This window comes from Balaenoptera physalus, assembly GCF_965194825.1.
Source record: "Balaenoptera physalus genome assembly, chromosome: 16".
Lineage (NCBI taxonomy): Eukaryota > Metazoa > Chordata > Mammalia > Artiodactyla > Balaenopteridae > Balaenoptera > Balaenoptera physalus.
The window spans coordinates 32,656,793-32,728,418 of NC_138898.1; positions in this window are offsets into that span (position 1 = coordinate 32,656,793).

Sequence of the window (71,626 nt, forward strand, 5' to 3'; positions counted from 1 at the left end):
AGTGGCGAAGAAGCATGTGTTAAAGGAAGGCTGCAACACTGTTACGTATTTCACAACTCACTGTGCACTCAACTTGGTTGTAACATCTGTGAAAAGGCACTGAATGCCTCCAAATCTTCTGCTGCGTTTGAGTCCCAGGACGCAAATGGGTTCGTTGGCTTTAAGGCTGTGAACGGGCAGCAGTAATGGCAAAGCCCTGCCCGGATCGCTCCAGAGCTCTCGTTTGTACAGCATTCAAACGGCTTCAGGAAGGCCGTTCCAAGCATCCTTACATTCCAGGCTGTCGTAGCCAGGAAGGCATTTGGATTCTTTTGAGAAACACCACTGTGCCTCACAAGTGAAACCTGCAGGCTCCTAAATACGTCTCCCTACGGCAGCCTGAAACTATATGTTTAGTTCCAGTATGAAAAAAACGGACAGCTTTACTTGAGACAATGCTGGACGTCTGGGACCATCCAGATTCACCAAGGCCTAACTTTTGCCCGGCGGGGGAATGCTCTTCTGCACGTACAGCACTCACCACGTGAAAACCTTTCTTAGCACAAGGAAGCCGTCTTACCCTAGTAGTAGAGAGGTAGGCAGAATCTTCAGATAAACCTGCTGTGTCATCAAGCTTGAAAGTCGGACACCGATGGGATCTTTCGTATTCCCCTGCAATGGAAGCTTCTTTCTTTGGGCTTCAAAGCTGCCTGAACAGCGCGAGGGGCCAGCTTCTCTTCACTGCAGGATTGTCGCTGTGGGCCAAGGCTGCGTTGTCTCAATGGCAATAATGTGCTAGCAATTGCTTTCTAGTAACTCATCCAACTGCACTCCAGATTCAGCTCCATTCAAATGAAAGGTGACCTAGGTCCTCAGGGTAAGGTCCAGTGTTTCACATCAGCAGAGTTGAGTGTGCAGTGGTAGCCACGAAGCCATACTCTGAAAAGGAGTGCCTTAACTCTGCTGTGAGCCTGAGGACACATAGGGCAGTGTATCGTGCACCAGTTTCTCATGATGACCACTGTGTGCTAGAAGAGAGGCCGCTGGCTTCTGAGGAACCCTAGGGGCAGTAGGTGCCCGGGAGCACTCTTCACATTCATAGCAAGGGCAACGTACTCCTTTCTGGGATGCCTAGGTAGAGTGTTCCAATCGTCATAGAGCCTAGCGAAAGCAGCGCCTGGCAGACTCTCTTTGCAAGTGGTTCGTCCTCAGTGACAGAAACAGAACTGCAGTGTCACTGCACAATGTGCTTGTGATTCAGTCTGGGACACAGGATAGCACTCTCACAGAATAGAAAGCTAACCTTTGCATCCAGCCTGAAGACCAGTACATTCTTCACTCTTCACACTGTTAAGTATGTACAGGAGCCTTGATCACCGAGGCCTACCTAAGGTACTGAAATCCTTACCCATTTCATCCTATGCAGAGGTCCCTGTGCCCACAGGAACTCCTTGGAAGAGCCCTGTGGGTCCCGTGTGTTTCCTTGAGGTAGTCAGAAACTACTGAGGATAACCTTATGAGCTCAAGTTTGAAACCGGGCAACCCTGGCAAAACCTTCATTTCGTCCGTGGTAGGCGAGACAGGTGCGGTTTGAAAGCTGCCTGAAACTCACTCCTGCGGCCCACCTTCTCTTTGCTGCCTGACGGCATCACGAAAGAACTTGAGTGTAATCGTATCAGGCCTGCTGGTCTCGGTTCCTTGCTGGGAGCTCCTCCAGGAGCACACTGGAGCCTGCCGGGAAAGAACTGGCACCCCTGTGCTCAAGTAAAATGCAGATTTCTCCCAAAGTAAGTTTAGCTATGCCCTAGTGGCGAAGAAGCATGTGTTAAAGGAAGGCTGCAACACTGTTACGTATTTCACGACTCATTGTGCACTCACCTTGGGTGTAACATCTGTGAAAGGGCACTGAATGCCGTCCAAATCTTCTGCTGCGTTTGAGTTCCAGGAAAAATGGGTTCGTTGGTTTTAAAGCTGTGAACGTGCAGCTGTAATGGAAAGCCCTGCCCGGATCGCTCGACAGCTCTCGTTTGTACAGCATTCAAAGGGCTTCAGGTACGCCGTTCCAAGCAGCCTTACATTCCATGCTGGCGTAGCCAGGGAGGCATTTGGATTCTTCTGAGAAACACCACTGTGCCTCACAAGTGAAACCTGTGGGCTCCCAAATACGTCTCCCTACGGCAGCCTGAAATTACATGTTTAGTTCCAGTATGAAAACAACGGACAGCTTTAGCTGTGACAATGCTGGACTTCTGGGACCATCCAGATTCACCAAGGCCTAACTGTTGCCCGGCGGGGGAATGCTCTTCTGCACGTACAGCACTCACCACGTGAAAACCTTTCTTACCACAAAGAAGCAGTCTTACCCTAGTAGTAGAGAGGTAGGCAGAATCTTCAGATAAACCTGCTGTGTCATCAAGCTTGAAAGTCGGACACCGATGGGAACTTTCATAGTCTCCTGCAATGGAAGCCACTTGCTTTGGGCTTCAAAGCTGCCTGAACAGCCCTAGGGGCCCTACTTCTCTTCACTGCAGGATGCTCGCTGTGGGCCAAGGCTGCGTTCTCTCAAAGGCAATAATGTACTGGCAATTGGTTTCTAAAAACTCATCCAACTGCACTCCAGATTCAGCTCCATACAAATGAAATGTGACCTATGTCCTCAGCGTAAGGTCCAGTGTTTCACATCAGCAGAGTTGAGTGAGCAGTGGTAGCCACTGAGCCGTACTCTGAAAAGGAGTGCCTTAACTCTGCTGTGAGCCTGAGGACACATAGGGCAGTGTATCGTGCACCAGTTTCTCATGATGACCACTGTGTGCTAGAAGAGAGGCCGCTGGCTTCTGAGGAACCCTAGGCGCAGTAGGTGCCCGGGAGCACTCTTCACATTCATAGCAAGGGCAACGTACTCCTTTCTGGGATGCCTAGGTAGAGTGTTCCAATCGTCATAGAGCCTAGCGAAAGCAGCGCCTGGCAGACTCTCTTTGCAAGTGGATCGTCCTCAGTGACAGAAACAGAACTGCAGTGTTACTGCACAATGTGCTTGTGATTCAGTCTGGGACACAGGATAGCACTCTCACAGAATAGAAAGCTAACCTTTGCATCCAGCCTGAAGACCAGTACATTCTTCACACTTCACACTGTTAAGTATGTGCAGGAGCCTTGATCACCGAGGCCTACCTAAGGTACTGAAATACTTACCCATTTCATCCTATGCAGAGGTCCCTGTACCCACAGGAACTCCATGGAAGAGCGCTGTGGGTCCCGTGTGTTTCCTTGAGGTAGTCAGAAAACTGAGGATAACCTTATGAGCTCAAGTTTGAAACCGGGCAACCCTGGCAAAACCTTCATTTCGTCCGTGGTAGGCGAGACAGGTGCGTTTTGAAAGCTGCCTGAAACTCACTCCTGCTGCCCATCTTCTCTTTGCTGCCTGACGGCATCACGAAAGAACTTGAGTTTAATCGTATGAGGCATGCTGGTCTCGGTTCCTTGCTGGGAGCCTCTCCAGGAGCACACTGGAGCATGCCGGGAAAGAACTGGCACCCCTGTGCTCAAGTAAAATGCAGATTTCTCCCAAAGTAAGTTTAGCTATGCCCTAGTGGCGAAGAAGCATGTGTTAAAGGAAGGCTGCAACACTGTTACGTATTTCACGACTCATTGTGCCCTCACCTTGGGTGTAACATCTGTGAAAGGGCACTGAATGCCGTCCAAATCTTCTGCTGCGTTTGAGTTCCAGGAAAAATGGGTTCGTTGGTTTTAAAGCTGTGAACGTGCAGCTGTAATGGAAAGCCCTGCCCGGATCGCTCGACAGCTCTCGTTTGTACAGCATTCAAAGGGCTTCAGGAACGCCGTTCCAAGCAGCCTTACATTCCATGCTGGCGTAGCCAGGGAGGCATTTGGATTCTTCTGAGAAACACCACTGTGCCTCACAAGTGAAACCTGTGGGCTCCCAAATACGTCTCCCTACGGCAGCCTGAAATTACATGTTTAGTTCCAGTATGAAAACAACGGACAGCTTTAGCTGTGACAATGCTGGACTTCTGGGACCATCCAGATTCACCAAGGCCTAACTGTTGCCCGGCGGGGGAATGCTCTTCTGCACGTACAGCACTCACCACGTGAAAACCTTTCTTACCACAAGGAAGCAGTCTTACCCTAGTAGTAGAGAGGTAGGCAGAATCTTCAGATAAACCTGCTGTGTCATCAAGCTTGAAAGTCGGACACCGATGGGAACGTTCATAGTCTCCTGCAATGGAAGCCACTTGCTTTGGGCTTCAAAGCTGCCTGAACAGCCCTAGGGGCCCTACTTCTCTTCACTGCAGGATGCTCGCTGTGGGCCAAGGCTGCGTTCTCTCAAAGGCAATAATGTACTGGCAATTGGTTTCTAAAAACTCATCCAACTGCACTCCAGATTCAGCTCCATACAAATGAAATGTGACCTAAGTCCTCAGCGTAAGGTCCAGTGTTTCACATCAGCAGAGTTGAGTGTGCAGTGGTAGCCACGAAGCCATACTCTGAAAAGGAGTGCCTTAACTCTGCTATGCCCCTGAGGACACATAGGGCAGTGTATGGTGCACAAGTTTCTCATGATGACCACTGTGTGCTAGAAGAGAGGCCGCTGGCTTCTGAGGAACCCTAGGCGCAGTAGGTGCCCGGGAGCACTCTTCACATTCATAGCAAGGGCAATGTAGTCCTTTCTGGGATGCCTAGGTAGAGTGCTCCAATCGTCACAGAGCCTAGCGAAAGCAGCGCCTGGCAGACTCTGTTTGCAAGTGGATCGTCCTCAGTGACTGAAACAGAACTGCACTGCTACGGCACAATGTGCTTGTGATTCAGTCTGGGACACAGGATAGCTCTCTCACAGAAGCGAAAGCTAACCATTACATCCAGCCTGAAGACCAGTACATTTTTCCCACTTCACACTGTTAAGTATGTGCAAGAGCCATGGTCACCGAGACCTACCTAAGGTACTGAAATATTTACCCGCTTCATCCTATGCAGAGGTCCCTGTGCCCACAGGAACTGCATGGAAGAGCCCTGTGGGTCCGTGTGTTTCCTTGAGGTAGTCAGAAACTACTGAGGATAACCTTATGAGCTCAAGTTTGAAACCGGGCAACCCTGGCAAAACCTTCATTTCGTCCGTGGTAGGCGAGACAGGCGCAGTTTGAAAGCTGCCTGAAAATCACTCCTGCTGCCCATCTTCTCTTTGCTGCCTGACTGCATCACGAAAGAACTTGAGTCTAATCGTATGAGGCATGCTGGTCTCGGTTCCTTGCTGGGAGCTCCTCTAGGAGCACACTGGAGCCTGCTGGCAAAGAACTGGCACCCCTGTGCTCAAGTAAAATGCAGATTTCTCCCAAAGTAAGTTTAGCTATGCCCTAGTGGCGAAGAAGCATGTGTTAAAGGAAGGCTGCAACACTGTTACGTATTTCACAACTCACTGTGCACTCAACTTGGTTGTAACATCTGTGAAAAGGCACTGAATGCCTCCAAATCTTCTGCTGCGTTTGAGTCCCAGGACGCAAATGGGTTCGTTGGCTTTAAGGCTGTGAACGGGCAGCAGTAATGGCAAAGCCCTGCCCGGATCGCTCCAGAGCTCTCGTTTGTACAGCATTCAAACGGCTTCAGGAAGGCCGTTCCAAGCATCCTTACATTCCAGGCTGTCGTAGCCAGGAAGGCATTTGGATTCTTTTGAGAAACACCACTGTGCCTCACAAGTGAAACCTGCGGGCTCCTAAATACGTCTCCCTACGGCAGCCTGAAACTATATGTTTAGTTCCAGTATGAAAAAAACGGACAGCTTTACTTGAGACAATGCTGGACGTCTGGGACCATCCAGATTCACCAAGGCCTAACTTTTGCCCGGCGGGGGAATGCTCTTCTGCACGTACAGCACTCACCACGTGAAAACCTTTCTTAGCACAAGGAAGCCGTCTTACCCTAGTAGTAGAGAGGTAGGCAGAATCTTCAGATAAACCTGCTGTGTCATCAAGCTTGAAAGTCGGACAGCGATGGGATCTTTCGTATTCCCCTGCAATGGAAGCTTCTTTCTTTGGGCTTCAAAGCTGCCTGAACAGCGCGAGGGGCCAGCTTCTCTTCACTGCAGGATTGTTGCTGTAGGCCAAGGCTGCGTTCTCTGAAAGGCAATAATGTACTGGCAATTGGTTTCTAAAAACTCATCCAACTGCACTCCAGATTCAGCTCCATACAAATGAAATGTGACCTAAGTCCTCAGCGTAAGGTCCAGTGTTTCACATCAGCAGAGTTGAGTGAGCAGTGGTAGCCACTGAGCCGTACTCTGAAAAGGAGTGCCTTAACTCTGCTGTGAGCCTGAGGACACATAGGGCAGTGTATCGTGCCCCAGTTTGTCATGATGACCACTGTGTGCTAGGAGAGAGGCCGCTGGCTTCTGAGGAACCGTAGGCGCAGTAGGTGCCCGGGAGCACTCTTCACATTCATAGCAAGGGCAACGTACTCCTTTCTGGGATGCCTAGGTAGAGTGTTCCAATCGTCATAGAGCCTAGCGAAAGCAGCGCCTGGCAGACTCTCTTTGCAAGTGGATCGTCCTCAGTGACAGAAACAGAACTGCAGTGTCACTGCACAATGTGCTTGTGATTCAGTCTGGGACACAGGATAGCACTCTCACAGAATAGAAAGCTAACCTTTGCATCCAGCCTGAAGACCAGTACATTCTTCACTCTTCACACTGTTAAGTATGTGCAGGAGCCTTGATCACCGAGGCCTACCTAAGGTACTGAAATACTTACCCATTTCATCCTATGCAGAGGTCCCTGTGCCCACAGGAACTCCTTGGAAGAGCCCTGTGGGTCCCGTGTGTTTCCTTGAGGTAGTCAGAAACTACTGAGGAGCACCTTATGAGCTCAAGTTTGAAACCGGGCAACCCTGGCAAAACCTTCATTTCGTCCGTGGTAGGCGAGACAGGTGCGGTTTGAAAGCTGCCTGAAACTCACTCCTGCGGCCCATCTTCTCTTTGCTGCCTGACGGCATCACGAAAGAACTTGAGTGTAATCGTATGAGGCATGCTGGTCTCGGTTCCTTGCTGGGAGCTCCTCCAGGAGCACACTGGAGCCTGCCGGGAAAGAACTGGCACCCCTGTGCTCAAGTAAAATGCAGATTTCTCCCAAAGTAAGTTTAGCTATGCCCTAGTGGCGAAGAAGCACGTGTTAAAGGAAGGCTGCAACACTGTTACGTATTTCACGACTCATTGTGCACTCACCTTGGGTGTAACATCTGTGAAAGGGCACTGAATGCCGTCCAAATCTTCTGCTGCGTTTGAGTTGCAGGAAAAATGGGTTCGTTGGTTTTAAAGCTGTGAACGTGCAGCTGTAATGGAAAGCCCTGCCCGGATCGCTCGACAGCTCTCGTTTGTACAGCATTCAAAGGGCTTCAGGAACGCCGTTCCAAGCAGCCTTACATTCCATGCTGGCGTAGCCAGGGAGGCATTTGGATTCTTCTGAGAAACACCACTGTGCCTCACAAGTGAAACCTGTGGGCTCCCAAATACGTCTCCCTACGGCAGCCTGAAATTACATGTTTAGTTCCAGTATGAAAACAACGGACAGCTTTAGCTGTGACAATGCTGGACTTCTGGGACCATCCAGATTCACCAAGGCCTAACTGTTGCCCGGCGGGGGAATGCTCTTCTGCACGTACAGCACTCACCACGTGAAAACCTTTCTTACCACAAAGAAGCAGTCTTACCCTAGTAGTAGAGAGGTAGGCAGAATCTTCAGATAAACCTGCTGTGTCATCAAGCTTGAAAGTCGGACACCGATGGGAACGTTCATAGTCTCCTGCAATGGAAGCCACTTGCTTTGGGCTACAAAGCTGCCTGAACAGCCCTAGGGGCCCTACTTCTCTTCACTGCAGGATGCTCGCTGTGGGCCAAGGCTGCGTTCTCTCAAAGGCAATAATGTACTGGCAATTGGTTTCTAAAAACTCATCCAACTGCACTCCAGATTCAGCTCCATACAAATGAAATGTGACCTAAGTCCTCAGCGTAAGGTCCAGTGTTTCACATCAGCAGAGTTGAGTGTGCAGTGGTAGCCACGAAGCCATACTCTGAAAAGGAGTGCCTTAACTCTGCTATGCCCCTGAGGACACATAGGGCAGTGTATGGTGCACCAGTTTCTCATGATGACCACTGTGTGCTAGAAGAGAGGCCGCTGGCTTCTGAGGAACCCTAGGCGCAGTAGGTGCCCGGGAGCACTCTTCACATTCATAGCAAGGGCAATGTAGTCCTTTCTGGGATGCCTAGGTAGAGTGCTCCAATCGTCACAGAGCCTAGCGAAAGCAGCGCCTGGCAGACTCTGTTTGCAAGTGGATCGTCCTCAGTGACTGAAACAGAACTGCACTGCTACGGCACAATGTGCTTGTGATTCAGTCTGGGACACAGGATAGCTCTCTCACAGAAGCGAAAGCTAACCATTACATCCAGCCTGAAGACCAGTACATTTTACCCACTTCACACTGTTAAGTATGTGCAAGAGCCATGGTCACCGAGACCTACCTAAGGTACTGAAATATTTACCCGCTTCATCCTATGCACAGGTCCCTGTGCCCACAGGAACTGCATGGAAGAGCCCTGTGGGTCCGTGTGTTTCCTTGAGGTAGTCAGAAACTACTGAGGATAACCTTATGAGCTCAAGTTTGAAACCGGGCAACCCTGGCAAAACCTTCATTTCGTCCGTGGTAGGCGAGACAGGCGCAGTTTGAAAGCTGCCTGAAAATCACTCCTGCTGCCCATCTTCTCTTTGCTGCCTGACGGCATCACGAAAGAACTTGAGTGTAATCGTATGAGGCATGCTGGTCTCGGTTCCTTGCTGGGAGCTCCTCTAGGAGCACACTGGAGCCTGCTGGCAAAGAACTGGCACCCCTGTGCTCAAGTAAAATGCAGATTTCTCCCAAAGTAAGTTTAGCTATGCCCTAGTGGCGAAGAAGCATGTGTTAAAGGAAGGCTGCAACACTGTTACGTATTTCACAACTCACTGTGCACTCAACTTGGTTGTAACATCTGTGAAAAGGCACTGAATGCCTCCAAATCTTCTGCTGCGTTTGAGTCCCAGGACGCAAATGGGTTCGTTGGCTTTAAGGCTGTGAACGGGCAGCAGTAATGGCAAAGCCCTGCCCGGATCGCTCCAGAGCTCTCGTTTGTACAGCATTCAAACGGCTTCAGGAAGGCCGTTCCAAGCATCCTTACATTCCAGGCTGTCGTAGCCAGGAAGGCATTTGGATTCTTTTGAGAAACACCACTGTGCCTCACAAGTGAAACCTGCGGGCTCCTAAATACGTCTCCCTACGGCAGCCTGAAACTATATGTTTAGTTCCAGTATGAAAAAAACGGACAGCTTTACTTGAGACAATGCAGGACGTCTGGGACCATCCAGATTCACCAAGGCCTAACTTTTGCCCGGCGGGGGAATGCTCTTCTGCACGTACAGCACTCACCACGTGAAAACCTTTCTTAGCACAAGGAAGCAGTCTTACCCTAGTAGTAGAGAGGTAGGCAGAATCTTCAGATAAACCTGCTGTGTCATCAAGCTTGAAAGTCGGACAGCGATGGGATCTTTCGTATTCCCCTGCAATGGAAGCTTCTTTCTTTGGGCTTCAAAGCTGCCTGAACAGCGCGAGGGGCCAGCTTCTCTTCACTGCAGGATTGTTGCTGTAGGCCAAGGCTGCGTTCTCTCAAAGGCAATAATGTACTGGCAATTGGTTTCTAAAAACTCATCCAACTGCACTCCAGATTCAGCTCCATACAAATGAAATGTGACCTAAGTCCTCAGCGTAAGGTCCAGTGTTTCACATCAGCAGAGTTGAGTGAGCAGTGGTAGCCACTGAGCCGTACTCTGAAAAGGAGTGCCTTAACTCTGCTGTGAGCCTGAGGACACATAGGGCAGTGTATCGTGCCCCAGTTTCTCATGATGACCACTGTGTGCTAGGAGAGAGGCCGCTGGCTTCTGAGGAACCCTAGGCGCAGTAGGTGCCCGGGAGCACTCTTCACATTCATAGCAAGGGCAACGTACTCCTTTCTGGGATGCCTAGGTAGAGTGTTCCAATCGTCATAGAGCCTAGCGAAAGCAGCGCCTGGCAGACTCTCTTTGCAAGTGGATCGTCCTCAGTGACAGAAACAGAACTGCAGTGTCACTGCACAATGTGCTTGTGATTCAGTCTGGGACACAGGATAGCACTCTCACAGAATAGAAAGCTAACCTTTGCATCCAGCCTGAAGACCAGTACATTCTTCACTCTTCACACTGTTAAGTATGTGCAGGAGCCTTGATCACCGAGGCCTACCTAAGGTACTGAAATACTTACCCATTTCATCCTATGCAGAGGTCCCTGTGCCCACAGGAACTCCTTGGAAGAGCCCTGTGGGTCCCGTGTGTTTCCTTGAGGTAGTCAGAAACTACTGAGGAACACCTTATGACCTCAAGTTTGAAACCGGGCAACCCTGGCAAAACCTTCATTTCGTCCGTGGTAGGCGAGACAGGTGCGGTTTGAAAGCTGCCTGAAACTCACTCCTGCGGCCCACCTTCTCTTTGTTGCCTGAAGGCATCACGAAATAACTTGAGTGTAATCGTATGAGGCATGCTGGTCTCGGTTCCTTGCTGGGAGCCTCTCCAGGAGCACACTGGAGCATGGCGGGAAAGAACTGGCACCCCTGTGCTCAAGTAAAATGCAGATTTCTCCCAAAGTAAGTTTAGCTATGCCCTAGTGGCGAAGAAGCATGTGTTAAAGGAAGGCTGCAACACTGTTACGTATTTCACGACTCATTGTGCACTCACCTTGGGTGTAACATCTGTGAAAGGGCACTGAATGCCGTCCAAATCTTCTGCTACGTTTGAGTTCCAGGAAAAATGGGTTCGTTGGTTTTAAAGCTGTGAACGTGCAGCTGTAATGGAAAGCCCTGCCCAGATCGCTCGACAGCTCTCGTTTGTACAGCATTCAAAGGGCTTCAGGAACGCCGTTCCAAGCAGCCTTACATTCCATGCTGGCGTAGCCAGGGAGGCATTTGGATTCTTCTGAGAAACACCACTGTGCCTCACAAGTGAAACCTGTGGGCTCCCAAATACGTCTCCCTACGGCAGCCTGAAATTACATGTTTAGTTCCAGTATGAAAACAACGGACAGCTTTAGCTGTGACAATGCTGGACTTCTGGGACCATCCAGATTCACCAAGGCCTAACTGTTGCCCGGCGGGGGAATGCTCTTCTGCACGTACAGCACTCACCACGTGAAAACCTTTCTTACCACAAGGAAGCAGTCTTACCCTAGTAGTAGAGAGGTAGGCAGAATCTTCAGATAAACCTGCTGTGTCATCAAGCTTGAAAGTCGGACACCGATGGGAACGTTCATAGTCTCCTGCAATGGAAGCCACTTGCTTTGGGCTTCAAAGCTGCCTGAACAGCCCTAGGGGCCCTACTTCTCTTCACTGCAGGATGCTCGCTGTGGGCCAAGGCTGCGTTCTCTCAAAGGCAATAATGTACTGGCAATTGGTTTCTAAAAACTCATCCAACTGCACTCCAGATTCAGCTCCATACAAATGAAATGTGACCTACGTCCTCAGCGTAAGGTCCAGTGTTTCACATCAGCAGAGTTGAGTGTGCAGTGGTAGCCACGAAGCCATACTCTGAAAAGGAGTGCCTTAACTCTGCTATGCCCCTGAGGACACATAGGGCAGTGTATGGTGCACCAGTTTCTCATGATGACCACTGTGTGCTAGAAGAGAGGCCGCTGGCTTCTGAGGAACCCTAGGCGCAGTAGGTGCCCGGGAGCACTCTTCACATTCATAGCAAGGGCAATGTAGTCCTTTCTGGGATGCCTAGGTAGAGTGCTCCAATCGTCACAGAGCCTAGCGAAAGCAGCGCCTGGCAGACTCTGTTTGCAAGTGGATCGTCCTCAGTGACTGAAACAGAACTGCACTGCTACGGCACAATGTGCTTGTGATTCAGTCTGGGACACAGGATAGCTCTCTCACAGAAGCGAAAGCTAACCATTACATCCAGCCTGAAGACCAGTACATTTTACCCACTTCACACTGTTAAGTATGTGCAAGAGCCATGGTCACCGAGACCTACCTAAGGTACTGAAATACCCGCTTCATCCTATGCAGAGGTCCCTGTGCCCACAGGAACTGCATGGAAGAGCCCTGTGGGTCCGTGTGTTTCCTTGAGGTAGTCAGAAACTACTGAGGATAACCTTATGAGCTCAAGTTTGAAACCGGGCAACCCTGGCAAAACCTTCATTTCGTCCGTGGTAGGCGAGACAGGTGCGGTTTGAAAGCTGCCTGAAAATCACTCCTGCTGCCCATCTTCTCTTTGCTGCCTGACGGCATCACGAAAGAACTTGAGTGTAATCGTATGAGGCATGCTGGTCTCGGTTCCTTGCTGGGAGCTCCTCTAGGAGCACACTGGAGCCTGCTGGCAAAGAACTGGCACCCCTGTGCTAAAGTAAAATGCAGATTTCTCCCAAAGTAAGTTTAGCTATGCCCTAGTGGCGAAGAAGCATGTGTTAAAGGAAGGCTGCAACACTGTTACGTATTTCACAACTCACAGTGCACTCAACTTGGTTGTAACATCTGTGAAAAGGCACTGAATGCCTCCAAATCTTCTGCTGCGTTTGAGTCCCAGGACGCAAATGGGTTCGTTGGCTTTAAGGCTGTGAACGGGCAGCAGTAATGGCAAAGCCCTGCCCGGATCGCTCCAGAGCTCTCGTTTGTACAGCATTCAAACGGCTTCAGGAAGGCCGTTCCAAGCATCCTTACATTCCAGGCTGTCGTAGCCAGGAAGGCATTTGGATTCTTTTGAGAAACACCACTGTGCCTCACAAGTGAAACCTGCGGGCTCCTAAATACGTCTCCCTACGGCAGCCTGAAACTATATGTTTAGTTCCAGTATGAAAAAAACGGACAGCTTTACTTGAGACAATGCTGGACGTCTGGGACCATCCAGATTCACCAAGGCCTAACTTTTGCCCGGCGGGGGAATGCTCTTCTGCACGTACAGCACTCACCACGTGAAAACCTTTCTTAGCACAAGGAAGCCGTCTTACCCTAGTAGTAGAGAGGTAGGCAGAATCTTCAGATAAACCTGCTGTGTCATCAAGCTTGAAAGTCGGACAGCGATGGGATCTTTCGTATTCCCCTGCAATGGAAGCTTCTTTCTTTGGGCTTCAAAGCTGCCTGAACAGCGCGAGGGGCCAGCTTCTCTTCACTGCAGGATTGTCGCTGTGGGCCAAGGCTGCGTTCTCTCAATGGCAATAATGTGCTAGCAATTGCTTTCTAGTAACTCATCCAACTGCACTCCAGATTCAGCTCCATTCAAATGAAAGGTGACCTAGGTCCTCAGGGTAAGGTCCAGTGTTTCACATCAGCAGAGTTGAGTGTGCAGTGGTAGCCACGAAGCCATACTCTGAAAAGGAGTGCCTTAACTCTGCTGTGAGCCTGAGGACACATAGGGCAGTGTATCGTGCACCAGTTTCTCATGATGACCACTGTGTGCTAGAAGAGAGGCCGCTGGCTTCTGAGGAACCCTAGGCGCAGTAGGTGCCCGGGAGCACTCTTCACATTCATAGCAAGGGCAACGTACTCCTTTCTGGGATGCCTAGGTAGAGTGTTCCAATCGTCATAGAGCCTAGCGAAAGCAGCGCCTGGCAGACTCTCTTTGCAAGTGGATCGTCCTCAGTGACAGAAACAGAACTGCAGTGTCACTGCACAATGTGCTTGTGATTCAGTCTGGGACACAGGATAGCACTCTCACAGAATAGAAAGCTAACCTTTGCATCCAGCCTGAAGACCAGTACATTCTTCACTCTTCACACTGTTAAGTATGTACAGGAGCCTTGATCACCGAGGCCTACCTAAGGTACTGAAATCCTTACCCATTTCATCCTATGCAGAGGTCCCTGTGCCCACAGGAACTCCTTGGAAGAGCCCTGTGGGTCCCGTGTGTTTCCTTGAGGTAGTCAGAAACTACTGAGGATAACCTTATGAGCTCAAGTTTGAAACCGGGCAACCCTGGCAAAACCTTCATTTCGTCCGTGGTAGGCGAGACAGGTGCGGTTTGAAAGCTGCCTGAAACTCACTCCTGCGGCCCACCTTCTCTTTGCTGCCTGACGGCATCACGAAAGAACTTGAGTGTAATCGTATCAGGCCTGCTGGTCTCGGTTCCTTGCTGGGAGCTCCTCCAGGAGCACACTGGAGCCTGCCGGGAAAGAACTGGCACCCCTGTGCTCAAGTAAAATGCAGATTTCTCCCAAAGTAAGTTTAGCTATGCCCTAGTGGCGAAGAAGCATGTGTTAAAGGAAGGCTGCAACACTGTTACGTATTTCACGACTCATTGTGCACTCACCTTGGGTGTAACATCTGTGAAAGGGCACTGAATGCCGTCCAAATCTTCTGCTGCGTTTGAGTTCCAGGAAAAATGGGTTCGTTGGTTTTAAAGCTGTGAACGTGCAGCTGTAATGGAAAGCCCTGCCCGGATCGCTCGACAGCTCTCGTTTGTACAGCATTCAAAGGGCTTCAGGTACGCCGTTCCAAGCAGCCTTACATTCCATGCTGGCGTAGCCAGGGAGGCATTTGGATTCTACTGAGAAACACCACTGTGCCTCACAAGTGAAACCTGTGGGCTCCCAAATACGTCTCCCTACGGCAGCCTGAAATTACATGTTTAGTTCCAGTATGAAAACAACGGACAGCTTTAGCTGTGACAATGCTGGACTTCTGGGACCATCCAGATTCACCAAGGCCTAACTGTTGCCCGGCGGGGGAATGCTCTTCTGCACGTACAGCACTCACCACGTGAAAACCTTTCTTACCACAAAGAAGCAGTCTTACCCTAGTAGTAGAGAGGTAGGCAGAATCTTCAGATAAACCTGCTGTGTCATCAAGCTTGAAAGTCGGACACCGATGGGAACTTTCATAGTCTCCTGCAATGGAAGCCACTTGCTTTGGGCTTCAAAGCTGCCTGAACAGCCCTAGGGGCCCTACTTCTCTTCACTGCAGGATGCTCGCTGTGGGCCAAGGCTGCGTTCTCTCAAAGGCAATAATGTACTGGCAATTGGTTTCTAAAAACTCATCCAACTGCACTCCAGATTCAGCTCCATACAAATGAAATGTGACCTATGTCCTCAGCGTAAGGTCCAGTGTTTCACATCAGCAGAGTTGAGTGAGCAGTGGTAGCCACTGAGCCGTACTCTGAAAAGGAGTGCCTTAACTCTGCTGTGAGCCTGAGGACACATAGGGCAGTGTATCGTGCACCAGTTTCTCATGATGACCACTGTGTGCTAGAAGAGAGGCCGCTGGCTTCTGAGGAACCCTAGGCGCAGTAGGTGCCGGGGAGCACTCTTCACATTCATAGCAAGGGCAACGTACTCCTTTCTGGGATGCCTAGGTAGAGTGTTCCAATCGTCATAGAGCCTAGCGAAAGCAGCGCCTGGCAGACTCTCTTTGCAAGTGGATCGTCCTCAGTGACAGAAACAGAACTGCAGTGTTACTGCACAATGTGCTTGTGATTCAGTCTGGGACACAGGATAGCACTCTCACAGAATAGAAAGCTAACCTTTGCATCCAGCCTGAAGACCAGTACATTCTTCACACTTCACACTGTTAAGTATGTGCAGGAGCCTTGATCACCGAGGCCTACCTAAGGTACTGAAATACTTACCCATTTCATCCTATGCAGAGGTCCCTGTACCCACAGGAACTCCATGGAAGAGCGCTGTGGGTCCCGTGTGTTTCCTTGAGGTAGTCAGAAAACTGAGGATAACCTTATGAGCTCAAGTTTGAAACCGGGCAACCCTGGCAAAACCTTCATTTCGTCCGTAGTAGGCGAGACAGGTGCGTTTTGAAAGCTGCCTGAAACTCACTCCTGCTGCCCATCTTCTCTTTGCTGCCTGACGGCATCACGAAAGAACTTGAGTTTAATCGTATGAGGCATGCTGGTCTCGGTTCCTTGCTGGGAGCCTCTCCAGGAGCACACTGGAGCATGCCGGGAAAGAACTGGCACCCCTGTGCTCAAGTAAAATGCAGATTTCTCCCAAAGTAAGTTTAGCTATGCCCTAGTGGCGAAGAAGCATGTGTTAAAGGAAGGCTGCAACACTGTTACGTATTTCACGACTCATTGTGCACTCACCTTGGGTGTAACATCTGTGAAAGGGCACTGAATGCCGTCCAAATCTTCTGCTGCGTTTGAGTTCCAGGAAAAATGGGTTCGTTGGTTTTAAAGCTGTGAACGTGCAGCTGTAATGGAAAGCCCTGCCCGGATCGCTCGACAGCTCTCGTTTGTACAGCATTCAAAGGGCTTCAGGAACGCCGTTCCAAGCAGCCTTACATTCCATGCTGGCGTAGCCAGGGAGGCATTTGGATTCTTCTGAGAAACACCACTGTGCCTCACAAGTGAAACCTGTGGGCTCCCAAATACGTCTCCCTACGGCAGCCTGAAATTACATGTTTAGTTCCAGTATGAAAACAACGGACAGCTTTAGCTGTGACAATGCTGGACTTCTGGGACCATCCAGATTCACCAAGGCCTAACTGTTGCCCGGCGGGGGAATGCTCTTCTGCACGTACAGCACTCACCACGTGAAAACCTTTCTTACCACAAGGAAGCAGTCTTACCCTAGTAGTAGAGAGGTAGGCAGAATCTTCAGATAAACCTGCTGTGTCATCAAGCTTGAAAGTCGGACACCGATGGGAACGTTCATAGTCTCCTGCAATGGAAGCCACTTGCTTTGGGCTTCAAAGCTGCCTGAACAGCCCTAGGGGCCCTACTTCTCTTCACTGCAGGATGCTCGCTGTGGGCCAAGGCTGCGTTCTCTCAAAGGCAATAATGTACTGGCAATTGGTTTCTAAAAACTCATCCAACTGCACTCCAGATTCAGCTCCATACAAATGAAATGTGACCTAAGTCCTCAGCGTAAGGTCCAGTGTTTCACATCAGCAGAGTTGAGTGTGCAGTGGTAGCCACGAAGCCATACTCTGAAAAGGAGTGCCTTAACTCTGCTATGCCCCTGAGGACACATAGGGCAGTGTATGGTGCACAAGTTTCTCATGATGACCACTGTGTGCTAGAAGAGAGGCCGCTGGCTTCTGAGGAACCCTAGGCGCAGTAGGTGCCCGGGAGCACTCTTCACATTCATAGCAAGGGCAATGTAGTCCTTTCTGGGATGCCTAGGTAGAGTGCTCCAATCGTCACAGAGCCTAGCGAAAGCAGCGCCTGGCAGACTCTGTTTGCAAGTGGATCGTCCTCAGTGACTGAAACAGAACTGCACTGCTACGGCACAATGTGCTTGTGATTCAGTCTGGGACACAGGATAGCTCTCTCACAGAAGCGAAAGCTAACCATTACATCCAGCCTGAAGACCAGTACATTTTTCCCACTTCACACTGTTAAGTATGTGCAAGAGCCATGGTCACCGAGACCTACCTAAGGTACTGAAATATTTACCCGCTTCATCCTATGCAGAGGTCCCTGTGCCCACAGGAACTGCATGGAAGAGCCTTGTGGGTCCGTGTGTTTCCTTGAGGTAGTCAGAAACTACTGAGGATAACCTTATGAGCTCAAGTTTGAAACCGGGCAACCCTGGCAAAACCTTCATTTCGTCCGTGGTAGGCGAGACAGGCGCAGTTTGAAAGCTGCCTGAAAATCACTCCTGCTGCCCATCTTCTCTTTGCTGCCTGACGGCATCACGAAAGAACTTGAGTCTAATCGTATGAGGCATGCTGGTCTCGGTTCCTTGCTGGGAGCTCCTCTAGGAGCACACTGGAGCCTGCTGGCAAAGAACTGGCACCCCTGTGCTCAAGTAAAATGCAGATTTCTCCCAAAGTAAGTTTAGCTATGCCCTAGTGGCGAAGAAGCATGTGTTAAAGGAAGGCTGCAACACTGTTACGTATTTCACAACTCACTGTGCACTCAACTTGGTTGTAACATCTGTGAAAAGGCACTGAATGCCTCCAAATCTTCTGCTGCGTTTGAGTCCCAGGACGCAAATGGGTTCGTTGGCTTTAAGGCTGTGAACGGGCAGCAGTAATGGCAAAGCCCTGCCCGGATCGCTCCAGAGCTCTCGTTTGTACAGCATTCAAACGGCTTCAGGAAGGCCGTTCCAAGCATCCTTACATTCCAGGCTGTCGTAGCCAGGAAGGCATTTGGATTCTTTTGAGAAACACCACTGTGCCTCACAAGTGAAACCTGCGGGCTCCTAAATACGTCTCCCTACGGCAGCCTGAAACTATATGTTTAGTTCCAGTATGAAAAAAACGGACAGCTTTACTTGAGACAATGCTGGACGTCTGGGACCATCCAGATTCACCAAGGCCTAACTTTTGCCCGGCGGGGGAATGCTCTTCTGCACGTACAGCACTCACCACGTGAAAACCTTTCTTAGCACAAGGAAGCCGTCTTACCCTAGTAGTAGAGAGGTAGGCAGAATCTTCAGATAAACCTGCTGTGTCATCAAGCTTGAAAGTCGGACAGCGATGGGATCTTTCGTATTCCCCTGCAATGGAAGCTTCTTTCTTTGGGCTTCAAAGCTGCCTGAACAGCGCGAGGGGCCAGCTTCTCTTCACTGCAGGATTGTCGCTGTGGGCCAAGGCTGCGTTGTCTCAATGGCAATAATGTGCTAGCAATTGCTTTCTAGTAACTCATCCAACTGCACTCCAGATTCAGCTCCATTCAAATGAAAGGTGACCTAGGTCCTCAGGGTAAGGTCCAGTGTTTCACATCAGCAGAGTTGAGTGTGCAGTGGTAGCCACGAAGCCATACTCTGAAAAGGAGTGCCTTAACTCTGCTGTGAGCCTGAGGACACATAGGGCAGTGTATCGTGCACCAGTTTCTCATGATGACCACTGTGTGCTAGAAGAGAGGCCGCTGGCTTCTGAGGAACCCTAGGGGCAGTAGGTGCCCGGGAGCACTCTTCACATTCATAGCAAGGGCAACGTACTCCTTTCTGGGATGCCTAGGTAGAGTGTTCCAATCGTCATAGAGCCTAGCGAAAGCAGCGCCTGGCAGACTCTCTTTGCAAGTGGATCGTCCTCAGTGACAGAAACAGAACTGCAGTGTCACTGCACAATGTGCTTGTGATTCAGTCTGGGACACAGGATAGCACTCTCACAGAATAGAAAGCTAACCTTTGCATCCAGCCTGAAGACCAGTACATTCTTCACTCTTCACACTGTTAAGTATGTACAGGAGCCTTGATCACCGAGGCCTACCTAAGGTACTGAAATCCTTACCCATTTCATCCTATGCAGAGGTCCCTGTGCCCACAGGAACTCCTTGGAAGAGCCCTGTGGGTCCCGTGTGTTTCCTTGAGGTAGTCAGAAACTACTGAGGATAACCTTATGAGCTCAAGTTTGAAACCGGGCAACCCTGGCAAAACCTTCATTTCGTCCGTGGTAGGCGAGACAGGTGCGGTTTGAAAGCTGCCTGAAACTCACTCCTGCGGCCCACCTTCTCTTTGCTGCCTGACGGCATCACGAAAGAACTTGAGTGTAATCGTATCAGGCCTGCTGGTCTCGGTTCCTTGCTGGGAGCTCCTCCAGGAGCACACTGGAGCCTGCCGGGAAAGAACTGGCACCCCTGTGCTCAAGTAAAATGCAGATTTCTCCCAAAGTAAGTTTAGCTATGCCCTAGTGGCGAAGAAGCATGTGTTAAAGGAAGGCTGCAACACTGTTACGTATTTCACGACTCATTGTGCACTCACCTTGGGTGTAACATCTGTGAAAGGGCACTGAATGCCGTCCAAATCTTCTGCTGCGTTTGAGTTCCAGGAAAAATGGGTTCGTTGGTTTTAAAGCTGTGAACGTGCAGCTGTAATGGAAAGCCCTGCCCGGATCGCTCGACAGCTCTCGTTTGTACAGCATTCAAAGGGCTTCAGGTACGCCGTTCCAAGCAGCCTTACATTCCATGCTGGCGTAGCCAGGGAGGCATTTGGATTCTTCTGAGAAACACCACTGTGCCTCACAAGTGAAACCTGTGGGCTCCCAAATACGTCTCCCTACGGCAGCCTGAAATTACATGTTTAGTTCCAGTATGAAAACAACGGACAGCTTTAGCTGTGACAATGCTGGACTTCTGGGACCATCCAGATTCACCAAGGCCTAACTGTTGCCCGGCGGGGGAATGCTCTTCTGCACGTACAGCACTCACCACGTGAAAACCTTTCTTACCACAAGGAAGCAGTCTTACCCTAGTAGTAGAGAGGTAGGCAGAATCTTCAGATAAACCTGCTGTGTCATCAAGCTTGAAAGTCGGACACCGATGGGAACGTTCATAGTCTCCTGCAATGGAAGCCACTTGCTTTGGGCTTCAAAGCTGCCTGAACAGCCCTAGGGGCCCTACTTCTCTTCACTGCAGGATGCTCGCTGTGGGCCAAGGCTGCGTTCTCTCAAAGGCAATAATGTACTGGCAATTGGTTTCTAAAAACTCATCCAACTGCACTCCAGATTCAGCTCCATACAAATGAAATGTGACCTAAGTCCTCAGCGTAAGGTCCAGTGTTTCACATCAGCAGAGTTGAGTGTGCAGTGGTAGCCACGAAGCCATACTCTGAAAAGGAGTGCCTTAACTCTGCTATGCCCCTGAGGACACATAGGGCAGTGTATGGTGCACAAGTTTCTCATGATGACCACTGTGTGCTAGAAGAGAGGCCGCTGGCTTCTGAGGAACCCTAGGCGCAGTAGGTGCCCGGGAGCACTCTTCACATTCATAGCAAGGGCAATGTAGTCCTTTCTGGGATGCCTAGGTAGAGTGCTCCAATCGTCACAGAGCCTAGCGAAAGCAGCGCCTGGCAGACTCTGTTTGCAAGTGGATCGTCCTCAGTGACTGAAACAGAACTGCACTGCTACGGCACAATGTGCTTGTGATTCAGTCTGGGACACAGGATAGCTCTCTCACAGAAGCGAAAGCTAACCATTACATCCAGCCTGAAGACCAGTACATTTTTCCCACTTCACACTGTTAAGTATGTGCAAGAGCCATGGTCACCGAGACCTACCTAAGGTACTGAAATATTTACCCGCTTCATCCTATGCAGAGGTCCCTGTGCCCACAGGAACTGCATGGAAGAGCCTTGTGGGTCCGTGTGTTTCCTTGAGGTAGTCAGAAACTACTGAGGATAACCTTATGAGCTCAAGTTTGAAACCGGGCAACCCTGGCAAAACCTTCATTTCGTCCGTGGTAGGCGAGACAGGCGCAGTTTGAAAGCTGCCTGAAAATCACTCCTGCTGCCCATCTTCTCTTTGCTGCCTGACGGCATCACGAAAGAACTTGAGTCTAATCGTATGAGGCATGCTGGTCTCGGTTCCTTGCTGGGAGCTCCTCTAGGAGCACACTGGAGCCTGCTGGCAAAGAACTGGCACCCCTGTGCTCAAGTAAAATGCAGATTTCTCCCAAAGTAAGTTTAGCTATGCCCTAGTGGCGAAGAAGCATGTGTTAAAGGAAGGCTGCAACACTGTTACGTATTTCACAACTCACTGTGCACTCAACTTGGTTGTAACATCTGTGAAAAGGCACTGAATGCCTCCAAATCTTCTGCTGCGTTTGAGTCCCAGGACGCAAATGGGTTCGTTGGCTTTAAGGCTGTGAACGGGCAGCAGTAATGGCAAAGCCCTGCCCGGATCGCTCCAGAGCTCTCGTTTGTACAGCATTCAAACGGCTTCAGGAAGGCCGTTCCAAGCATCCTTACATTCCAGGCTGTCGTAGCCAGGAAGGCATTTGGATTCTTTTGAGAAACACCACTGTGCCTCACAAGTGAAACCTGCGGGCTCCTAAATACGTCTCCCTACGGCAGCCTGAAACTATATGTTTAGTTCCAGTATGAAAAAAACGGACAGCTTTACTTGAGACAATGCTGGACGTCTGGGACCATCCAGATTCACCAAGGCCTAACTTTTGCCCGGCGGGGGAATGCTCTTCTGCACGTACAGCACTCACCACGTGAAAACCTTTCTTAGCACAAGGAAGCCGTCTTACCCTAGTAGTAGAGAGGTAGGCAGAATCTTCAGATAAACCTGCTGTGTCATCAAGCTTGAAAGTCGGACAGCGATGGGATCTTTCGTATTCCCCTGCAATGGAAGCTTCTTTCTTTGGGCTTCAAAGCTGCCTGAACAGCGCGAGGGGCCAGCTTCTCTTCACTGCAGGATTGTCGCTGTGGGCCAAGGCTGCGTTGTCTCAATGGCAATAATGTGCTAGCAATTGCTTTCTAGTAACTCATCCAACTGCACTCCAGATTCAGCTCCATTCAAATGAAAGGTGACCTAGGTCCTCAGGGTAAGGTCCAGTGTTTCACATCAGCAGAGTTGAGTGTGCAGTGGTAGCCACGAAGCCATACTCTGAAAAGGAGTGCCTTAACTCTGCTGTGAGCCTGAGGACACATAGGGCAGTGTATCGTGCACCAGTTTCTCATGATGACCACTGTGTGCTAGAAGAGAGGCCGCTGGCTTCTGAGGAACCCTAGGGGCAGTAGGTGCCCGGGAGCACTCTTCACATTCATAGCAAGGGCAACGTACTCCTTTCTGGGATGCCTAGGTAGAGTGTTCCAATCGTCATAGAGCCTAGCGAAAGCAGCGCCTGGCAGACTCTCTTTGCAAGTGGATCGTCCTCAGTGACAGAAACAGAACTGCAGTGTCACTGCACAATGTGCTTGTGATTCAGTCTGGGACACAGGATAGCACTCTCACAGAATAGAAAGCTAACCTTTGCATCCAGCCTGAAGACCAGTACATTCTTCACTCTTCACACTGTTAAGTATGTACAGGAGCCTTGATCACCGAGGCCTACCTAAGGTACTGAAATCCTTACCCATTTCATCCTATGCAGAGGTCCCTGTGCCCACAGGAACTCCTTGGAAGAGCCCTGTGGGTCCCGTGTGTTTCCTTGAGGTAGTCAGAAACTACTGAGGATAACCTTATGAGCTCAAGTTTGAAACCGGGCAACCCTGGCAAAACCTTCATTTCGTCCGTGGTAGGCGAGACAGGTGCGGTTTGAAAGCTGCCTGAAACTCACTCCTGCGGCCCACCTTCTCTTTGCTGCCTGACGGCATCACGAAAGAACTTGAGTGTAATCGTATCAGGCCTGCTGGTCTCGGTTCCTTGCTGGGAGCTCCTCCAGGAGCACACTGGAGCCTGCCGGGAAAGAACTGGCACCCCTGTGCTCAAGTAAAATGCAGATTTCTCCCAAAGTAAGTTTAGCTATGCCCTAGTGGCGAAGAAGCATGTGTTAAAGGAAGGCTGCAACACTGTTACGTATTTCACGACTCATTGTGCACTCACCTTGGGTGTAACATCTGTGAAAGGGCACTGAATGCCGTCCAAATCTTCTGCTGCGTTTGAGTTCCAGGAAAAATGGGTTCGTTGGTTTTAAAGCTGTGAACGTGCAGCTGTAATGGAAAGCCCTGCCCGGATCGCTCGACAGCTCTCGTTTGTACAGCATTCAAAGGGCTTCAGGTACGCCGTTCCAAGCAGCCTTACATTCCATGCTGGCGTAGCCAGGGAGGCATTTGGATTCTTCTGAGAAACACCACTGTGCCTCACAAGTGAAACCTGTGGGCTCCCAAATACGTCTCCCTACGGCAGCCTGAAATTACATGTTTAGTTCCAGTATGAAAACAACGGACAGCTTTAGCTGTGACAATGCTGGACTTCTGGGACCATCCAGATTCACCAAGGCCTAACTGTTGCCCGGCGGGGGAATGCTCTTCTGCACGTACAGCACTCACCACGTGAAAACCTTTCTTACCACAAAGAAGCAGTCTTACCCTAGTAGTAGAGAGGTAGGCAGAATCTTCAGATAAACCTGCTGTGTCATCAAGCTTGAAAGTCGGACACCGATGGGAACTTTCATAGTCTCCTGCAATGGAAGCCACTTGCTTTGGGCTTCAAAGCTGCCTGAACAGCCCTAGGGGCCCTACTTCTCTTCACTGCAGGATGCTCGCTGTGGGCCAAGGCTGCGTTCTCTCAAAGGCAATAATGTACTGGCAATTGGTTTCTAAAAACTCATCCAACTGCACTCCAGATTCAGCTCCATACAAATGAAATGTGACCTATGTCCTCAGCGTAAGGTCCAGTGTTTCACATCAGCAGAGTTGAGTGAGCAGTGGTAGCCACTGAGCCGTACTCTGAAAAGGAGTGCCTTAACTCTGCTGTGAGCCTGAGGACACATAGGGCAGTGTATCGTGCACCAGTTTCTCATGATGACCACTGTGTGCTAGAAGAGAGGCCGCTGGCTTCTGAGGAACCCTAGGCGCAGTAGGTGCCGGGGAGCACTCTTCACATTCATAGCAAGGGCAACGTACTCCTTTCTGGGATGCCTAGGTAGAGTGTTCCAATCGTCATAGAGCCTAGCGAAAGCAGCGCCTGGCAGACTCTCTTTGCAAGTGGATCGTCCTCAGTGACAGAAACAGAACTGCAGTGTTACTGCACAATGTGCTTGTGATTCAGTCTGGGACACAGGATAGCACTCTCACAGAATAGAAAGCTAACCTTTGCATCCAGCCTGAAGACCAGTACATTCTTCACACTTCACACTGTTAAGTATGTGCAGGAGCCTTGATCACCGAGGCCTACCTAAGGTACTGAAATACTTACCCATTTCATCCTATGCAGAGGTCCCTGTACCCACAGGAACTCCATGGAAGAGCGCTGTGGGTCCCGTGTGTTTCCTTGAGGTAGTCAGAAAACTGAGGATAACCTTATGAGCTCAAGTTTGAAACCGGGCAACCCTGGCAAAACCTTCATTTCGTCCGTGGTAGGCGAGACAGGTGCGTTTTGAAAGCTGCCTGAAACTCACTCCTGCGGCCCATCTTCTCTTTGCTGCCTGACGGCATCACGAAAGAACTTGAGTTTAATCGTATGAGGCATGCTGGTCTCGGTTCCTTGCTGGGAGCCTCTCCAGGAGCACACTGGAGCATGCCGGGAAAGAACTGGCACCCCTGTGCTCAAGTAAAATGCAGATTTCTCCCAAAGTAAGTTTAGCTATGCCCTAGTGGCGAAGAAGCATGTGTTAAAGGAAGGCTGCAACACTGTTACGTATTTCACGACTCATTGTGCACTCACCTTGGGTGTAACATCTGTGAAAGGGCACTGAATGCCGTCCAAATCTTCTGCTGCGTTTGAGTTGCAGGAAAAATGGGTTCGTTGGTTTTAAAGCTGTGAACGTGCAGCTGTAATGGAAAGCCCTGCCCGGATCGCTCGACAGCTCTCGTTTGTACAGCATTCAAAGGGCTTCAGGAACGCCGTTCCAAGCAGCCTTACATTCCATGCTGGCGTAGCCAGGGAGGCATTTGGATTCTTCTGAGAAACACCACTGTGCCTCACAAGTGAAACCTGTGGGCTCCCAAATACGTCTCCCTACGGCAGCCTGAAATTACATGTTTAGTTCCAGTATGAAAACAACGGACAGCTTTAGCTGTGACAATGCTGGACTTCTGGGACCATCCAGATTCACCAAGGCCTAACTGTTGCCCGGCGGGGGAATGCTCTTCTGCACGTACAGCACTCACCACGTGAAAACCTTTCTTACCACAAGGAAGCAGTCTTACCCTAGTAGTAGAGAGGTAGGCAGAATCTTCAGATAAACCTGCTGTGTCATCAAGCTTGAAAGTCGGACACCGATGGGAACGTTCATAGTCTCCTGCAATGGAAGCCACTTGCTTTGGGCTTCAAAGCTGCCTGAACAGCCCTAGGGGCCCTACTTCTCTTCACTGCAGGATGCTCGCTGTGGGCCAAGGCTGCGTTCTCTCAAAGGCAATAATGTACTGGCAATTGGTTTCTAAAAACTCATCCAACTGCACTCCAGATTCAGCTCCATACAAATGAAATGTGACCTAAGTCCTCAGCGTAAGGTCCAGTGTTTCACATCAGCAGAGTTGAGTGTGCAGTGGTAGCCACGAAGCCATACTCTGAAAAGGAGTGCCTTAACTCTGCTATGCCCCTGAGGACACATAGGGCAGTGTATGGTGCACAAGTTTCTCATGATGACCACTGTGTGCTAGAAGAGAGGCCGCTGGCTTCTGAGGAACCCTAGGCGCAGTAGGTGCCCGGGAGCACTCTTCACATTCATAGCAAGGGCAATGTAGTCCTTTCTGGGATGCCTAGGTAGAGTGCTCCAATCGTCACAGAGCCTAGCGAAAGCAGCGCCTGGCAGACTCTGTTTGCAAGTGGATCGTCCTCAGTGACTGAAACAGAACTGCACTGCTACGGCACAATGTGCTTGTGATTCAGTCTGGGACACAGGATAGCTCTCTCACAGAAGCGAAAGCTAACCATTACATCCAGCCTGAAGACCAGTACATTTTTCCCACTTCACACTGTTAAGTATGTGCAAGAGCCATGGTCACCGAGACCTACCTAAGGTACTGAAATATTTACCCGCTTCATCCTATGCAGAGGTCCCTGTGCCCACAGGAACTGCATGGAAGAGCCCTGTGGGTCCGTGTGTTTCCTTGAGGTAGTCAGAAACTACTGAGGATAACCTTATGAGCTCAAGTTTGAAACCGGGCAACCCTGGCAAAACCTTCATTTCGTCCGTGGTAGGCGAGACAGGCGCAGTTTGAAAGCTGCCTGAAAATCACTCCTGCTGCCCATCTTCTCTTTGCTGCCTGACGGCATCACGAAAGAACTTGAGTGTAATCGTATGAGGCATGCTGGTCTCGGTTCCTTGCTGGGAGCTCCTCTAGGAGCACACTGGAGCCTGCTGGCAAAGAACTGGCACCCCTGTGCTCAAGTAAAATGCAGATTTCTCCCAAAGTAAGTTTAGCTATGCCCTAGTGGCGAAGAAGCATGTGTTAAAGGAAGGCTGCAACACTGTTACGTATTTCACAACTCACTGTGCACTCAACTTGGTTGTAACATCTGTGAAAAGGCACTGAATGCCTCCAAATCTTCTGCTGCGTTTGAGTCCCAGGACGCAAATGGGTTCGTTGGCTTTAAGGCTGTGAACGGGCAGCAGTAATGGCAAAGCCCTGCCCGGATCGCTCCAGAGCTCTCGTTTGTACAGCATTCAAACGGCTTCAGGAAGGCCGTTCCAAGCATCCTTACATTCCAGGCTGTCGTAGCCAGGAAGGCATTTGGATTCTTTTGAGAAACACCACTGTGCCTCACAAGTGAAACCTGCGGGCTCCTAAATACGTCTCCCTACGGCAGCCTGAAACTATATGTTTAGTTCCAGTATGAAAAAAACGGACAGCTTTACTTGAGACAATGCTGGACGTCTGGGACCATCCAGATTCACCAAGGCCTAACTTTTGCCCGGCGGGGGAATGCTCTTCTGCACGTACAGCACTCACCACGTGAAAACCTTTCTTAGCACAAGGAAGCCGTCTTACCCTAGTAGTAGAGAGGTAGGCAGAATCTTCAGATAAACCTGCTGTGTCATCAAGCTTGAAAGTCGGACAGCGATGGGATCTTTCGTATTCCCCTGCAATGGAAGCTTCTTTCTTTGGGCTTCAAAGCTGCCTGAACAGCGCGAGGGGCCAGCTTCTCTTCACTGCAGGATTGTTGCTGTAGGCCAAGGCTGCGTTCTCTGAAAGGCAATAATGTACTGGCAATTGGTTTCTAAAAACTCATCCAACTGCACTCCAGATTCAGCTCCATACAAATGAAATGTGACCTAAGTCCTCAGCGTAAGGTCCAGTGTTTCACATCAGCAGAGTTGAGTGAGCAGTGGTAGCCACTGAGCCGTACTCTGAAAAGGAGTGCCTTAACTCTGCTGTGAGCCTGAGGACACATAGGGCAGTGTATCGTGCCCCAGTTTGTCATGATGACCACTGTGTGCTAGGAGAGAGGCCGCTGGCTTCTGAGGAACCGTAGGCGCAGTAGGTGCCCGGGAGCACTCTTCACATTCATAGCAAGGGCAACGTACTCCTTTCTGGGATGCCTAGGTAGAGTGTTCCAATCGTCATAGAGCCTAGCGAAAGCAGCGCCTGGCAGACTCTCTTTGCAAGTGGATCGTCCTCAGTGACAGAAACAGAACTGCAGTGTCACTGCACAATGTGCTTGTGATTCAGTCTGGGACACAGGATAGCACTCTCACAGAATAGAAAGCTAACCTTTGCATCCAGCCTGAAGACCAGTACATTCTTCACTCTTCACACTGTTAAGTATGTGCAGGAGCCTTGATCACCGAGGCCTACCTAAGGTACTGAAATCCTTACCCATTTCATCCTATGCAGAGGTCCCTGTGCCCACAGGAACTCCTTGGAAGAGCCCTGTGGGTCCCGTGTGTTTCCTTGAGGTAGTCAGAAACTACTGAGGAGCACCTTATGAGCTCAAGTTTGAAACCGGGCAACCCTGGCAAAACCTTCATTTCGTCCGTGGTAGGCGAGACAGGTGCGGTTTGAAAGCTGCCTGAAACTCACTCCTGCGGCCCATCTTCTCTTTGCTGCCTGACGGCATCACGAAAGAACTTGAGTGTAATCGTATGAGGCATGCTGGTCTCGGTTCCTTGCTGGGAGCTCCTCCAGGAGCACACTGGAGCCTGCCGGGAAAGAACTGGCACCCCTGTGCTCAAGTAAAATGCAGATTTCTCCCAAAGTAAGTTTAGCTATGCCCTAGTGGCGAAGAAGCACGTGTTAAAGGAAGGCTGCAACACTGTTACGTATTTCACGACTCATTGTGCACTCACCTTGGGTGTAACATCTGTGAAAGGGCACTGAATGCCGTCCAAATCTTCTGCTGCGTTTGAGTTGCAGGAAAAATGGGTTCGTTGGTTTTAAAGCTGTGAACGTGCAGCTGTAATGGAAAGCCCTGCCCGGATCGCTCGACAGCTCTCGTTTGTACAGCATTCAAAGGGCTTCAGGAACGCCGTTCCAAGCAGCCTTACATTCCATGCTGGCGTAGCCAGGGAGGCATTTGGATTCTTCTGAGAAACACCACTGTGCCTCACAAGTGAAACCTGTGGGCTCCCAAATACGTCTCCCTACGGCAGCCTGAAATTACATGTTTAGTTCCAGTATGAAAACAACGGACAGCTTTAGCTGTGACAATGCTGGACTTCTGGGACCATCCAGATTCACCAAGGCCTAACTGTTGCCCGGCGGGGGAATGCTCTTCTGCACGTACAGCACTCACCACGTGAAAACCTTTCTTACCACAAAGAAGCAGTCTTACCCTAGTAGTAGAGAGGTAGGCAGAATCTTCAGATAAACCTGCTGTGTCATCAAGCTTGAAAGTCGGACACCGATGGGAACGTTCATAGTCTCCTGCAATGGAAGCCACTTGCTTTGGGCTACAAAGCTGCCTGAACAGCCCTAGGGGCCCTACTTCTCTTCACTGCAGGATGCTCGCTGTGGGCCAAGGCTGCGTTCTCTCAAAGGCAATAATGTACTGGCAATTGGTTTCTAAAAACTCATCCAACTGCACTCCAGATTCAGCTCCATACAAATGAAATGTGACCTAAGTCCTCAGCGTAAGGTCCAGTGTTTCACATCAGCAGAGTTGAGTGTGCAGTGGTAGCCACGAAGCCATACTCTGAAAAGGAGTGCCTTAACTCTGCTATGCCCCTGAGGACACATAGGGCAGTGTATGGTGCACCAGTTTCTCATGATGACCACTGTGTGCTAGAAGAGAGGCCGCTGGCTTCTGAGGAACCCTAGGCGCAGTAGGTGCCCGGGAGCACTCTTCACATTCATAGCAAGGGCAATGTAGTCCTTTCTGGGATGCCTAGGTAGAGTGCTCCAATCGTCACAGAGCCTAGCGAAAGCAGCGCCTGGCAGACTCTGTTTGCAAGTGGATCGTCCTCAGTGACTGAAACAGAACTGCACTGCTACGGCACAATGTGCTTGTGATTCAGTCTGGGACACAGGATAGCTCTCTCACAGAAGCGAAAGCTAACCATTACATCCAGCCTGAAGACCAGTACATTTTACCCACTTCACACTGTTAAGTATGTGCAAGAGCCATGGTCACCGAGACCTACCTAAGGTACTGAAATATTTACCCGCTTCATCCTATGCACAGGTCCCTGTGCCCACAGGAACTGCATGGAAGAGCCCTGTGGGTCCGTGTGTTTCCTTGAGGTAGTCAGAAACTACTGAGGATAACCTTATGAGCTCAAGTTTGAAACCGGGCAACCCTGGCAAAACCTTCATTTCGTCCGTGGTAGGCGAGACAGGCGCAGTTTGAAAGCTGCCTGAAAATCACTCCTGCTGCCCATCTTCTCTTTGCTGCCTGACGGCATCACGAAAGAACTTGAGTGTAATCGTATGAGGCATGCTGGTCTCGGTTCCTTGCTGGGAGCTCCTCTAGGAGCACACTGGAGCCTGCTGGCAAAGAACTGGCACCCCTGTGCTCAAGTAAAATGCAGATTTCTCCCAAAGTAAGTTTAGCTATGCCCTAGTGGCGAAGAAGCATGTGTTAAAGGAAGGCTGCAACACTGTTACGTATTTCACAACTCACTGTGCACTCAACTTGGTTGTAACATCTGTGAAAAGGCACTGAATGCCTCCAAATCTTCTGCTGCGTTTGAGTCCCAGGACGCAAATGGGTTCGTTGGCTTTAAGGCTGTGAACGGGCAGCAGTAATGGCAAAGCCCTGCCCGGATCGCTCCAGAGCTCTCGTTTGTACAGCATTCAAACGGCTTCAGGAAGGCCGTTCCAAGCATCCTTACATTCCAGGCTGTCGTAGCCAGGAAGGCATTTGGATTCTTTTGAGAAACACCACTGTGCCTCACAAGTGAAACCTGCGGGCTCCTAAATACGTCTCCCTACGGCAGCCTGAAACTATATGTTTAGTTCCAGTATGAAAAAAACGGACAGCTTTACTTGAGACAATGCAGGACGTCTGGGACCATCCAGATTCACCAAGGCCTAACTTTTGCCCGGCGGGGGAATGCTCTTCTGCACGTACAGCACTCACCACGTGAAAACCTTTCTTAGCACAAGGAAGCAGTCTTACCCTAGTAGTAGAGAGGTAGGCAGAATCTTCAGATAAACCTGCTGTGTCATCAAGCTTGAAAGTCGGACAGCGATGGGATCTTTCGTATTCCCCTGCAATGGAAGCTTCTTTCTTTGGGCTTCAAAGCTGCCTGAACAGCGCGAGGGGCCAGCTTCTCTTCACTGCAGGATTGTTGCTGTAGGCCAAGGCTGCGTTCTCTCAAAGGCAATAATGTACTGGCAATTGGTTTCTAAAAACTCATCCAACTGCACTCCAGATTCAGCTCCATACAAATGAAATGTGACCTAAGTCCTCAGCGTAAGGTCCAGTGTTTCACATCAGCAGAGTTGAGTGAGCAGTGGTAGCCACTGAGCCGTACTCTGAAAAGGAGTGCCTTAACTCTGCTGTGAGCCTGAGGACACATAGGGCAGTGTATCGTGCCCCAGTTTCTCATGATGACCACTGTGTGCTAGGAGAGAGGCCGCTGGCTTCTGAGGAACCCTAGGCGCAGTAGGTGCCTGGGAGCACTCTTCACATTCATAGCAAGGGCAACGTACTCCTTTCTGGGATGCCTAGGTAGAGTGTTCCAATCGTCATAGAGCCTAGCGAAAGCAGCGCCTGGCAGACTCTCTTTGCAAGTGGATCGTCCTCAGTGACAGAAACAGAACTGCAGTGTCACTGCACAATGTGCTTGTGATTCAGTCTGGGACACAGGATAGCACTCTCACAGAATAGAAAGCTAACCTTTGCATCCAGCCTGAAGACCAGTACATTCTTCACTCTTCACACTGTTAAGTATGTGCAGGAGCCTTGATCACCGAGGCCTACCTAAGGTACTGAAATACTTACCCATTTCATCCTATGCAGAGGTCCCTGTGCCCACAGGAACTCCTTGGAAGAGCCCTGTGGGTCCCGTGTGTTTCCTTGAGGTAGTCAGAAACTACTGAGGAGCACCTTATGAGCTCAAGTTTGAAACCGAGCAACCCTGGCAAAACCTTCATTTCGTCCGTGGTAGGCGAGACAGGTGCGGTTTGAAAGCTGCCTGAAACTCACTCCTGCGGCCCATCTTCTCTTTGCTGCCTGACGGCATCACGAAAGAACTTGAGTGTAATCGTATGAGGCATGCTGGTCTAGGTTCCTTGCTGGGAGCTCCTCCAGGAGCACACTGGAGCCTGCCGGGAAAGAACTGGCACCCCTGTGCTCAAGTAAAATGCAGATTTCTCCCAAAGTAAGTTTAGCTATGCCCTAGTGGCGAAGAAGCACGTGTTAAAGGAAGGCTGCAACACTGTTACGTATTTCACGACTCATTGTGCACTCACCTTGGGTGTAACATCTGTGAAAGGGCACTGAATGCCGTCCAAATCTTCTGCTGCGTTTGAGTTGCAGGAAAAATGGGTTCGTTGGTTTTAAAGCTGTGAACGTGCAGCTGTAATGGAAAGCCCTGCCCGGATCGCTCGACAGCTCTCGTTTATACAGCATTCAAAGGGCTTCAGGATCGCCGTTCCAAGCAGCCTTACATTCCATGCTGGCGTAGCCAAGGAGGCATTTGGATTCTTCTGAGAAACACCACTGTGCCTCACAAGTGAAACCTGTGGGCTCCCAAATACGTCTCCCTACGGCAGCCTGAAATTACATGTTTAGTTCCAGTATGAAAACAACGGACAGCTTTAGCTGTGACAATGCTGGACTTCTGGGACCATCCAGATTCACCAAGGCCTAACTGTTGCCCGGCGGGGGAATGCTCTTCTGCACGTACAGCACTCACCACGTGAAAACCTTTCTTACCACAAGGAAGCAGTCTTACCCTAGTAGTAGAGAGGTAGGCAGAATCTTCAGATAAACCTGCTGTGTCATCAAGCTTGAAAGTCGGACACCGATGGGAACGTTCATAGTCTCCTGCAATGGAAGCCACTTGCTTTGGGCTTCAAAGCTGCCTGAACAGCCCTAGGGGCCCTACTTCTCTTCACTGCAGGATGCTCGCTGTGGGCCAAGGCTGCGTTCTCTCAAAGGCAATAATGTACTGGCAATTGGTTTCTAAAAACTCATCCAACTGCACTCCAGATTCAGCTCCATACAAATGAAATGTGACCTAAGTCCTCAGCGTAAGGTCCAGTGTTTCACATCAGCAGAGTTGAGTGTGCAGTGGTAGCCACGAAGCCATACTCTGAAAAGGAGTGCCTTAACTCTGCTATGCCCCTGAGGACACATAGGGCAGTGTATGGTGCACCAGTTTCTCATGATGACCACTGTGTGCTAGAAGAGAGGCCGCTGGCTTCTGAGGAACCCTAGGCGCAGTAGGTGCCCGGGAGCACTCTTCACATTCATAGCAAGGGCAATGTAGTCCTTTCTGGGATGCCTAGGTAGAGTGCTCCAATCGTCACAGAGCCTAGCGAAAGCAGCGCCTGGCAGACTCTGTTTGCAAGTGGATCGTCCTCAGTGACTGAAACAGAACTGCACTGCTACGGCACAATGTGCTTGTGATTCAGTCTGGGACACAGGATAGCTCTCTCACAGAAGCGAAAGCTAACCATTACATCCAGCCTGAAGACCAGTACATTTTACCCACTTCACACTGTTAAGTATGTGCAAGAGCCATGGTCACCGAGACCTACCTAAGGTACTGAAATACCCGCTTCATCCTATGCAGAGGTCCCTGTGCCCACAGGAACTGCATGGAAGAGCCCTGTGGGTCCGTGTGTTTCCTTGAGGTAGTCAGAAACTACTGAGGATAACCTTATGAGCTCAAGTTTGAAACCGGGCAACCCTGGCAAAACCTTCATTTCGTCCGTGGTAGGCGAGACAGGTGCGGTTTGAAAGCTGCCTGAAAATCACTCCTGCTGCCCATCTTCTCTTTGCTGCCTGACGGCATCACGAAAGAACTTGAGTGTAATCGTATGAGGCATGCTGGTCTCGGTTCCTTGCTGGGAGCTCCTCTAGGAGCACACTGGAGCCTGCTGGCAAAGAACTGGCACCCCTGTGCTCAACTAAAATGCTGATTTCTGCCAAAGTAAGTTTAGCTATGCCCTAGTGGCGAAGAAGCATGTGTTAAAGGAAGGCTGCAACACTGTTACGTATTTCACAACTCACTGTGCACTCAACTTGGTTGTAACATCTGTGAAAAGGCACTGAATGCCTCCAAATCTTCTGCTGCGTTTGAGTCCCAGGACGCAAATGGGTTCGTTGGCTTTAAGGCTGTGAACGGGCAGCAGTAATGGCAAAGCCCTGCCCGGATCGCTCCAGAGCTCTCGTTTGTACAGCATTCAAACGGCTTTAGGAAGGCCGTTCCAAGCATCCTTACATTCCAGGCTGTCGTAGCCAGGAAGGCATTTGGATTATTTTGAGAAACACCACTGTGCCTCAAAAGTGAAACCTGCGGGCTCCTAAATACGTCTCCCTACGGCAGCCTGAAACTATATGTTTAGTTCCAGTATGAAAAAAACGGACAGCTTTACTTGAGACAATGCTGGACGTCTGGGACCATCCAGATTCACCAAGGCCTAAGTTTTGCCCGGCGGGGGAATGCTCTTCTGCACGTACAGCACTCACCACGTGAAAACCTTTCTTAGCACAAGGAAGCCGTCTTACCCTAGTAGTAGAGAGGTAGGCAGAATCTTCAGATAAACCTGCTGTGTCATCAAGCTTGAAAGTCGGACAGCGATGGGATCTTTCGTATTCCCCTGAAATGGAAGCTTCTTTCTTTGGGCTTCAAAGCTGCCTGAACAGCGCGAGGGGCCAGCTTCTCTTCACTGCAGGATTGTCGCGGTGGGCCAAGGCTGCGTTCTCTCAATGGCAATAATGTGCTAGCAATTGCTTTCTAGTAACTCATCCAACTGCACTCCAGATTCAGCTCCATTCAAATGAAAGGTGACCTAGGTCCTCAGGGTAAGGTCCAGTGTTTCACATCAGCAGAGTTGAGTGTGCAGTGGTAGCCACGAAGCCATACTCTGAAAAGGAGTGCCTTAACTCTGCTATGCCCCTGAGGACACATAGGGCAGTGTATCGTGCACCAGGTTCTCATGATGACCACTGTGTGCTAGAAGAGAGGCCGCTGGCTTCTGAGGAACCCTAGGCGCAGTAGGTGCCCGGGAGCACTCTTCACATTCATAGCAAGGGCATCGTACTCCTTTCTGGGATGCCTAGGTAGAGTGTTCCAATCGTCATAGAGCCTAGCGAAAGCAGCGCCTGGCAGACTCTATTTCCAAGTGGATAGTCCTCAGTGACAGAAACAGAACTGCAGTGTTACTGCACAATGTGCTTGTGATTCAGTCTGGGACACAGGATAGCACTCTCACAGAATAGAAAGCTAACCTTTGCATCCAGCCTGAAGACCAGTACATTCTTCACTCTTCACACTGTTAGTATGTGCAGGAGCCTTGATCACCGAGGCCTACCTAAGGTACTGAAATACTTACCCATTTCATCCTATGCAGAGGTCCCGGTGCCCACAGGATCTCCTTGGAAGAGCCCTGTGGGTCCCGTGTGTTTCCTTGAGGTAGTCAGAAACTACTGAGGAACACCTTATGAGCTCAAGTTTGAAACCGGGCAACCCTGGCAAAACCTTCATTTCGTCCGTGGTAGGCGAGACAGGTGCGGTTTGAAAGCTGCCTGAAACTCACTCCTGCGGCCCATCTTCTCTTTGCTGCCTGACGGCATCACGAAAGAACTTGAGTGTAATCGTATGAGGCATGCTGGTCTCGGTTCCTTGCTGCGAGCTCCTCCAGGAGCACACTGGAGCCTGCCGGGAAAGAACTGGCACCCCTGTGCTCAAGTAAAATGCAGATTTCTCCCAAAGTAAGTTTAGCTATGCCCTAGTGGCGAAGAAGCATGTGTTAAAGGAAGGCTGCAACACTGTTACGTATTTCACGACTCATTGTGCACTCACCTTGGGTGTAACATCTGTGAAAGGGCACTGAATGCCGTCCAAATCTTCTGCTGCGTTTGAGTTGCAGGAAAAATGGGTTCGTTGGTTTTAAAGCTGTGAACGTGCAGCTGTAATGGAAAGCCCTGCCCGGATCGCTCGACAGCTCTCGTTTGTACAGCATTCAAAGGGCTTCAGGTACGCCGTTCCAAGCAGCCTTACATTCCATGCTGGCGTAGCCAGGGAGGCATTTGGATTCTTCTGAGAAACACCACTGTGCCTCACAAGTGAAACCTGTGGACTCCCAAATAGGTCTCCCTACGGCAGCCTGAAATTACATGTTTAGTTCCAGTATGAAAACAACGGACAGCTTTAGCTGTGACAATGCTGGACTTCTGGGACCATCCAGATTCACCAAGGCCTAACTGTTGCCCGGCGGGGGAATGCTCTTCTGCACGTACAGCACTCACCACGTGAAAACCTTTCTTACCACAAGGAAGCAGTCTTACCCTAGTAGTAGAGAGGTAGGCAGAATCTTCAGATAAACCTGCTGTGTCATCAAGCTTGAAAGTCGGACACCGATGGGAACGTTCATAGTCTCCTGCAATGGAAGCCACTTGCTTTGGGCTTCAAAGCTGCCTGAACAGCGCGAGGGGCCAGCTTCTCCTCACTGCAGGATTGTTGCTGTGGGCCAAGGCTGCGTTCTCACAAAGGCAATAATGTACTGGCAATTGGTTTCTAAAACTCATCCAATTGCACTCCAGATTCAGCTCCATACAAATGAAATGTGACCTAAGTCCTCAGCGTAAGGTCCAGTGTTTCACATCAGCAGAGTTGAGTGTGCAGTGGTAGCCACGAAGCCATACTCTGAAAAGGAGTGCCTTAACTCTGCTATGCCCCTGAGGACACATAGGGCAGTGTATTGTGCACCAGGTTCTCATGATGACCACTGTGTGCTAGAAGAGAGGCCGCTGGCTTCTGAGGAACCCTAGGCGCAGTAGGTGCCCGGGAGCACTCTTCACATTCATAGCAAGGGCAACGTACTCCTTTCTGGGATGCCTAGGTAGAGTGTTCCAATCGTCCTAGAGCCTAGCGAAAGCAGCGCCTGGCAGACTCTCTTTGCAAGTGGATCGTCCTCAGTGACAGAAACAGAACTGCAGTGTTACTGCACAATGTGCTTGTGATTCAGTCGGGGACACAGGATAGCACTCTCACAGAATAGAAAGCTAACCTTTGCATCCAGCCTGAAGACCAGTACATTCTTCACTCTTCACACTGTTAAGTATGTGCAGGAGCATTGATCACCGAGGCCTACCTAAGGTACTGAAATCCTTACCCATTTCATCCTATGCAGAGGTCCCTGTGCCCACAGGAACTCCTTGGAAGAGCCCTGTGGGTCCCGTGTGTTTCCTTGAGGTAGTCAGAAACTACTGAGGATAACCTTATGAGCTCAAGTTTGAAACCGGGCAACCCTGGCAAAACCTTCATTTCGTCCGTGGTAGGCGAGACAGGTGCGGTTTGAAAGCTGCCTGAAAATCACTCCTGCTGCCCATCTTCTCTTTGCTGCCTGACGGCATCACGAAAGAACTTGAGTGTAATCGTATGAGGCATGCTGGTCTCGGTTCCTTGCTGGGAGCTCCTCTAGGAGCACACTGGAGCCTGCTGGCAAAGAACTGGCACCCCTGTGCTCAAGTAAAATGCAGATTTCTCCCAAAGTAAGTTTAGCTATGCCCTAGTGGCGAAGAAGCATGTGTTAAAGGAAGGCTGCAACACTGTTACGTATTTCACAACTCACTGTGCACTCAACTTGGTTGTAACATCTGTGAAAAGGCACTGAATGCCTCCAAATCTTCTGCTGCTTTTGAGTCCCAGGACGCAAATGGGTTCGTTGGCTTTAAGGCTGTGAACGGGCAGCAGTAATGGCAAAGCCCTGCCCGGATCGCTCCAGAGCTCTCGTTTGTACAGCATTCAAACGGCTTCAGGAAGGCCGTTCCAAGCATCCTTACATTCCAGGCTGTCGTAGCCAGGAAGGCATTTGGATTCTTTTGAGAAACACCACTGTGCCTCACAAGTGAAACCTGCGGGCTCCTAAATACGTCTCCCTACGGCAGCCTGAAACTATATGTTTAGTTCCAGTATGAAAAAAACGGACAGCTTTACTTGAGACAATGCTGGACGTCTGGGACCATCCAGATTCACCAAGGCCTAACTTTTGCCCGGCGGGGGAATGCTCTTCTGCACGTATAGCACTCACCACGTGAAAACCTTTCTTAGCACAAGGAAGCCGTCTTACCCTAGTAGTAGAGAGGTAGGCAGAATCTTCAGATAAACCTGCTGTGTCATCAAGCTTGAAAGTCGGACACCGATGGGATCTTTCGTATTCCCCTGCAATGGAAGCTTCTTTCTTTGGGCTTCAAAGCTGCCTGAACAGCGCGAGGGGCCAGCTTCTCTTCACTGCAGGATTGTTGCTGTGGGCCAAGGCTGCGTTCTCACAAAGGCAATAATGTACTGGCAATTGGTTTCTAAAAACTCATCCAACTGCACTCCAGATTCAGCTCCATACAAATGAAATGTGACCTAAGTCCTCAGCGTAAGGTCCAGTGTTTCACATCAGCAGAGTTGAGTGTGCAGTGGTAGCCACGAAGCCATACTCTGAAAAGGAGTGCCTTAACTCTGCTATGCCCCTGAGGACACATAGGGCAGTGTATCGTGCACCAGGTTCTCATGATGACCACTGTGTGCTAGAAGAGAGGCCGCTGGCTTCTGAGGAACCCTAGGCGCAGTAGGTGCCCGGGAGCACTCTTCACATTCATAGCAAGGGCAACGTACTCCTTTCTGGGATGCCTAGGTAGAGTGTTCCAATCGTCATAGAGCCTAGCGAAAGCAGCGCCTGGCAGACTCTCTTTGCAAGTGGATCGTCCTCAGTGACAGAAACAGAACTGCAGTGTTACTGCACAATGTGCTTGTGATTCAGTCTGGGACACAGGATAGCACTCTCACAGAATAGAAAGCTAACCTTTGCATCCAGCCTGAAGACCAGTACATTCTTCACTCTTCACACTGTTAAGTATGTGCAGGAGCCTTGATCACCGAGGCCTACCTAAGGTACTGAAATCCTTACCCATTTCATCCTATGCAGAGGTCCCTGTGCCCACAGGAACTCCTTGGAAGAGCCCTGTGGGTCCCGTGTGTTTCCTTGAGGTAGTCAGAAACTAGTGAGGAACACCTTATGAGCTCAAGTTTGAAACCGGGCAACCCTGGCAAAACCTTCATTTCGTCCGTGGTAGGCGAGACAGGTGCGGTTTGAAAGCTGCCTGAAACTCACTCCTGCGGCCCATCTTCTCTTTGCTGCCTGACGGCATCACGAAAGAACTTGAGTGTAATCGTATGAGGCATGCTGGTCTCGGTTCCTTGCTGCGAGCTCCTCCAGGAGCACACTGGAGCCTGCCGGGAAAGAACTGGCACCCCTGTGCTCAAGTAAAATGCAGATTTCTCCCAAAGTAAGTTTAGCTATGCCCTAGTGGCGAAGAAGCATGTGTTAAAGGAAGGCTGCAACACTGTTACGTATTTCACGACTCATTGTGCACTCACCTTGGGTGTAACATCTGTGAAAGGGCACTGAATGCCGTCCAAATCTTCTGCTGCGTTTGAGTTCCAGGAAAAATGGGTTCGTTGGTTTTAAAGCTGTGGACGTGCGGCTGTAATGGAAAGCCCTGCCCGGATCGCTCGACAGCTCTCGTTTGTACAGCATTCAAAGGGCTTCAGGAACGCCGTTCCAAGCAGCCTTACATTCCATGCTGGCGTAGCCAGGGAGGCATTTGGATTCTTCTGAGAAACACCACTGTGCCTCACAAGTGAAACCTGTGGGCTCCCAAATACGTCTCCCTACGGCAGCCTGAAATTACATGTTTAGTTCCAGTATGAAAACAACGGACAGCTTTAGCTGTGACAATGCTGGACTTCTGGGACCATCCAGATTCACCAAGGCCTAACTGTTGCCCGGCGGGGGAATGCTCTTCTGCACGTACAGCACTCACCACGTGAAAACCTTTCTTACCACAAGGAAGCAGTCTTACCCTAGTAGTAGAGAGGTAGGCAGAATCTTCAGATAAACCTGCTGTGTCATCAAGCTTGAAAGTCGGACACCGATGGGAACGTTCATAGTCTCCTGCAATGGAAGCCACTTGCTTTGGGCTTCAAAGCTGCCTGAACAGCCCTAGGGGCCCTACTTCTCTTCACTGCAGGATGCTCGCTGTGGGCCAAGGCTGCGTTCTCTCAAAGGCAATAATGTACTGGCAATTGGTTTCTAAAAACTCATCCAACTGCACTCCAGATTCAGCTCCATACAAATGAAATGTGACCTAAGTCCTCAGCGTAAGGTCCAGTGTTTCACATCAGCAGAGTTGAGTGTGCAGTGGTAGCCACGAAGCCATACTCTGAAAAGGAGTGCCTTAACTCTGCTATGCCCCTGAGGACACATAGGGCAGTGTATGGTGCACCAGTTTCTCATGATGACCACTGTGTGCTAGAAGAGAGGCCGCTGGCTTCTGAGGAACCCTAGGCGCAGTAGGTGCCCGGGAGCACTCTTCACATTCATAGCAAGGGCAATGTAGTCCTTTCTGGGATGCCTAGGTAGAGTGCTCCAATCGTCACAGAGCCTAGCGAAAGCAGCGCCTGGCAGACTCTGTTTGCAAGTGGATCGTCCTCAGTGACTGAAACAGAACTGCACTGCTACGGCACAATGTGCTTGTGATTCAGTCTGGGACACAGGATAGCTCTCTCACAGAAGCGAAAGCTAACCATTACATCCAGCCTGAAGACCAGTACATTTTACCCACTTCACACTGTTAAGTATGTGCAAGAGCCATGGTCACCGAGACCTACCTAAGGTACTGAAATACCCGCTTCATCCTATGCAGAGGTCCCTGTGCCCACAGGAACTGCATGGAAGAGCCCTGTGGGTCCGTGTGTTTCCTTGAGGTAGTCAGAAACTACTGAGGATAACCTTATGAGCTCAAGTTTGAAACCGGGCAACCCTGGCAAAACCTTCATTTCGTCCGTGGTAGGCGAGACAGGTGCGGTTTGAAAGCTGCCTGAAACTCACTCCTGCTGCCCATCTTCTCTTTGCTGCCTGACGGCATCACGAAAGAACTTGAGTGTAATCGTATGAGGCATGCTGGTCTCGGTTCCTTGCTGGGAGCTCCTCCAGGAGCACACTGGAGCCTGCCGGGAAAGAACTGGCACCCCTGTGCTCAAGTAAAATGCAGATTTCTCCCAAAGTAAGTTTAGCTATGCCCTAGTGGCGAAGAAGCATGTGTTAAAGGAAGGCTGCAACACTGTTACGTATTTCACGACTCATTGTGCACTCACCTTGGGTGTAACATCTGTGAAAGGGCACTGAATGCCGTCCAAATCTTCTGCTGCGTTTGAGTTCCAGGAAAAATGGGTTCGTTGGTTTTAAAGCTGTGGACGTGCGGCTGTAATGGAAAGCCCTGCCCGGATCGCTCGACAGCTCTCGTTTGTACAGCATTCAAAGGGCTTCAGGAACGCCGTTCCAAGCAGCCTTACATTCCATGCTGGCGTAGCCAGGGAGGCATTTGGATTCTTCTGAGAAACACCACTGTGCCTCACAAGTGAAACCTGTGGGCTCCCAAATACGTCTCCCTACGGCAGCCTGAAATTACATGTTTAGTTCCAGTATGAAAACAACGGACAGCTTTAGCTGTGACAATGCTGGACTTCTGGGACCATCCAGATTCACCAAGGCCTAACTGTTGCCCGGCGGGGGAATGCTCTTCTGCACGTACAGCACTCACCACGTGAAAACCTTTCTTACCACAAGGAAGTAGTCTTACCCTAGTAGTAGAGAGGTAGGCAGAATCTTCAGATAAACCTGCTGTGTCATCAAGCTTGAAAGTCGGACACCGATGGGAACGTTCATAGTCTCCTGCAATGGAAGCCACTTGCTTTGGGCTTCAAAGCTGCCTGAACAGCCCTAGGGGCCCTACTTCTCTTCACTGCAGGATGCTCGCTGTGGGCCAAGGCTGCGTTCTCTCAAAGGCAATAATGTACTGGCAATTGGTTTCTAAAAACTCATCCAACTGCACTCCAGATTCAGCTCCATACAAATGAAATGTGACCTAAGTCCTCAGCGTAAGGTCCAGTGTTTCACATCAGCAGAGTTGAGTGTGCAGTGGTAGCCACGAAGCCATACTCTGAAAAGGAGTGCCTTAACTCTGCTATGCCCCTGAGGACACATAGGGCAGTGTATGGTGCACCAGTTTCTCATGATGACCACTGTGTGCTAGAAGAGAGGCCGCTGGCTTCTGAGGAACCCTAGGCGCAGTAGGTGCCCGGGAGCACTCTTCACATTCATAGCAAGGGCAATGTAGTCCTTTCTGGGATGCCTAGGTAGAGTGCTCCAATCGTCACAGAGCCTAGCGAAAGCAGCGCCTGGCAGACTCTGTTTGCAAGTGGATCGTCCTCAGTGACTGAAACAGAACTGCACTGCTACGGCACAATGTGCTTGTGATTCAGTCTGGGACACAGGATAGCTCTCTCACAGAAGCGAAAGCTAACCATTACATCCAGCCTGAAGACCAGTACATTTTACCCACTTCACACTGTTAAGTATGTGCAAGAGCCATGGTCACCGAGACCTACCTAAGGTACTGAAATACCCGCTTCATCCTATGCAGAGGTCCCTGTGCCCACAGGAACTGCATGGAAGAGCCCTGTGGGTCCGTGTGTTTCCTTGAGGTAGTCAGAAACTACTGAGGATAACCTTATGAGCTCAAGTTTGAAACCGGGCAACCCTGGCAAAACCTTCATTTCGTCCGTGGTAGGCGAGACAGGTGCGGTTTGAAAGCTGCCTGAAAATCACTCCTGCTGCCCATCTTCTCTTTGCTGCCTGACGGCATCACGAAAGAACTTGAGTGTAATCGTATGAGGCATGCTGGTCTCGGTTCCTTGCTGGGAGCTCCTCTAGGAGCACACTGGAGCCTGCTGGCAAAGAACTGGCACCCCTGTGCTCAAGTAAAATGCAGATTTCTCCCAAAGTAAGTTTAGCTATGCCCTAGTGGCGAAGAAGCATGTGTTAAAGGAAGGCTGCAACACTGTTACGTATTTCACGACTCATTGTGCACTCACCTTGGGTGTAACATCTGTGAAAGGGCACTGAATGCCGTCCAAATCTTCTGCTGCGTTTGAGTTCCAGGAAAAATGGGTTCGTTGGTTTTAAAGCTGTGAACGTGCAGCTGTAATGGAAAGCCCTGCCCGGATCGCTCGACAGCTCTCGTTTGTACAGCATTCAAAGGGCTTCAGGAACGCCGTTCCAAGCAGCCTTACATTCCATGCTGGCGTAGCCAGGGAGGCATTTGGATTCTTCTGAGAAACACCACTGTGCCTCACAAGTGAAACCTGTGGGCTCCCAAATACGTCTCCCTACGGCAGCCTGAAATTACATGTTTAGTTCCAGTATGAAAACAACGGACAGCTTTAGCTGTGACAATGCTGGACTTCTGGGAACATCCAGATTCACCAAGGCCTAACTGTTGCCCGGCGGGGGAATGCTCTTCTGCACGTACAGCACTCACCACGTGAAAACCTTTCTTACCACAAGGAAGCAGTCTTACCCTAGTAGTAGAGAGGTAGGCAGAATCTTCAGATAAACCTGCTGTGTCATCAAGCTTGAAAGTCGGACACCGATGGGAACGTTCATAGTCTCCTGCAATGGAAGCCACTTGCTTTGGGCTTCAAAGCTGCCTGAACAGCCCTAGGGGCCCTACTTCTCTTCACTGCAGGATGCTCGCTGTGGGCCAAGGCTGCGTTCTCTCAAAGGCAATAATGTACTGGCAATTGGTTTCTAAAAACTCATCCAACTGCACTCCAGATTCAGCTCCATACAAATGAAATGTGACCTAAGTCCTCAGCGTAAGGTCCAGTGTTTCACATCAGCAGAGTTGAGTGTGCAGTGGTAGCCACGAAGCCATACTCTGAAAAGGAGTGCCTTAACTCTGCTATGCCCCTGAGGACACATAGGGCAGTGTATGGTGCACAAGTTTCTCATGATGACCACTGTGTGCTAGAAGAGAGGCCGCTGGCTTCTGAGGAACCCTAGGCGCAGTAGGTGCCCGGGAGCACTCTTCACATTCATAGCAAGGGCAATGTAGTCCTTTCTGGGATGCCTAGGTAGAGTGCTCCAATCGTCACAGAGCCTAGCGAAAGCAGCGCCTGGCAGACTCTGTTTGCAAGTGGATCGTCCTCAGTGACTGAAACAGAACTGCACTGCTACGGCACAATGTGCTTGTGATTCAGTCTGGGACACAGGATAGCTCTCTCACAGAAGCGAAAGCTAACTATTACATCCAGCCTGAAGACCAGTACATTTTACCCACTTCACACTGTTAAGTATGTGCAAGAGCCATGGTCACCGAGACCTACCTAAGGTACTGAAATACCCGCTTCATCCTATGCAGAGGTCCCTGTGCCCACAGGAACTGCATGGAAGAGCCCTGTGGGTCCGTGTGTTTCCTTGAGGTAGTCAGAAACTACTGAGGATAACCTTATGAGCTCAAGTTTGAAACCGGGCAACCCTGGCAAAACCTTCATTTCGTCCGTGGTAGGCGAGACAGGTGCGGTTTGAAAGCTGCCTGAAAATCACTCCTGCTGCCCATCTTCTCTTTGCTGCCTGACGGCATCACGAAAGAACTTGAGTGTAATCGTATGAGGCATGCTGGTCTCGGTTCCTTGCTGGGAGCTCCTCCAGGAGCACACTGGAGCCTGCTGGCAAAGAACTGGCACCCCTGTGCTCAAGTAAAATGCAGATTTCTCCCAAAGTAAGTTTAGCTATGCCCTAGTGGCGAAGAAGCATGTGTTAAAGGAAGGCTGCAACACTGTTACGTATTTCACGACTCATTGTGCACTCACCTTGGGTGTAACATCTGTGAAAGGGCACTGAATGCCGTCCAAATCTTCTGCTGCGTTTGAGTTCCAGGAAAAATGGGTTCGTTGGTTTTAAAGCTGTGAACGTGCAGCTGTAATGGAAAGCCCTGCCCGGATCGCTCGACAGCTCTCGTTTGTACAGCATTCAAAGGGCTTCAGGAACGCCGTTCCAAGCAGCCTTACATTCCATGCTGGCGTAGCCAGGGAGGCATTTGGATTCTTCTGAGAAACACCACTGTGCCTCACAAGTGAAACCTGTGGGCTCCCAAATACGCCCCCCTACGGCAGCCTGAAATTACATGTTTAGTTCCAGTATGAAAACAACGGACAGCTTTAGCTGTGACAATGCTGGACTTCTGGGACCATCCAGATTCACCAAGGCCTAACTGTTGCCCGGCGGGGGAATGCTCTTCTGCACGTACAGCACTCACCACGTGAAAACCTTTCTTACCACAAAGAAGCAGTCTTACCCTAGTAGTAGAGAGGTAGGCAGAATCTTCAGATAAACCTGCTGTGTCATCAAGCTTGAAAGTCGGACACCGATGGGAACGTTCATAGTCTCCTGCAATGGAAGCCACTTGCTTTGGGCTACAAAGCTGCCTGAACAGCCCTAGGGGCCCTACTTCTCTTCACTGCAGGATGCTCGCTGTGGGCCAAGGCTGCGTTCTCTCAAAGGCAATAATGTACTGGCAATTGGTTTCTAAAAACTCATCCAACTGCACTCCAGATTCTGCTCCATACAAATGAAATGTGACCTAAGTCCTCAGCGTAAGGTCCAGTGTTTCACATCAGCAGAGTTGAGTGTGCAGTGGTAGCCACGAAGCCATACTCTGAAAAGGAGTGCCTTAACTCTGCTATGCCCCTGAGGACACATAGGGCAGTGTATGGTGCACCAGTTTCTCATGATGACCACTGTGTGCTAGAAGAGAGGCCGCTGGCTTCTGAGGAACCCTAGGCGCAGTAGGTGCCCGGGAGCACTCTTCACATTCATAGCAAGGGCAATGTAGTCCTTTCTGGGATGCCTAGGTAGAGTGCTCCAATCGTCACAGAGCCTAGCGAAAGCAGCGCCTGGCAGACTCTGTTTGCAAGTGGATCGTCCTCAGTGACTGAAACAGAACTGCACTGCTACGGCACAATGTGCTTGTGATTCAGTCTGGGACACAGGATAGCTCTCTCACAGAAGCGAAAGCTAACCATTACATCCAGCCTGAAGACCAGTACATTTTACCCACTTCACACTGTTAAGTATGTGCAAGAGCCATGGTCACCGAGACCTACCTAAGGTACTGAAATACCCGCTTCATCCTATGCAGAGGTCCCTGTGCCCACAGGAACTGCATGGAAGAGCCCTGTGGGTCCGTGTGTTTCCTTGAGGTAGTCAGAAACTACTGAGGATAACCTTATGAGCTCAAGTTTGAAACCGGGCAACCCTGGCAAAACCTTCATTTCGTCCGTGGTAGGCGAGACAGGTGCGGTTTGAAAGCTGCCTGAAAATCACTCCTGCTGCCCATCTTCTCTTTGCTGCCTGACGGCATCACGAAAGAACTTGAGTGTAATCGTATGAGGCATGCTGGTCTCGGTTCCTTGCTGGGAGCTCCTCTAGGAGCACACTGGAGCCTGCTGGCAAAGAACTGGCACCCCTGTGCTCAAGTAAAATGCAGATTTCTCCCAAAGTAAGTTTAGCTATGCCCTAGTGGCGAAGAAGCATGTGTTAAAGGAAGGCTGCAACACTGTTACGTATTTCACAACTCACTGTGCACTCAACTTGGTTGTAACATCTGTGAAAAGGCACTGAATGCCTCCAAATCTTCTGCTGCGTTTGAGTCCCAGGACGCAAATGGGTTCGTTGGCTTTAAGGCTGTGAACGGGCAGCAGTAATGGCAAAGCCCTGCCCGGATCGCTCCAGAGCTCTCGTTTGTACAGCATTCAAACGGCTTCAGGAAGGCCGTTCCAAGCATCCTTACATTCCAGGCTGTCGTAGCCAGGAAGGCATTTGGATTCTTTTGAGAAACACCACTGTGCCTCACAAGTGAAACCTGCGGGCTCCTAAATACGTCTCCCTACGGCAGCCTGAAACTATATGTTTAGTTCCAGTATGAAAAAAACGGACAGCTTTACTTGAGACAATGCTGGACGTCTGGGACCATCCAGATTCACCAAGGCTTAACTTTTGCCCGGCGGGGGAATGCTCTTCTGCACGTACAGCACTCACCACGTGAAAACCTTTCTTAGCACAAGGAAGCCGTCTTACCCTAGTAGTAGAGAGGTAGGCAGAATCTTCAGATAAACCTGCTGTGTCATCAAGCTTGAAAGTCGGACAGCGATGGGATCTTTCGTATTCCCCTGCAATGGAAGCTTCTTTCTTTGGGCTTCAAAGCTGCCTGAATAGCGCGAGGGGCCAGCTTCTCTTCACTGCAGGATTGTCGCTGTGGGCCAAGGCTGCGTTCTCTCAATGGCAATAATGTGCTAGCAATTGCTTTCTAGTAACTCATCCAACTGCACTCCAGATTCAGCTCCATTCAAATTAAAGGTGACCTAGGTCCTCAGGGTAAGGTCCAGTGTTTCACATCAGCAGAGTTGAGTGTGCAGTGGTAGCCACGAAGCCATACTCTGAAAAGGAGTGCCTTAACTCTGCTGTGAGCCTGAGGACACATAGGGCAGTGTATCGTGCACCAGTTTCTCATGATGACCACTGTGTGCTAGAAGAGAGGCCGCTGGCTTCTGAGGAACCCTAGGCGCAGTAGGTGCCCGGGAGCACTCTTCACATTCATAGCAAGGGCAACGTACTCCTTTCTGGGATGCCTAGGTAGAGTGTTCCAATCGTCATAGAGCCTAGCGAAAGCAGCGCCTGGCAGACTCTCTTTGCAAGTGGATCGTCCTCAGTGACAGAAACAGAACTGCAGTGTTACTGCACAATGTGCTTGTGATTCAGTCTGGGACACAGGATAGCACTCTCACAGAATAGAAAGCTAACCTTTGCATCCAGCCTGAAGACCAGGACATTCTTCACTCTTCACACTGTTAAGTATGTGCAGGAGCCTTGATCACCGAGGCCTACCTAAGGTACTGAAATACTTACCCATTTCATCCTATGCAGAGGTCCCTGTGCCCACAGGAACTCCTTGGAAGAGCCCTGTGGGTCCCGTGTGTTTCCTTGAGGTAGTCAGAAACTACTGAGGATAACCTTATGAGCTCAAGTTTGAAACCGGGCAACCCTGGCAAAACCTTCATTTCGTCCGTGGTAGGCGAGACAGGTGCGGTTTGAAAGCTGCCTGAAACTCACTCCTGCGGCCCATCTTCTCTTTGCTGCCTGACGGCATCACGAAAGAACTTGAGTGTAATCGTATGAGGCATGCTGGTCTCGGTTCCTTGCTGGGAGCTCCTCCAGGAGCACACTGGAGCCTGCCGGGAAAGAACTGGCACCCCTGTGCTCAAGTAAAATGCAGATTTCTCCCAAAGTAAGTTTAGCTATGCCCTAGTGGCGAAGAAGCATGTGTTAAAGGAAGGCTGCAACACTGTTACGTATTTCACGACTCATTGTGCACTCACCTTGGGTGTAACATCTGTGAAAGGGCACTGAATGCCGTCCAAATCTTCTGCTGCGTTTGAGTTCCAGGAAAAATGGGTTCGTTGGTTTTAAAGCTGTGAACGTGCAGCTGTAATGGAAAGCCCTGCCCGGATCGCTCGACAGCTCTCGTTTGTACAGCATTCAAAGGGCTTCAGGAACGCCGTTCCAAGCAGCCTTACATTCCATGCTGGCGTAGCCAGGGAGGCATTTGGATTCTTCTGAGAAACACCACTGTGCCTCACAAGTGAAACCTGTGGGCTCCCAAATACGCCTCCCTACGGCAGCCTGAAATTACATGTTTAGTTCCAGTATGAAAACAACGGACAGCTTTAGCTGTGACAATGCTGGACTTCTGGGACCATCCAGATTCACCAAGGCCTAACTGTTGCCCGGCGGGGGAATGCTCTTCTGCACGTACAGCACTCACCACGTGAAAACCTTTCTTACCACAAGGAAGCAGTCTTACCCTAGTAGTAGAGAGGTAGGCAGAATCTTCAGATAAACCTGCTGTGTCATCAAGCTTGAAAGTCGGACACCGATGGGAACGTTCATAGTCTCCTGCAATGGAAGCCACTTGCTTTGGGCTTCAAAGCTGCCTGAACAGCCCTAGGGGCCCTACTTCTCTTCACTGCAGGATGCTCGCTGTGGGCCAAGGCTGCGTTCTCTCAAAGGCAATAATGTACTGGCAATTGGTTTCTAAAAACTCATCCAACTGCACTCCAGATTCTGCTCCATACAAATGAAATGTGACCTAAGTCCTCAGCGTAAGGTCCAGTGTTTCACATCAGCAGAGTTGAGTGTGCAGTGGTAGCCACGAAGCCATACTCTGAAAAGGAGTGCCTTAACTCTGCTATGCCCCTGAGGACACATAGGGCAGTGTATGGTGCACCAGTTTCTCATGATGACCACTGTGTGCTAGAAGAGAGGCCGCTGGCTTCTGAGGAACCCTAGGCGCAGTAGGTGCCCGGGAGCACTCTTCACATTCATAGCAAGGGCAATGTAGTCCTTTCTGGGATGCCTAGGTAGAGTGCTCCAATCGTCACAGAGCCTAGCGAAAGCAGCGCCTGGCAGACTCTGTTTGCAAGTGGATCGTCCTCAGTGACTGAAACAGAACTGCACTGCTACGGCACAATGTGCTTGTGATTCAGTCTGGGACACAGGATAGCTCTCTCACAGAAGCGAAAGCTAACCATTACATCCAGCCTGAAGACCAGTACATTTTACCCACTTCACACTGTTAAGTATGTGCAAGAGCCATGGTCACCGAGACCTACCTAAGGTACTGAAATACCCGCTTCATCCTATGCAGAGGTCCCTGTGCCCACAGGAACTGCATGGAAGAGCCCTGTGGGTCCGTGTGTTTCCTTGAGGTAGTCAGAAACTACTGAGGATAACCTTATGAGCTCAAGTTTGAAACCGGGCAACCCTGGCAAAACCTTCATTTCGTCCGTGGTAGGCGAGACAGGTGCGGTTTGAAAGCTGCCTGAAAATCACTCCTGCTGCCCATCTTCTCTTTGCTGCCTGACGGCATCACGAAAGAACTTGAGTGTAATCGTATGAGGCATGCTGGTCTCGGTTCCTTGCTGGGAGCTCCTCTAGGAGCACACTGGAGCCTGCTGGCAAAGAACTGGCACCCCTGTGCTCAAGTAAAATGCAGATTTCTCCCAAAGTAAGTTTAGCTATGCCCTAGTGGCGAAGAAGCATGTGTTAAAGGAAGGCTGCAACACTGTTACGTATTTCACAACTCACTGTGCACTCAACTTGGTTGTAACATCTGTGAAAAGGCACTGAATGCCTCCAAATCTTCTGCTGCGTTTGAGTCCCAGGACGCAAATGGGTTCGTTGGCTTTAAGGCTGTGAACGGGCAGCAGTAATGGCAAAGCCCTGCCCGGATCGCTCCAGAGCTCTCGTTTGTACAGCATTCAAACGGCTTCAGGAAGGCCGTTCCAAGCATCCTTACATCCCAGGCTGTCGTAGCCAGGAAAGCATTTGGATTCTTTTGAGAAACACCACTGTGCCTCACAAGTGAAACCTGCGGGCTCCTAAATACGTCTCCCTACGGCAGCCTGAAACTATATGTTTAGTTCCAGTATGAAAAAAACGGACAGCTTTACTTGAGACAATGCTGGACGTCTGGGACCATCCAGATTCACCAAGGCTTAACTTTTGCCCGGCGGGGGAATGCTCTTCTGCACGTACAGCACTCACCACGTGAAAACCTTTCTTAGCACAAGGAAGCCGTCTTACCCTAGTAGTAGAGAGGTAGGCAGAATCTTCAGATAAACCTGCTGTGTCATCAAGCTTGAAAGTCGGACAGCGATGGGATCTTTCGTATTCCCCTGCAATGGAAGCTTCTTTCTTTGGGCTTCAAAGCTGCCTGAACAGCGCGAGGGGCCAGCTTCTCTTCACTGCAGGATTGTCGCTGTGGGCCAAGGCTGCGTTCTCTCAATGGCAATAATGTGCTAGCAATTGCTTTCTGGTAACTCATCCAACTGCACTCCAGATTCAGCTCCATTCAAATGAAAGGTGACCTAGGTCCTCAGGGTAAGGTCCAGTGTTTCACATCAGCAGAGTTGAGTGTGCAGTGGTAGCCACGAAGCCATACTCTGAAAAGGAGTGCCTTAACTCTGCTGTGAGCCTGAGGACACATAGGGCAGTGTATCGTGCACCAGTTTCTCATGATGACCACTGTGTGCTAGAAGAGAGGCCGCTGGCTTCTGAGGAACCCTAGGCGCAGTAGGTGCCCGGGAGCACTCTTCACATTCATAGCAAGGGCAACGTACTCCTTTCTGGGATGCCTAGGTAGAGTGTTCCAATCGTCATAGAGCCTAGCGAAAGCAGCGCCTGGCAGACTCTCTTTGCAAGTGGATCGTCCTCAGTGACAGAAACAGAACTGCAGTGTTACTGCACAATGTGCTTGTGATTCAGTCTGGGACCCAGGATAGCACTCTCACAGAATAGAAAGCTAACCTTTGCATCCAGCCTGAAGACCAGTACATTCTTCACTCTTCACACTGTTAAGTATGTGCAGGAGCCTTGATCACCGAGGCCTACCTAAGGTACTGAAATACTTACCCATTTCATCCTATGCAGAGGTCCCTGTGCCCACAGGAACTCCTTGGAAGAGCCCTGTGGGTCCCGTGTGTTTCCTTGAGGTAGTCAGAAACTACTGAGGAACACCTTATGAGCTCAAGTTTGAAACCGGGCAACCCTGGCAAAACCTTCATTTCGTCCGTGGTAGGCGAGACAGGTGCGGTTTGAAAGCTGCCTGAAACTCACTCCTGCTGCCCATCTTCTCTTTGCTGCCTGACGGCATCACGAAAGAACTTGAGTGTAATCGTATGAGGCATGCTGGTCTCGGTTCCTTGCTGGGAGCTCCTCCAGGAGCACACTGGAGCCTGCCGGGAAAGAACTGGCACCCCTGTGCTCAAGTAAAATGCAGATTTCTCCCAAAGTAAGTTTAGCTATGCCCTAGTGGCGAAGAAGCATGTGTTAAAGGAAGGCTGCAACACTGTTACGTATTTCACGACTCATTGTGCACTCACCTTGGGTGTAACATCTGTGAAAGGGCACTGAATGCCGTCCAAATCTTCTGCTGCGTTTGAGTTCCAGGAAAAATGGGTTCGTTGGTTTTAAAGCTGTGGACGTGCGGCTGTAATGGAAAGCCCTGCCCGGATCGCTCGACAGCTCTCGTTTGTACAGCATTCAAAGGGCTTCAGGAACGCCGTTCCAAGCAGCCTTACATTCCATGCTGGCGTAGCCAGGGAGGCATTTGGATTCTTCTGAGAAACACCACTGTGCCTCACAAGTGAAACCTGTGGGCTCCCAAATACGTCTCCCTACGGCAGCCTGAAATTACATGTTTAGTTCCAGTATGAAAACAACGGACAGCTTTAGCTGTGACAATGCTGGACTTCTGGGACCATCCAGATTCACCAAGGCCTAACTGTTGCCCGGCGGGGGAATGCTCTTCTGCACGTACAGCACTCACCACGTGAAAACCTTTCTTACCACAAGGAAGTAGTCTTACCCTAGTAGTAGAGAGGTAGGCAGAATCTTCAGATAAACCTGCTGTGTCATCAAGCTTGAAAGTCGGACACCGATGGGAACGTTCATAGTCTCCTGCAATGGAAGCCACTTGCTTTGGGCTTCAAAGCTGCCTGAACAGCCCTAGGGGCCCTACTTCTCTTCACTGCAAGATGCTCGCTGTGGGCCAAGGCTGCGTTCTCTCAAAGGCAATAATGTACTGGCAATTGGTTTCTAAAAACTCATCCAACTGCACTCCAGATTCAGCTCCATACAAATGAAATGTGACCTAAGTCCTCAGCGTAAGGTCCAGTGTTTCACATCAGCAGAGTTGAGTGTGCAGTGGTAGCCACGAAGCCATACTCTGAAAAGGAGTGCCTTAACTCTGCTATGCCCCTGAGGACACATAGGGCAGTGTATGGTGCACCAGTTTCTCATGATGACCACTGTGTGCTAGAAGAGAGGCCGCTGGCTTCTGAGGAACCCTAGGCGCAGTAGGTGCCCGGGAGCACTCTTCACATTCATAGCAAGGGCAATGTAGTCCTTTCTGGGATGCCTAGGTAGAGTGCTCCAATCGTCACAGAGCCTAGCGAAAGCAGCGCCTGGCAGACTCTGTTTGCAAGTGGATCGTCCTCAGTGACTGAAACAGAACTGCACTGCTACGGCACAATGTGCTTGTGATTCAGTCTGGGACACAGGATAGCTCTCTCACAGAAGCGAAAGCTAACCATTACATCCAGCCTGAAGACCAGTACATTTTACCCACTTCACACTGTTAAGTATGTGCAAGAGCCATGGTCACCGAGACCTACCTAAGGTACTGAAATACCCGCTTCATCCTATGCAGAGGTCCCTGTGCCCACAGGAACTGCATGGAAGAGCCCTGTGGGTCCGTGTGTTTCCTTGAGGTAGTCAGAAACTACTGAGGATAACCTTATGAGCTCAAGTTTGAAACCGGGCAACCCTGGCAAAACCTTCATTTCGTCCGTGGTAGGCGAGACAGGTGCGGTTTGAAAGCTGCCTGAAAATCACTCCTGCTGCCCATCTTCTCTTTGCTGCCTGACGGCATCACGAAAGAACTTGAGTGTAATCGTATGAGGCATGCTGGTCTCGGTTCCTTGCTGGGAGCTCCTCCAGGAGCACACTGGAGCCTGCCGGGAAAGAACTGGCACCCCTGTGCTCAAGTAAAATGCAGATTTCTCCCAAAGTAAGTTTAGCTATGCCCTAGTGGCGAAGAAGCATGTGTTAAAGGAAGGCTGCAACACTGTTACGTATTTCACGACTCATTGTGCACTCACCTTGGGTGTAACATCTGTGAAAGGGCACTGAATGCCGTCCAAATCTTCTGCTGCGTTTGAGTTCCAGGAAAAATGGGTTCGTTGGTTTTAAAGCTGTGGACGTGCGGCTGTAATGGAAAGCCCTGCCCGGATCGCTCGACAGCTCTCGTTTGTACAGCATTCAAAGGGCTTCAGGAACGCCGTTCCAAGCAGCCTTACATTCCATGCTGGCGTAGCCAGGGAGGCATTTGGATTCTTCTGAGAAACACCACTGTGCCTCACAAGTGAAACCTGTGGGCTCCCAAATACGTCTCCCTACGGCAGCCTGAAATTACATGTTTAGTTCCAGTATGAAAACAACGGACAGCTTTAGCTGTGACAATGCTGGACTTCTGGGACCATCCAGATTCACCAAGGCCTAACTGTTGCCCGGCGGGGGAATGCTCTTCTGCACGTACAGCACTCACCACGTGAAAACCTTTCTTACCACAAGGAAGTAGTCTTACCCTAGTAGTAGAGAGGTAGGCAGAATCTTCAGATAAACCTGCTGTGTCATCAAGCTTGAAAGTCGGACACCGATGGGAACGTTCATAGTCTCCTGCAATGGAAGCCACTTGCTTTGGGCTTCAAAGCTGCCTGAACAGCCCTAGGGGCCCTACTTCTCTTCACTGCAAGATGCTCGCTGTGGGCCAAGGCTGCGTTCTCTCAAAGGCAATAATGTACTGGCAATTGGTTTCTAAAAACTCATCCAACTGCACTCCAGATTCAGCTCCATACAAATGAAATGTGACCTAAGTCCTCAGCGTAAGGTCCAGTGTTTCACATCAGCAGAGTTGAGTGTGCAGTGGTAGCCACGAAGCCATACTCTGAAAAGGAGTGCCTTAACTCTGCTATGCCCCTGAGGACACATAGGGCAGTGTATGGTGCACCAGTTTCTCATGATGACCACTGTGTGCTAGAAGAGAGGCCGCTGGCTTCTGAGGAACCCTAGGCGCAGTAGGTGCCCGGGAGCACTCTTCACATTCATAGCAAGGGCAATGTAGTCCTTTCTGGGATGCCTAGGTAGAGTGCTCCAATCGTCACAGAGCCTAGCGAAAGCAGCGCCTGGCAGACTCTGTTTGCAAGTGGATCGTCCTCAGTGACTGAAACAGAACTGCACTGCTACGGCACAATGTGCTTGTGATTCAGTCTGGGACACAGGATAGCTCTCTCACAGAAGCGAAAGCTAACCATTACATCCAGCCTGAAGACCAGTACATTTTACCCACTTCACACTGTTAAGTATGTGCAAGAGCCATGGTCACCGAGACCTACCTAAGGTACTGAAATACCCGCTTCATCCTATGCAGAGGTCCCTGTGCCCACAGGAACTGCATGGAAGAGCCCTGTGGGTCCGTGTGTTTCCTTGAGGTAGTCAGAAACTACTGAGGATAACCTTATGAGCTCAAGTTTGAAACCGGGCAACCCTGGCAAAACCTTCATTTCGTCCGTGGTAGGCGAGACAGGTGCGGTTTGAAAGCTGCCTGAAAATCACTCCTGCTGCCCATCTTCTCTTTGCTGCCTGACGGCATCACGAAAGAACTTGAGTGTAATCGTATGAGGCATGCTGGTCTCGGTTCCTTGCTGGGAGCTCCTCTAGGAGCACACTGGAGCCTGCTGGCAAAGAACTGGCACCCCTGTGATCAAGTAAAATGCAGATTTCTCCCAAAGTAAGTTTAGCTATGCCCTAGTGGCGAAGAAGCATGTGTTAAAGGAAGGCTGCAACACTGTTACGTATTTCACAACTCACTGTGCACTCAACTTGCTTGTAACATCTGTGAAAAGGCACTGAATGCCTCCAAATCTTCTGCTGCGTTTGAGTCCCAGGACGCAAATGGGTTCGTTGGCTTTAAGGCTTTGAACGGGCAGCAGTAATGGCAAAGCCCTGCCCGGATCGCTCCAGAGCTCTCGTTTGGACAGCATTCAAACGGCTTCAGGAAGGCCGTTCCAAGCATCCTTACATTCCAGGCTGTCGTAGCCAGGAAGGCATTTGGATTCTTTTGAGAAACACCACTGTGCCTCACAAGTGAAACCTGCGGGCTCCTAAATACGTCTCCCTACGGCAGCCTGAAACTATATGTTTAGTTCCAGTATGAAAAAAACGGACAGCTTTACTTGAGACAATGCTGGACGTCTGGGACCATCCAGATTCACCAAGGCCTAACTTTTGCCCGGCGGGGGAATGCTCTTCTGCACGTACAGCACTCACCACGTGAATACCTTTCTTAGCACAAGGAAGCCGTCTTACCCTAGTAGTAGAGAGGTAGGCAGAATCTTCAGATAAACCTGCTGTGTCATCAAGCTTGAAAGTCGGACACCGATGGGAACGTTCATAGTCTCCTGCAATGGAAGCCACTTGCTTTGGGCTTCAAAGCTGCCTGAACAGCCCTAGGGGCCCTACTTCTCTTCACTGCAGGATGCTCGCTGTGGGCCAAGGCTGCGTTCTCTCAAAGGCAATAATGTACTGGCAATTGGTTTCTAAAAACTCATCCAACTGCACTCCAGATTCAGCTCCATACAAATGAAATGTGACCTAAGTCCTCAGCGTAAGGTCCAGTGTTTCACATCAGCAGAGTTGAGTGTGCAGTGGTAGCCACGAAGCCATACTCTGAAAAGGAGTGCCTTAACTCTGCTATGCCCCTGAGGACACATAGGGCAGTGTATCGTGCACCAGTTTCTCATGATGACCACTGTGTGCTAGAAGAGAGGCCGCTGGCTTCTGAGGAACCCTAGGCGCAGTAGGTGCCCGGGAGCACTCTTCACATTCATAGCAAGGGCAACGTACTCCTTTCTGGGATGCCTAGGTAGAGTGTTCCAATCGTCATAGAGCCTAGCGAAAGCAGCGCCTGGCAGACTCTCTTTCCAAGTGGATCGTCCTCAGTGACAGAAACAGAACTGCAGTGTTACTGCACAATGTGCTTGTGATTCAGTCTGGGACACAGGATAGCACTCTCACAGAATAGAAAGCTAACCTTTGCATCCAGCCTGAAGACCAGTACATTCTTCACTCCTCACACTGTTAGTATGTGCAGGAGCCTTGATCACCGAGGACTACCTAAGGTACTAAAATACTTACCCATTTCATCCTATGCAGAGGTCCCGGTGCCCACAGGAACTCCTTGGAAGAGCCCTGTGGGTCCCGTGTGTTTCCTTGAGGTAGTCAGAAACTACTGAGGAACACCTTATGAGCTCAAGTTTGAAACCGGGCAACCCTGGCAAAACCTTCATTTCGTCCGAGGTAGGCGAGACAGGTGCGGTTTGAAAGCTGCCTGAAACTCACTCCTGCGGCCCATCTTCTCTTTGCTTCCTGACGGCATCACGAAAGAACTTGAGTGTAATCGTATGAGGCATGCTGGTCTCGGTTCCTTGCTGGGAGCTCCTCCAGGAGCACACTGGAGCCTGCCGGGAAAGAACTGGCACCCCTGTGCTCAAGTAAAATGCAGATTTCTCCCAAAGTAAGTTTAGCTATGCCCTAGTGGCGAAGAAGCATGTGTTAAAGGAAGGCTGCAACACTGTTACGTATTTCACGACTCATTGTGCACTCACCTTGGGTGTAACATCTGTGAAAGGGCACTGAATGCCGTCCAAATCTTCTGCTGCGTTTGAGTTCCAGGAAAAATGGGTTCGTTGGTTTTAAAGCTGTGAACGTGCAGCTGTAATGGAAAGCCCTGCCCGGATCGCTCGACAGCTCTCGTTTGTACAGCATTCAAAGGGCTTCAGGAACGCCGTTCCAAGCAGCCTTACATTCCATGCTGGCGTAGCCAGGGAGGCATTTGGATTCTTCTGAGAAACACCACTGTGCCTCACAAGTGAAACCTGTGGGCTCCCAAATACGTCTCCCTACGGCAGCCTGAAATTACATGTTTAGTTCCAGTATGAAAACAACGGACAGCTTTAGCTGTGACAATGCTGGACTTCTGGGACCATCCAGATTCACCAAGGCCTAACTGTTGCCCGGCGGGGGAATGCTCTTCTGCACGTACAGCACTCACCACGTGAAAACCTTTCTTACCACAAAGAAGCAGTCTTACCCTAGTAGTAGAGAGGTAGGCAGAATCTTCAGATAAACCTGCTGTGTCATCAAGCTTGAAAGTCGGACAGCGATGGGATCTTTCGTATTCCCCTGCAATGGAAGCTTCTTTCTTTGGGCTTCAAAGCTGCCTGAACAGCGCGAGGGGCCAGCTTCTCTTCACTGCAGGATTGTCGCTGTGGGCCAAGGCTGCGTTCTCTCAATGGCAATAATGTGCTAGCAATTGCTTTCTAGTAACTCATCCAACTGCACTCCAGATTCAGCTCCATTCAAATGAAAGGTGACCTAGGTCCTCAGGGTAAGGTCCAGTGTTTCACATCAGCAGAGTTGAGTGTGCAGTGGTAGCCACGAAGCCATACTCTGAAAAGGAGTGCCTTAACTCTGCTGTGAGCCTGAGGACACATAGGGCAGTGTATCGTGCACCAGTTTCTCATGATGACCACTGTGTGCTAGAAGAGAGGCCGCTGGCTTCTGAGGAACCCTAGGCGCAGTAGGTGCCCGGGAGCACTCTTCACATTCATAGCAAGGGCAACGTACTCCTTTCTGGGATGCCTAGGTAGAGTGTTCCAATCGTCATAGAGCCTAGCGAAAGCAGCGCCTGGCAGACTCTCTTTGCAAGTGGATCGTCCTCAGTGACAGAAACAGAACTGCAGTGTTACTGCACAATGTGCTTGTGATTCAGTCTGGGACCCAGGATAGCACTCTCACAGAATAGAAAGCTAACCTTTGCATCCAGCCTGAAGACCAGGACATTCTTCACTCTTCACACTGTTAAGTATGTGCAGGAGCCTTGATCACCGAGGCCTACCTAAGGTACTGAAATACTTACCCATTTCATCTTATGCAGAGGTCCCTGTGCCCACAGGAACTCCTTGGAAGAGCCCTGTGGGTCCCGTGTGTTTCCTTGAGGTAGTCAGAAACTACTGAGGATAACCTTATGAGCTCAAGTTTGAAACCGGGCAACCCTGGCAAAACCTTCATTTCGTCCGTGGTAGGCGAGACAGGTGCGGTTTGAAAGCTGCCTGAAACTCACTCCTGCGGCCCATCTTCTCTTTGCTGCCTGACGGCATCACGAAAGAACTTGAGTGTAATCGTATGAGGCATGCTGGTCTCGGTTCCTTGCTGCGAGCTCCTCCAGGAGCACACTGGAGCCTGCCGGGAAAGAACTGGCACCCCTGTGCTCAAGTAAAATGCAGATTTCTCCCAAAGTAAGTTTAGCTATGCCCTAGTGGCGAAGAAGCATGTGTTAAAGGAAGGCTGCAACACTGTTACGTATTTCACGACTCATTGTGCACTCACCTTGGGTGTAACATCTGTGAAAGGGCACTGAATGCCGTCCAAATCTTCTGCTGCGTTTGAGTTCCAGGAAAAATGGGTTCGTTGGTTTTAAAGCTGTGAACGTGCAGCTGTAATGGAAAGCCCTGCCCGGATCGCTCGACAGCTCTCGTTTGTACAGCATTCAAAGGGCTTCAGGAACGCCGTTCCAAGCAGCCTTACATTCCATGCTGGCGTAGGCAGGGAGGCATTTGGATTCTTCTGAGAAACACCACTGTGCCTCACAAGTGAAACCTGTGGGCTCCCAAATACGCCTCCCTACGGCAGCCTGAATTTACATGTTTAGTTCCAGTATGAAAACAACGGACAGCTTTAGCTGTGACAATGCTGGACTTCTGGGACCATCCAGATTCACCAAGGCCTAACTGTTGCCCGGCGGGGGAATGCTCTTCTGCACGTACAGCACTCACCACGTGAAAACCTTTCTTACCACAAAGAAGCAGTCTTACCCTAGTAGTAGAGAGGTAGGCAGAATCTTCAGATAAACCTGCTGTGTCATCAAGCTTGAAAGTCGGACACCGATGGGAACGTTCATAGTCTCCTGCAATGGAAGCCACTTGCTTTGGGCTTCAAAGCTGCCTGAACAGCCCTAGGGGCCCTACTTCTCTTCACTGCAGGATGCTCGCTGTGGGCCAAGGCTGCGTTCTCTCCAAGGCAATAATGTACTGTCAATTGGTTTCTAAAAACTCATCCAACTGCACTCCAGATTCAGCTCCATACAAATGAAATGTGACCTAAGTCCTCAGCGTAAGGTCCAGTGTTTCACATCAGCAGAGTTGAGTGTGCAGTGGTAGCCACGAAGCCATACTCTGAAAAGGAGTGCCTTAACTCTGCTATGCCCCTGAGGACACATAGGGCAGTGTATGGTGCACCAGTTTCTCATGATGACCACTGTGTGCTAGAAGAGAGGCCGCTGGCTTCTGAGGAACCCTAGGCGCAGTAGGTGCCCGGGAGCACTCTTCACATTCATAGCAAGGGCAATGTAGTCCTTTCTGGGATGCCTAGGTAGAGTGCTCCAATCGTCACAGAGCCTAGCGAAAGCAGCGCCTGGCAGACTCTGTTTGCAAGTGGATCGTCCTCAGTGACTGAAACAGAACTGCACTGCTACGGCACAATGTGCTTGTGATTCAGTCTGGGACACAGGATAGCTCTCTCACAGAAGCGAAAGCTAACCATTACATCCAGCCTGAAGACCAGTACATTTTACCCACTTCACACTGTTAAGTATGTGCAAGAGCCATGGTCACCGAGACCTACCTAAGGTACTGAAATACCCGCTTCATCCTATGCAGAGGTCCCTGTGCCCACAGGAACTGCATGGAAGAGCCCTGTGGGTCCGTGTGTTTCCTTGAGGTAGTCAGAAACTACTGAGGATAACCTTATGAGCTCAAGTTTGAAACCGGGCAACCCTGGCAAAACCTTCATTTCGTCCGTGGTAGGCGAGACAGGTGCGGTTTGAAAGCTGCCTGAAAATCACTCCTGCTGCCCATCTTCTCTTTGCTGCCTGACGGCATCACGAAAGAACTTGAGTGTAATCGTATGAGGCATGCTGGTCTCGGTTCCTTGCTGGGAGCTCCTCTAGGAGCACACTGGAGCCTGCTGGCAAAGAACTGGCACCCCTGTGCTCAAGTAAAATGCAGATTTCTCCCAAAGTAAGTTTAGCTATGCCCTAGTGGCGAAGAAGCATGTGTTAAAGGAAGGCTGCAACACTGTTACGTATTTCACGACTCATTGTGCACTCACCTTGGGTGTAACATCTGTGAAAGGGCACTGAATGCCGTCCAAATCTTCTGCTGCGTTTGAGTTCCAGGAAAAATGGGTTCGTTGGTTTTAAAGCTGTGAACGTGCAGCTGTAATGGAAAGCCCTGCCCGGATCGCTCGACAGCTCTCGTTTGTACAGCATTCAAAGGGCTTCAGGAACGCCGTTCCAAGCAGCCTTACATTCCATGCTGGCGTAGCCAGGGAGGCATTTGGATTCTTCTGAGAAACACCACTGTGCCTCACAAGTGAAACCTGTGGGCTCCCAAATACGTCTCCCTACGGCAGCCTGAAATTACATGTTTAGTTCCAGTATGAAAACAACGGACAGCTTTAGCTGTGACAATGCTGGACTTCTGGGAACATCCAGATTCACCAAGGCCTAACTGTTGCCCGGCGGGGGAATGCTCTTCTGCACGTACAGCACTCACCACGTGAAAACCTTTCTTACCACAAGGAAGCAGTCTTACCCTAGTAGTAGAGAGGTAGGCAGAATCTTCAGATAAACCTGCTGTGTCATCAAGCTTGAAAGTCGGACACCGATGGGAACGTTCATAGTCTCCTGCAATGGAAGCCACTTGCTTTGGGCTTCAAAGCTGCCTGAACAGCCCTAGGGGCCCTACTTCTCTTCACTGCAGGATGCTCGCTGTGGGCCAAGGCTGCGTTCTCTCAAAGGCAATAATGTACTGGCAATTGGTTTCTAAAAACTCATCCAACTGCACTCCAGATTCAGCTCCATACAAATGAAATGTGACCTAAGTCCTCAGCGTAAGGTCCAGTGTTTCACATCAGCAGAGTTGAGTGTGCAGTGGTAGCCACGAAGCCATACTCTGAAAAGGAGTGCCTTAACTCTGCTATGCCCCTGAGGACACATAGGGCAGTGTATGGTGCACAAGTTTCTCATGATGACCACTGTGTGCTAGAAGAGAGGCCGCTGGCTTCTGAGGAACCCTAGGCGCAGTAGGTGCCCGGGAGCACTCTTCACATTCATAGCAAGGGCAATGTAGTCCTTTCTGGGATGCCTAGGTAGAGTGCTCCAATCGTCACAGAGCCTAGCGAAAGCAGCGCCTGGCAGACTCTGTTTGCAAGTGGATCGTCCTCAGTGACTGAAACAGAACTGCACTGCTACGGCACAATGTGCTTGTGATTCAGTCTGGGACACAGGATAGCTCTCTCACAGAAGCGAAAGCTAACTATTACATCCAGCCTGAAGACCAGTACATTTTACCCACTTCACACTGTTAAGTATGTGCAAGAGCCATGGTCACCGAGACCTACCTAAGGTACTGAAATACCCGCTTCATCCTATGCAGAGGTCCCTGTGCCCACAGGAACTGCATGGAAGAGCCCTGTGGGTCCGTGTGTTTCCTTGAGGTAGTCAGAAACTACTGAGGATAACCTTATGAGCTCAAGTTTGAAACCGGGCAACCCTGGCAAAACCTTCATTTCGTCCGTGGTAGGCGAGACAGGTGCGGTTTGAAAGCTGCCTGAAAATCACTCCTGCTGCCCATCTTCTCTTTGCTGCCTGACGGCATCACGAAAGAACTTGAGTGTAATCGTATGAGGCATGCTGGTCTCGGTTCCTTGCTGGGAGCTCCTCCAGGAGCACACTGGAGCCTGCTGGCAAAGAACTGGCACCCCTGTGCTCAAGTAAAATGCAGATTTCTCCCAAAGTAAGTTTAGCTATGCCCTAGTGGCGAAGAAGCATGTGTTAAAGGAAGGCTGCAACACTGTTACGTATTTCACGACTCATTGTGCACTCACCTTGGGTGTAACATCTGTGAAAGGGCACTGAATGCCGTCCAAATCTTCTGCTGCGTTTGAGTTCCAGGAAAAATGGGTTCGTTGGTTTTAAAGCTGTGAACGTGCAGCTGTAATGGAAAGCCCTGCCCGGATCGCTCGACAGCTCTCGTTTGTACAGCATTCAAAGGGCTTCAGGAACGCCGTTCCAAGCAGCCTTACATTCCATGCTGGCGTAGCCAGGGAGGCATTTGGATTCTTCTGAGAAACACCACTGTGCCTCACAAGTGAAACCTGTGGGCTCCCAAATACGCCCCCCTACGGCAGCCTGAAATTACATGTTTAGTTCCAGTATGAAAACAACGGACAGCTTTAGCTGTGACAATGCTGGACTTCTGGGACCATCCAGATTCACCAAGGCCTAACTGTTGCCCGGCGGGGGAATGCTCTTCTGCACGTACAGCACTCACCACGTGAAAACCTTTCTTACCACAAAGAAGCAGTCTTACCCTAGTAGTAGAGAGGTAGGCAGAATCTTCAGATAAACCTGCTGTGTCATCAAGCTTGAAAGTCGGACACCGATGGGAACGTTCATAGTCTCCTGCAATGGAAGCCACTTGCTTTGGGCTACAAAGCTGCCTGAACAGCCCTAGGGGCCCTACTTCTCTTCACTGCAGGATGCTCGCTGTGGGCCAAGGCTGCGTTCTCTCAAAGGCAATAATGTACTGGCAATTGGTTTCTAAAAACTCATCCAACTGCACTCCAGATTCTGCTCCATACAAATGAAATGTGACCTAAGTCCTCAGCGTAAGGTCCAGTGTTTCACATCAGCAGAGTTGAGTGTGCAGTGGTAGCCACGAAGCCATACTCTGAAAAGGAGTGCCTTAACTCTGCTATGCCCCTGAGGACACATAGGGCAGTGTATGGTGCACCAGTTTCTCATGATGACCACTGTGTGCTAGAAGAGAGGCCGCTGGCTTCTGAGGAACCCTAGGCGCAGTAGGTGCCCGGGAGCACTCTTCACATTCATAGCAAGGGCAATGTAGTCCTTTCTGGGATGCCTAGGTAGAGTGCTCCAATCGTCACAGAGCCTAGCGAAAGCAGCGCCTGGCAGACTCTGTTTGCAAGTGGATCGTCCTCAGTGACTGAAACAGAACTGCACTGCTACGGCACAATGTGCTTGTGATTCAGTCTGGGACACAGGATAGCTCTCTCACAGAAGCGAAAGCTAACCATTACATCCAGCCTGAAGACCAGTACATTTTACCCACTTCACACTGTTAAGTATGTGCAAGAGCCATGGTCACCGAGACCTACCTAAGGTACTGAAATACCCGCTTCATCCTATGCAGAGGTCCCTGTGCCCACAGGAACTGCATGGAAGAGCCCTGTGGGTCCGTGTGTTTCCTTGAGGTAGTCAGAAACTACTGAGGATAACCTTATGAGCTCAAGTTTGAAACCGGGCAACCCTGGCAAAACCTTCATTTCGTCCGTGGTAGGCGAGACAGGTGCGGTTTGAAAGCTGCCTGAAAATCACTCCTGCTGCCCATCTTCTCTTTGCTGCCTGACGGCATCACGAAAGAACTTGAGTGTAATCGTATGAGGCATGCTGGTCTCGGTTCCTTGCTGGGAGCTCCTCTAGGAGCACACTGGAGCCTGCTGGCAAAGAACTGGCACCCCTGTGCTCAAGTAAAATGCAGATTTCTCCCAAAGTAAGTTTAGCTATGCCCTAGTGGCGAAGAAGCATGTGTTAAAGGAAGGCTGCAACACTGTTACGTATTTCACAACTCACTGTGCACTCAACTTGGTTGTAACATCTGTGAAAAGGCACTGAATGCCTCCAAATCTTCTGCTGCGTTTGAGTCCCAGGACGCAAATGGGTTCGTTGGCTTTAAGGCTGTGAACGGGCAGCAGTAATGGCAAAGCCCTGCCCGGATCGCTCCAGAGCTCTCGTTTGTACAGCATTCAAACGGCTTCAGGAAGGCCGTTCCAAGCATCCTTACATTCCAGGCTGTCGTAGCCAGGAAGGCATTTGGATTCTTTTGAGAAACACCACTGTGCCTCACAAGTGAAACCTGCGGGCTCCTAAATACGTCTCCCTACGGCAGCCTGAAACTATATGTTTAGTTCCAGTATGAAAAAAACGGACAGCTTTACTTGAGACAATGCTGGACGTCTGGGACCATCCAGATTCACCAAGGCTTAACTTTTGCCCGGCGGGGGAATGCTCTTCTGCACGTACAGCACTCACCACGTGAAAACCTTTCTTAGCACAAGGAAGCCGTCTTACCCTAGTAGTAGAGAGGTAGGCAGAATCTTCAGATAAACCTGCTGTGTCATCAAGCTTGAAAGTCGGACAGCGATGGGATCTTTCGTATTCCCCTGCAATGGAAGCTTCTTTCTTTGGGCTTCAAAGCTGCCTGAATAGCGCGAGGGGCCAGCTTCTCTTCACTGCAGGATTGTCGCTGTGGGCCAAGGCTGCGTTCTCTCAATGGCAATAATGTGCTAGCAATTGCTTTCTAGTAACTCATCCAACTGCACTCCAGATTCAGCTCCATTCAAATTAAAGGTGACCTAGGTCCTCAGGGTAAGGTCCAGTGTTTCACATCAGCAGAGTTGAGTGTGCAGTGGTAGCCACGAAGCCATACTCTGAAAAGGAGTGCCTTAACTCTGCTGTGAGCCTGAGGACACATAGGGCAGTGTATCGTGCACCAGTTTCTCATGATGACCACTGTGTGCTAGAAGAGAGGCCGCTGGCTTCTGAGGAACCCTAGGCGCAGTAGGTGCCCGGGAGCACTCTTCACATTCATAGCAAGGGCAACGTACTCCTTTCTGGGATGCCTAGGTAGAGTGTTCCAATCGTCATAGAGCCTAGCGAAAGCAGCGCCTGGCAGACTCTCTTTGCAAGTGGATCGTCCTCAGTGACAGAAACAGAACTGCAGTGTTACTGCACAATGTGCTTGTGATTCAGTCTGGGACACAGGATAGCACTCTCACAGAATAGAAAGCTAACCTTTGCATCCAGCCTGAAGACCAGGACATTCTTCACTCTTCACACTGTTAAGTATGTGCAGGAGCCTTGATCACCGAGGCCTACCTAAGGTACTGAAATACTTACCCATTTCATCCTATGCAGAGGTCCCTGTGCCCACAGGAACTCCTTGGAAGAGCCCTGTGGGTCCCGTGTGTTTCCTTGAGGTAGTCAGAAACTACTGAGGATAACCTTATGAGCTCAAGTTTGAAACCGGGCAACCCTGGCAAAACCTTCATTTCGTCCGTGGTAGGCGAGACAGGTGCGGTTTGAAAGCTGCCTGAAACTCACTCCTGCGGCCCATCTTCTCTTTGCTGCCTGACGGCATCACGAAAGAACTTGAGTGTAATCGTATGAGGCATGCTGGTCTCGGTTCCTTGCTGGGAGCTCCTCCAGGAGCACACTGGAGCCTGCCGGGAAAGAACTGGCACCCCTGTGCTCAAGTAAAATGCAGATTTCTCCCAAAGTAAGTTTAGCTATGCCCTAGTGGCGAAGAAGCATGTGTTAAAGGAAGGCTGCAACACTGTTACGTATTTCACGACTCATTGTGCACTCACCTTGGGTGTAACATCTGTGAAAGGGCACTGAATGCCGTCCAAATCTTCTGCTGCGTTTGAGTTCCAGGAAAAATGGGTTCGTTGGTTTTAAAGCTGTGAACGTGCAGCTGTAATGGAAAGCCCTGCCCGGATCGCTCGACAGCTCTCGTTTGTACAGCATTCAAAGGGCTTCAGGAACGCCGTTCCAAGCAGCCTTACATTCCATGCTGGCGTAGCCAGGGAGGCATTTGGATTCTTCTGAGAAACACCACTGTGCCTCACAAGTGAAACCTGTGGGCTCCCAAATACGCCTCCCTACGGCAGCCTGAAATTACATGTTTAGTTCCAGTATGAAAACAACGGACAGCTTTAGCTGTGACAATGCTGGACTTCTGGGACCATCCAGATTCACCAAGGCCTAACTGTTGCCCGGCGGGGGAATGCTCTTCTGCACGTACAGCACTCACCACGTGAAAACCTTTCTTACCACAAGGAAGCAGTCTTACCCTAGTAGTAGAGAGGTAGGCAGAATCTTCAGATAAACCTGCTGTGTCATCAAGCTTGAAAGTCGGACACCGATGGGAACGTTCATAGTCTCCTGCAATGGAAGCCACTTGCTTTGGGCTTCAAAGCTGCCTGAACAGCCCTAGGGGCCCTACTTCTCTTCACTGCAGGATGCTCGCTGTGGGCCAAGGCTGCGTTCTCTCAAAGGCAATAATGTACTGGCAATTGGTTTCTAAAAACTCATCCAACTGCACTCCAGATTCTGCTCCATACAAATGAAATGTGACCTAAGTCCTCAGCGTAAGGTCCAGTGTTTCACATCAGCAGAGTTGAGTGTGCAGTGGTAGCCACGAAGCCATACTCTGAAAAGGAGTGCCTTAACTCTGCTATGCCCCTGAGGACACATAGGGCAGTGTATGGTGCACCAGTTTCTCATGATGACCACTGTGTGCTAGAAGAGAGGCCGCTGGCTTCTGAGGAACCCTAGGCGCAGTAGGTGCCCGGGAGCACTCTTCACATTCATAGCAAGGGCAATGTAGTCCTTTCTGGGATGCCTAGGTAGAGTGCTCCAATCGTCACAGAGCCTAGCGAAAGCAGCGCCTGGCAGACTCTGTTTGCAAGTGGATCGTCCTCAGTGACTGAAACAGAACTGCACTGCTACGGCACAATGTGCTTGTGATTCAGTCTGGGACACAGGATAGCTCTCTCACAGAAGCGAAAGCTAACCATTACATCCAGCCTGAAGACCAGTACATTTTACCCACTTCACACTGTTAAGTATGTGCAAGAGCCATGGTCACCGAGACCTACCTAAGGTACTGAAATACCCGCTTCATCCTATGCAGAGGTCCCTGTGCCCACAGGAACTGCATGGAAGAGCCCTGTGGGTCCGTGTGTTTCCTTGAGGTAGTCAGAAACTACTGAGGATAACCTTATGAGCTCAAGTTTGAAACCGGGCAACCCTGGCAAAACCTTCATTTCGTCCGTGGTAGGCGAGACAGGTGCGGTTTGAAAGCTGCCTGAAAATCACTCCTGCTGCCCATCTTCTCTTTGCTGCCTGACGGCATCACGAAAGAACTTGAGTGTAATCGTATGAGGCATGCTGGTCTCGGTTCCTTGCTGGGAGCTCCTCTAGGAGCACACTGGAGCCTGCTGGCAAAGAACTGGCACCCCTGTGCTCAAGTAAAATGCAGATTTCTCCCAAAGTAAGTTTAGCTATGCCCTAGTGGCGAAGAAGCATGTGTTAAAGGAAGGCTGCAACACTGTTACGTATTTCACAACTCACTGTGCACTCAACTTGGTTGTAACATCTGTGAAAAGGCACTGAATGCCTCCAAATCTTCTGCTGCGTTTGAGTCCCAGGACGCAAATGGGTTCGTTGGCTTTAAGGCTGTGAACGGGCAGCAGTAATGGCAAAGCCCTGCCCGGATCGCTCCAGAGCTCTCGTTTGTACAGCATTCAAACGGCTTCAGGAAGGCCGTTCCAAGCATCCTTACATCCCAGGCTGTCGTAGCCAGGAAAGCATTTGGATTCTTTTGAGAAACACCACTGTGCCTCACAAGTGAAACCTGCGGGCTCCTAAATACGTCTCCCTACGGCAGCCTGAAACTATATGTTTAGTTCCAGTATGAAAAAAACGGACAGCTTTACTTGAGACAATGCTGGACGTCTGGGACCATCCAGATTCACCAAGGCTTAACTTTTGCCCGGCGGGGGAATGCTCTTCTGCACGTACAGCACTCACCACGTGAAAACCTTTCTTAGCACAAGGAAGCCGTCTTACCCTAGTAGTAGAGAGGTAGGCAGAATCTTCAGATAAACCTGCTGTGTCATCAAGCTTGAAAGTCGGACAGCGATGGGATCTTTCGTATTCCCCTGCAATGGAAGCTTCTTTCTTTGGGCTTCAAAGCTGCCTGAACAGCGCGAGGGGCCAGCTTCTCTTCACTGCAGGATTGTCGCTGTGGGCCAAGGCTGCGTTCTCTCAATGGCAATAATGTGCTAGCAATTGCTTTCTGGTAACTCATCCAACTGCACTCCAGATTCAGCTCCATTCAAATGAAAGGTGACCTAGGTCCTCAGGGTAAGGTCCAGTGTTTCACATCAGCAGAGTTGAGTGTGCAGTGGTAGCCACGAAGCCATACTCTGAAAAGGAGTGCCTTAACTCTGCTGTGAGCCTGAGGACACATAGGGCAGTGTATCGTGCACCAGTTTCTCATGATGACCACTGTGTGCTAGAAGAGAGGCCGCTGGCTTCTGAGGAACCCTAGGCGCAGTAGGTGCCCGGGAGCACTCTTCACATTCATAGCAAGGGCAACGTACTCCTTTCTGGGATGCCTAGGTAGAGTGTTCCAATCGTCATAGAGCCTAGCGAAAGCAGCGCCTGGCAGACTCTCTTTGCAAGTGGATCGTCCTCAGTGACAGAAACAGAACTGCAGTGTTACTGCACAATGTGCTTGTGATTCAGTCTGGGACCCAGGATAGCACTCTCACAGAATAGAAAGCTAACCTTTGCATCCAGCCTGAAGACCAGTACATTCTTCACTCTTCACACTGTTAAGTATGTGCAGGAGCCTTGATCACCGAGGCCTACCTAAGGTACTGAAATACTTACCCATTTCATCCTATGCAGAGGTCCCTGTGCCCACAGGAACTCCTTGGAAGAGCCCTGTGGGTCCCGTGTGTTTCCTTGAGGTAGTCAGAAACTACTGAGGAACACCTTATGAGCTCAAGTTTGAAACCGGGCAACCCTGGCAAAACCTTCATTTCGTCCGTGGTAGGCGAGACAGGTGCGGTTTGAAAGCTGCCTGAAACTCACTCCTGCTGCCCATCTTCTCTTTGCTGCCTGACGGCATCACGAAAGAACTTGAGTGTAATCGTATGAGGCATGCTGGTCTCGGTTCCTTGCTGGGAGCTCCTCCAGGAGCACACTGGAGCCTGCCGGGAAAGAACTGGCACCCCTGTGCTCAAGTAAAATGCAGATTTCTCCCAAAGTAAGTTTAGCTATGCCCTAGTGGCGAAGAAGCATGTGTTAAAGGAAGGCTGCAACACTGTTACGTATTTCACGACTCATTGTGCACTCACCTTGGGTGTAACATCTGTGAAAGGGCACTGAATGCCGTCCAAATCTTCTGCTGCGTTTGAGTTCCAGGAAAAATGGGTTCGTTGGTTTTAAAGCTGTGGACGTGCGGCTGTAATGGAAAGCCCTGCCCGGATCGCTCGACAGCTCTCGTTTGTACAGCATTCAAAGGGCTTCAGGAACGCCGTTCCAAGCAGCCTTACATTCCATGCTGGCGTAGCCAGGGAGGCATTTGGATTCTTCTGAGAAACACCACTGTGCCTCACAAGTGAAACCTGTGGGCTCCCAAATACGTCTCCCTACGGCAGCCTGAAATTACATGTTTAGTTCCAGTATGAAAACAACGGACAGCTTTAGCTGTGACAATGCTGGACTTCTGGGACCATCCAGATTCACCAAGGCCTAACTGTTGCCCGGCGGGGGAATGCTCTTCTGCACGTACAGCACTCACCACGTGAAAACCTTTCTTACCACAAGGAAGTAGTCTTACCCTAGTAGTAGAGAGGTAGGCAGAATCTTCAGATAAACCTGCTGTGTCATCAAGCTTGAAAGTCGGACACCGATGGGAACGTTCATAGTCTCCTGCAATGGAAGCCACTTGCTTTGGGCTTCAAAGCTGCCTGAACAGCCCTAGGGGCCCTACTTCTCTTCACTGCAAGATGCTCGCTGTGGGCCAAGGCTGCGTTCTCTCAAAGGCAATAATGTACTGGCAATTGGTTTCTAAAAACTCATCCAACTGCACTCCAGATTCAGCTCCATACAAATGAAATGTGACCTAAGTCCTCAGCGTAAGGTCCAGTGTTTCACATCAGCAGAGTTGAGTGTGCAGTGGTAGCCACGAAGCCATACTCTGAAAAGGAGTGCCTTAACTCTGCTATGCCCCTGAGGACACATAGGGCAGTGTATGGTGCACCAGTTTCTCATGATGACCACTGTGTGCTAGAAGAGAGGCCGCTGGCTTCTGAGGAACCCTAGGCGCAGTAGGTGCCCGGGAGCACTCTTCACATTCATAGCAAGGGCAATGTAGTCCTTTCTGGGATGCCTAGGTAGAGTGCTCCAATCGTCACAGAGCCTAGCGAAAGCAGCGCCTGGCAGACTCTGTTTGCAAGTGGATCGTCCTCAGTGACTGAAACAGAACTGCACTGCTACGGCACAATGTGCTTGTGATTCAGTCTGGGACACAGGATAGCTCTCTCACAGAAGCGAAAGCTAACCATTACATCCAGCCTGAAGACCAGTACATTTTACCCACTTCACACTGTTAAGTATGTGCAAGAGCCATGGTCACCGAGACCTACCTAAGGTACTGAAATACCCGCTTCATCCTATGCAGAGGTCCCTGTGCCCACAGGAACTGCATGGAAGAGCCCTGTGGGTCCGTGTGTTTCCTTGAGGTAGTCAGAAACTACTGAGGATAACCTTATGAGCTCAAGTTTGAAACCGGGCAACCCTGGCAAAACCTTCATTTCGTCCGTGGTAGGCGAGACAGGTGCGGTTTGAAAGCTGCCTGAAAATCACTCCTGCTGCCCATCTTCTCTTTGCTGCCTGACGGCATCACGAAAGAACTTGAGTGTAATCGTATGAGGCATGCTGGTCTCGGTTCCTTGCTGGGAGCTCCTCCAGGAGCACACTGGAGCCTGCCGGGAAAGAACTGGCACCCCTGTGCTCAAGTAAAATGCAGATTTCTCCCAAAGTAAGTTTAGCTATGCCCTAGTGGCGAAGAAGCATGTGTTAAAGGAAGGCTGCAACACTGTTACGTATTTCACGACTCATTGTGCACTCACCTTGGGTGTAACATCTGTGAAAGGGCACTGAATGCCGTCCAAATCTTCTGCTGCGTTTGAGTTCCAGGAAAAATGGGTTCGTTGGTTTTAAAGCTGTGGACGTGCGGCTGTAATGGAAAGCCCTGCCCGGATCGCTCGACAGCTCTCGTTTGTACAGCATTCAAAGGGCTTCAGGAACGCCGTTCCAAGCAGCCTTACATTCCATGCTGGCGTAGCCAGGGAGGCATTTGGATTCTTCTGAGAAACACCACTGTGCCTCACAAGT